Source organism: Labrus bergylta, chromosome 1, assembly GCF_963930695.1.
Source record: "Labrus bergylta chromosome 1, fLabBer1.1, whole genome shotgun sequence".
Lineage (NCBI taxonomy): Eukaryota > Metazoa > Chordata > Actinopteri > Labriformes > Labridae > Labrus > Labrus bergylta.
The window spans coordinates 5,404,703-5,467,239 of NC_089195.1; the positions used below are offsets into that span (position 1 = coordinate 5,404,703).

The 62,537-nt window shown below is 39.2% G+C and overlaps 3 protein-coding genes and 4 non-coding genes across 10 annotated transcripts; 3 read left to right on the forward strand and 4 right to left on the reverse strand.

Moving 5' to 3' along the window:
* Positions 1–2,258: 2,258 nt before the first annotated feature.
* On the reverse strand, positions 2,259–2,331 carry trnak-uuu (transfer RNA lysine (anticodon UUU)). Its single transcript has one exon. It is a non-coding gene; the product is annotated as a tRNA-Lys (tRNA).
* Positions 2,332–3,064: 733 nt separating this feature from the next.
* trnat-ugu (transfer RNA threonine (anticodon UGU)) lies at positions 3,065–3,137 on the reverse strand. Its single transcript has one exon. It is a non-coding gene; the product is annotated as a tRNA-Thr (tRNA).
* A 1,289-nt stretch (positions 3,138–4,426) lies between these two features.
* Positions 4,427–39,706, forward strand: LOC110002750 (E3 ubiquitin-protein ligase DTX4). Of its 3 annotated transcripts, none has more exons than XM_020658411.2 (12): positions 4,427–4,725; positions 6,268–6,494; positions 18,969–19,183; positions 19,707–20,608; positions 31,507–31,568; positions 31,697–31,858; positions 32,020–32,081; positions 32,824–32,990; positions 33,084–33,237; positions 33,707–33,796; positions 34,489–34,587; positions 35,252–39,706. In XM_020658411.2, the coding sequence occupies exons 2-12, from the start codon at positions 6,284–6,286 to the stop codon at positions 35,381–35,383; spliced, it is 2,256 nt and encodes a 751-aa protein (XP_020514067.2). In that variant the 5' UTR covers positions 4,427–4,725; positions 6,268–6,283; the 3' UTR covers positions 35,384–39,706. The 3 variants fall into 3 exon arrangements, with proteins under 3 accessions (XP_020514067.2, XP_065804354.1, XP_020514066.2); XM_065948282.1 differs by lacking the exon at positions 4,427–4,725 and adding an exon at positions 5,534–6,051; XM_020658410.3 differs by lacking the exon at positions 4,427–4,725 and adding an exon at positions 5,535–6,021.
* Positions 39,707–39,843: 137 nt separating this feature from the next.
* Positions 39,844–39,929, forward strand: trnay-gua (transfer RNA tyrosine (anticodon GUA)). Its single transcript is given in 2 exon segments — positions 39,844–39,880; positions 39,894–39,929. It is a non-coding gene; the product is annotated as a tRNA-Tyr (tRNA).
* Positions 39,930–40,076: 147 nt separating this feature from the next.
* Positions 40,077–40,148, reverse strand: trnae-cuc (transfer RNA glutamic acid (anticodon CUC)). Its single transcript has one exon. It is a non-coding gene; the product is annotated as a tRNA-Glu (tRNA).
* A 1,326-nt stretch (positions 40,149–41,474) lies between these two features.
* On the reverse strand, positions 41,475–50,725 carry LOC110005905 (T-lymphocyte surface antigen Ly-9-like). 2 transcript variants are annotated; one of them, XM_065948354.1, is made up of 6 exons: positions 50,505–50,725; positions 48,216–48,515; positions 46,108–46,404; positions 45,927–46,031; positions 44,763–44,824; positions 41,475–42,173 (listed from the first exon to the last, which is right to left on the reverse strand). In XM_065948354.1, coding segments are annotated over exons 1-6 (909 nt in total). In that variant the 5' UTR covers positions 50,506–50,725; the 3' UTR covers positions 41,475–42,029. The 2 variants fall into 2 exon arrangements, with proteins under 2 accessions (XP_065804426.1, XP_020516832.2); XM_020661176.3 differs by having other exon boundaries at positions 50,518–50,715.
* A 4,137-nt stretch (positions 50,726–54,862) lies between these two features.
* LOC114922071 (uncharacterized) lies at positions 54,863–57,844 on the forward strand. Its single transcript, XM_029282787.2, has 5 exons — positions 54,863–55,772; positions 56,041–56,340; positions 56,709–56,966; positions 57,063–57,195; positions 57,320–57,844. Exons 1-4 carry the CDS (start codon positions 55,736–55,738, stop codon positions 57,182–57,184), a joined length of 717 nt encoding a protein of 238 aa, XP_029138620.2. The 5' UTR covers positions 54,863–55,735; the 3' UTR covers positions 57,185–57,195; positions 57,320–57,844.
* The last annotated feature ends 4,693 nt before the right edge of the window (positions 57,845–62,537 follow it).

Below are 62,537 nucleotides of genomic sequence, written 5' to 3' on the forward strand. Positions count from 1 at the left end.
AGAACCATCACAAGAACCATCATAAGAACCATCATAAGAGCCATGATAAGAACCATCAGGCAACACAAGAACCATCATAAGAACCATCATAAGAACCATCATAAGAGCCATGATAAGAACCATCAGGCAACACAAGAACCATCATAAGAACCATCAGGCAACACAAGAACCATCATAAGAACCCAGGCAACACAAGCACCATCATAAGAACCATCACAAGAACCCAGGTAACACAAGAACCATCATAAGAACCATCAGGCAACACAAGAACCATCACAAGAACCATCATAAGAACCCAGGCAACACAAGAACCATCATAAGAACCCAGGCAACACAAGAACCATCACAAGAACCATCACAAGAACCATCATAAGAACCCAGGCAACACAAGAACCATCATAAGAACCCAGGCAACACAAGAACCACCAGAAGAACCATCAGGCAACACAAGAACCATCACAAGAACCATCACAAGAACCCAGGTAACACAAGAACCATCATAAGAACCATCACAAGAACCATCATAAGAACCATCAGGCATCACAAGAACCATCACAAGAACCCAGGCAACACAAGAACCATCATAAAAACCCAGGTAACACAAGAACCATAATAAGAACCCAGGAAACACAAGAACCATCACAAGAACCATCATAAGAACCATCACAAGAACCATCATAAGAACCCAACAACACAAGAATCATCATAAGAACCCAACCACACTAACTGAGACCAAGAGGACCAAAGATTTAAAAAGATGTAAGAAACTAAAAGAGCTAAAAGCAAATCAAAAGAGAACAGCAATAAGAAGGTAAGAGCAGTAAAAGAAATAGAAACAAGTGGTTAAAGGATTAAAAAAAACTATAATATTAATACAAATAAAAGGTAAATATAAATATAAAACATAAATAGACAAAGTAAGTAAGATAAGAAATGACCAAGTTAAAACATAAGAGGAGTTAAAGATAAGAGCATAAAATTAACTTTCCATGTGATGTTGTTACCCCTCTTCATTCCACTTATTAACTTGATTGAAGAAATAAAACTTTGTTATAAGAAAAATGTGGTTTTGGCTAACCTGGTAGGCTACTCATGGTGATTGTCAGCCTACAATTTTGAACCCCCTTCTTAATACCCAGACTACTACTACTTTTATTTAATTTTCACATTAATCTACAATGCATACAATTAAGACTACATGTAGTCTACTAATCCAAACTGAAAGAGGAATCGGGTGAAGTAACAGGATCAAAAAAATATTTGTGCCATCAGTGGCAACAGTGGTTTGGCTCGAAAAAGGAAGTCTGTGAAGTCAGTGGTAACAATGTTGCATGTGCTAATCTTTTGTAATTTTAAATACTTTATTGGAGTGAGTTATGTCCGTGTTTTAAGATTACAAAAGAAAATAATTTGCTAGATTAATTTTGGATTTTCAGGAATGGAGTTCCAGAGCTATTCTTACATTAAGTCTCATTTGAACATTATTTTATTGTTTCACAATGTTGCTTGTTGATATTAGATTTTTACTTTTTTGACACTGTGCCACTGTATTTTGCAGATACAAAAAGCCGTCCAATTGTCCCTTTAGCGTTTGCTAATTATTCGTTTAAAACTTCAAATGAGAAAAGTACACATCAAGAAGAAAGCTCTGCATGACTTCATCAATGTGTATCTGTTTTGTGAATGTGTCTGTTTTCCTACTGAATGTGCTAAGGGCTGTCAACTTATACTAAGGGAAATATTTCTATGGACATTAATGTCAAGTAATTTTTTCTTCAAAATATGTCTGTGTCAATCATTGGTGAAGAGAATGCGTGGAAGTACATATATGTACAACATTTCGACTGATTAGCTTTGAAGCCTTTAGAATGTGTTTTTGACACACTTGTGCCTCTCTACTTTGTATTCAGGTGTTACGTGTGTACATTGTATGTAGGTCCTCTTCTGGCTGCCATAGATACAGTGTAGGCTATGCTTGCCTTCTTCAAGCGATCAATTCGCAACCATTCTCTCAAACTCGCATCCGCGCAGCGTGGCTGCTCACCTGTTGATGGAAAAGACGAGGAACCCTTTTAATCAAATCAGTTAGCCTACAAAACGGTGTTTTATTTAAGCTAGTTTTCCCATGAGAATCGAATCAGCTTGATATAGGCGACACGATGACGAGAGCGAAATATCTATGTTCGCTTTTAGCGGAGCCTAAAACCTGCCGGGGCTGGACGGAAGCAAAAGGAGACGACGTCGAGGAAAAGAACTGTCGCCCGAACAGGGACTTGAACCCTGGACCCTCAGATTAAAAGTCTGATGCTCTACCGACTGAGCTATCCGGGCTCTGAAAAACTGTACAAGTGAACTCAGATTATGGAGTTAACCATATTATTTACTGTATCGCGGTATGTCCGAAATCACATGGCGTCGGCTACCTATACCCCCAGGTCCCCCGGGTGTAGGCCTACATTTGCACGCTTAATATTCAGACAAAATGAAATGTTGGTCTGATCTATACAAATAGCTATTTAAGCGACCACTATTCGTCATTTTGAGCTGCTCAAAAACGTGTTCTCGTTATTTAAGTTAGTAGCAGAGCTTGTTGGATTTCTGATTCTGCTAAATCCACTCCATTAGCCTAATTTTTAAATGACTTCATCACAAGAGGGAAAGGAAGATCTCAAGGAAGTCACTTTAGCCTACAGTAGTAGGCTACATTTTTAAACAAAGTGATCACAGTCGATGCAGGGGTCTGCCTCAGTAAGGCCTAGAGACCTTTTAACTCTTTAAGAAATAAAAAGGGCATGAATTCAAGACATCATAGTAGCCTAGGCCTATAACATTATCTCACATTACGCCTAAAATGATTAAATTATAAGAAAGTTACAAGATAGGAATAATTAATTTGATCAGATAGTCAACAGATCAAAATGTAACAGGACACAGAGTGAAGAAAGTATACATTTAAAGAAATACATGATCAAATAAATCATCCTTCATCATCCTGCTTTGCTATAAAAGATAGGAAATGACTTCTTTCAGAAAACACTCAAATAGAGAAAAAAAAATGTTGTATAGGCCCCAGCGAGATTTGAACTCGCGACCCCTGGTTTACAAGACCAGTGCTCTAACCCCTGAGCTATGGAGCCTTGGATACTCAATGTGACGTCACATTTCTAAAAAAATTTAGACTTCTGAGCTCTTACTCCTGACAAGCCGAATATCTGAATAAAGGTAGCCGAAATAGCCGATTATTTCGCTGTGGATGCTGGAAAACGCTCTGCTAGCCGCACTGAAACGACGGTAGCCTGTACAGGATTAGCCACATGTGAAAAATACGTAAAAAAAGACAAATTAAACCCGCTATGAAAAAAAAAGTAATACAAATTGTAGTGTGTTACGGTATATCCTACCTACGACGCGGCATGGTGAGCTCAGACTCAGACATACGGAACTGAAGGTTTTTTATTTTATTCTGTGATGTCGACGGGTCTACGCTACTTCAAGAGCCCTTAAAAACAGCTATTTCCGCATTGTCCAGCAGGTGGCAGTATGTGGCAGCTTTTAAAATGGTTTGCACCCAATATTTACAGTCTGTGTTTGCGCCCCTTAAAAGATAATCCTTTATTTATCCCACAATGTGGAAATTTACATTGTTACAGCAGCAAAGAGAGAGAAAAATTAAGAATGTACAAAAACATAGATACAAAAAATAGATTTAAAAAAATAGATTTATAAAATAAAATAAAATATATAAATGCACACTTCTTCTTCACTTTGCCCCCACTTCAGTTTATTTAGCCTATATTTAGTTTAATTTCATCAAAAATAAAAGGATATGTCTTGATTCGTATTTATTTTACAATAGGACTAGTGTGTAATGGTGGTCGTTGTTGTAGGTAGGCTAATTTTGTTTTTATTGTATTAGATTTTACTGTTGATGTTGCCTTAGATGTTCATTGGCTCCTGCTGCAAAATATAATTTTTCCTTGTGGGACAGTAAAGATAATGTGAATCTGTATGCAACTGACAAAAGGCAAAGGGCAATAAAATGATTTTGGTCAAAGTAGTCAGTGATCACAACCATAGACTGTAAATATTAATATTACTACAGGAGACCAAAAATCAGGCAGGCTACAACAAAATGACGATATTTAATTAATAAATTAACCCACTAAAGATAGGCTACTTATTTCAGAATCAGTTTAACTGGCCAGATGTGCTTACACAAATTAGAATTTCATGATTTTGTTTAGATCTAACAACAGGTAGAACCAGACTGAAATGTGTTCAACCCATAGACTGTAAATATACTCAGTGGGAACTCATCAGGCTTCAACTATTTCTGGAGACCCCCTTTCTATTGGTCTACGATACCATGGGGCGTGTTGGGGGGGCTGCTTTCCTCCTAGCCCCCTTTCCAAACCTTAAACTGAGCTTTATAGCTCAAAGGAGAAGATGGACCCGAAAGGATAAAATTAATAAGCATGGCAGAGTTCATTTCAACGCACCATGGACGATCTTTACTGTATTCCTGCCCATGAAATATTAGAGGAAACCTAGCCCAGTTCCTCTCTGTTTTAGGATTTTGCATTTTATTTCAAATAGAAAAAACGAGGTTGCTTTGATCCACCATCCGGAGAGGGAAGCAAGGAAAGAGCCATGGTGGAGACGATCCTGTATTTTCCTCCAAGGGTTTTGGACAAGGAGGGTGGACCCAGAAGTGCATATTAAAAGGTGGATGTTTAATTAGACTAATAAGATACATAATGTGGTGCGTGTGAACTCAGAAAGTATAGCCTAGAGTAGGCACTATAAAACTTGTAAGATGGGACAGACCTTAATCAATTCAGTCACTACAGAATAATATAAAGTGCTTTTTGGCCCTAATGCACGTTGGCGAGCTTTTTTATTTTATTTGGGTTAGCCTACATTTGTCATCAGGGTAAACTTTGAGGATTGTGTTCACGGGATCGAGACCAGTTGAACCTGTTCTGGTGAGGTGGTATACCAGATTGTGCTACCTTCTGAGGCTATTCGACTCGCGGGGGCGCGCACATCTGAAGCGTGCACTGTTAGTGTGTAATGTAACGCAACAAACTCTGTCAATGAAAAGTGTGTGTCTTTAGGTTGAATCTTTTAAATGTCTAGTTGAGACAGGAGTGGATGCAAATCCCGGAATGTAAACACCTGAATGAAAAATGCAACCACACTGTAGGGTTACGTGTGTACGCGTGTTTTTCTCTGATAATGTAGTTATCAAGTTAAAATGTCCTAGGGGGAAATAATACTCCACAATTAGAAGTCTGATTTAATATGGTTTAGTTTAAAACATGTAGATGTAGTTTCAAAACACACGAAAGAGTTCGCCCTGACAGTGGGACTATAACCTACTTTTAGTATAGCCTACTTGTTAAAATACTACTGTCATTCTTGAAACGTTCATTCTTGCTGTTGCATCGCAATGCCCATATTATTGAGCTGGGCGCGCTCCCGCGAGTTGCACGCAATCCTCGCCGTGCAGCAGAACTCGACGTAACACCTGGTCGGAGTGTCGTCTACTACCGTGGCTGCGCTGTTTGGAAGAAGCACTACACTTTCTCAACATTTCGGTATGCAACGCCCCAAAACTACGAGAGGGAAAACACAATAAGCTGTTGCTATCGCCGCCCTTTCGTTGTGACTAATAGATGAAATATCAACCCAAACGTGTTTTTTTTTTAAAACCGTATTTTCCCCCAAACTGAGGGGGGTTTCTTATCACAAAAGGCCGTCACTGGAGACACACGACTCGCCGGAGAAGCTGCCCGTGTGGCTGGAGAAAGGACTCAAACATATCGACCTCAGTAGCCTCTAGGCTTTCGGGTCCGTAGCGTATACTTGACGGCTGTTTGGAAAAAGCTATTATCGGTTATGAGAAACACGGAGCAGCGAGGACCGTGATTTCCTTCCCCGCTTTGCCATGCACGGAGCTCGGATGTCCGCAGAAGAATGTGTCGGTCTCTCCCGGCGTTAGCTCCGCTGTGGCTCCATGTAAGACAAACAGCTTTGTTTATCTCTGGGGTAGGCCTACTGTGTGTGTTTTTATTCATTTGTCACATGAAATAGTTAAACCGGAATTGAAAAAACAGACAGAATTGTGTGCAAATGCCCCATTGTTTTGCTCTGTGGTTGGCCTCTCTTGGCCTCTTCACAAATCTCTCATGAGGCTACATCAAACTACAATGGAGAAAAAGGTGATTCCCTGAATGTTTCATCCTTAAATGTGTCCTCTTGTAGGGCCAACAGTAACAACATGCTCCTGGCCTCTGCCGTGGTGGTGTGGGAATGGCTGAACGAACACGGCCGGTGGAGGCCTTACAGCCCCGCCGTCTCCCACCAGATAGAGGCGGCCATCCGGAGCAGCGACCCCCGCGGAGGGAGCGTAGTCCTCGGCCAGGTGGACAGCCGGCTCTCGCCCTACATCATAGATCTCCAGTCCATGCACCAGTTCAGACAGGACACAGGTAAGACAGTGAGGGATGTACTGTACAGGGATGTGATGTTTGGGGTTAACGAGGACCATAACACACCCTTGTATTACTGGCACAAAATTGCATTATGGTACTTTAGGGAGTTGTGTCACTGTGCAATCCGCCTCTTTGTAATGGCATGTTGTTTGCAACTAATCCCCTCCCTGTGTGTGTGTGTGTGTGTGTGTGTGTGTGTGTGTTTTTTTGTTTTTGTTTTTTTACAAACATGCATAGTTGCATAAAGTCTTATCTCTTCTTTCTGGACCCCAGATGTAAAAATTAAGGCAAGTCGTTCTCCAAAAAAGAACAACCTTTATTTTCACATCATTCTCTTATTATTTGAAAGTGTATGTTCAGAGCAAAAAGGGAGCACATTTATCCTGAAGTGCGATTCCATATAGAGCCAAGATACTAATGTGAACTTGCCCCAACCAACGAGATTCACAATCATTTGTGTCTTTGCTTTATGTGGGAGTTAAAAACTACAGTGAGGAAATCTGCATAGTGCTGTGTTAAGTCGTGAGATTGCTTACAAATGGTTCATCTAACCTTAGTTCAAAATACAATCATTTTTAAAGTTGTGTTTCATCTTGTAGGTAAAACCTGGTATAACATGCATTTTTATGTTTCACAAATCTATTCTGTGATTCATAATTAAAGGCATCTTTTCACCCTGTTCATTGCGATCAAAGTGCAGCAACATCAGTTCATTTCTGGTTTATAAAGCATTATTAAGAATGACTGCAGTTGATGGTTGACATGCCAGATCAAGTGAAACTGGTGCTCTCCACACACAGGTGGATAGGTGCTCCAAAGCTCAAACAGAGGTACCAAGCAGCACGCGAGCAAGTTAAAGGTCATCAAGCTGGGCACTGGTCAGCACCACAAAAAGCAAGAAGCAGCAGTAGAGTAAATCCAGACATAATACCTATAGAAAACTTTGAAATAGACCCTATGTGCATGTAAGACGATAAAGGTATGGATTTGTGATTTGTCTTTAAATTGTGGGACATTTTCACTGTAACTAAAGCCGTTTAGCACATATGCTCTCCTGAAAATATCTAGATCATTTCAGGAGGACTGCTCCAGATATTCTCCTGACCCGACTGTTCATGCACCTCACAGCTGGAGACTATCCAGCGGAAGTAGCGGACCAAGCAACAGAGTCCGCTACACGATGCTATAATGAGAATATTTGCCTTTATATCAATGCTATGTGTAGTTTAACAGAATCACACTGTCAACAAAAGAGCTGAGAACAACATACTGATGAACAGCAAACACGATGCAGCAGTTCCCAGCAGTACGTGCACAGAGTTTGTAGCGGTCGAGTGCATACAGTCTATGATATAAATGTGACTCCCTCCTCCCATTGGCTCGAGGTGAATTCTCTGGATAATATTCTGCTGCGTTCTCACATCAGCTCACTCGGATTTGCTGCTGAAAAAATACTATGGGTCTGACGGGAGAAACTCCGGAGTGAAAAATTTGGTTGTTTGCGTTCACACATACAGCTCCTTCTGGAAATATCAAGTGTGAAAGCCCTATAACTAGCTACAATGAAGTTTGATTTGTCTCACCTGCTCATGACTAAGCAATGTGACATTTCATCAGCAGTTTGTTTTACACAAAAAAAAAACAAAGTCCTATTTTATACCATCTCCGTTCCAAATTTTGTGTGTGCACAAATACATTTTTTTTGGCATATATACAAAAATCTTTAGACAGACAGGGCAAGAGTTGCATCTGGAATTTTTTTTTTATCACATCCTACACTAACAGTAAATCTTTGCAAACTAGTCTGTAACTATTATGTGGCTCTGCGACATCACACATTCAGGACTGTGCACAGTCCACAGATTGAGTTTTTTACTGTTCACGAAGGACAGAGAGCTAGCGTGCTGTGAGAAGTAATTTGCTGAATTTGACAACAATGTTCTGGATCAGACTCCCCTACCCCACCTCAAAGAGTGTTGTGAAACTTTAGAGTCAGACACTGAGATTAAATGTGTGTTCAGTGTGTTTGTGATATCTGTTAAGACTGAACTATATGATGATGTAGAACAGCTGCAGATGACCATCCAACAACTGAGTTAGCTGCATTCTTTAGCCCGTATCCACCAGCACAACACACACACACACACACACACACACACACACACACACACACACACACACACACACACACACACACACTGTGGCACACAGCAGCTGCACACTCTGCACTCAGTGAGACCTTGATGGAAAGAATGGAATATTTCAAGGCCTAATGAGCAGAGAGTTCACCATATAGTGGTTCTGTAACACCCTCCCCCTCCCCGGGGTCTCTCACCCTCTCCCCTTCTCTCTTGTCAGAGTGTTTAGTTTCGTCAATAGGCAAAAGTCCCAGGGGCCTCTTGGATTTGGCTCCGACATGGGAGAGCTAGAAAGATAGGAGTTTTTTGTGTATGTGTAGGATGGGGTGGGTGTACGGCAGTGGGAGTGTTTGTTGCAGACGGAGTGGGATAATTGGGGAGTCTTTTTTTTTCTTTCCCTCTCTCTCTCTCTCTCTCTCTCTCTCTCTCTCTCTCTCTCTCTCTCTCTCTCTCTCTCTCTCTCTCTCCCCCCCTGACTTTTGCTGCTCCACAATTGTTAGATTTTGTTGAACAGATGTGAGTTACTCCACCGTGGCTGTTAGACACACACACACACACACACACACACACACACACACACACACACACACACACACACACACACACACACACACACACACACACAGCAAGTAAGTCTGGAGAAGCTGGGCAGAGCTTGAAGGTTTTGTTTTTGGGGTCACTGGTTGTTACAAGTTCAGTAAAGTAGAATGAGAAGGGGTGAGAGGAAGATGAAGAGAGGATTAGAGTAAGAGAGTTGTTTCCACTGAGCATCCAGTTTCAGGTTTTGAAAATAAGGTTGAGTTGCTGGGCTCTGCTGCATCTCATGTTGAGTCTTTAATTTCTCCTTGATGCTTTTGATTTACTGGGAGAAACATCACAAACATCCATTGCCTTCTTGTTCTCATACTTACGATTGTTTTTAGAGTCACTGCTGGAGTCTCACATTTGTTTCAGCTTATTAAAGTCACTTTGGTTTCAATGCATTGTACTTTGAGGTTTTCCTGTATGATAACCCACTCTGATATCCAGATCCTCCATGAAGACAATGAGAAGGAAGTGGACTTTGGGAAGTTATTACATTGACTTGATCAGTTTGAAGATTTGATTTGACACAAAGTCCCCATTTTTAAAAGTTGAGCTTTTTTTTAACTCACTCCAAATGCACACAAAAAAAAAAAAAAAATCCCATCAAAAGATTTTCTTACATATTTGTTTCTGTGCTTGGGAGTTCTACTTTTTCAATTCCTGGAAAACATAAACTAACATTGATGACTCGTCCTGTAATTGGGGGGGCTTATACTCAGTGGAAGTTTATGTTTATATAATCTAAATGTAGTATTTCATGCTGCCTGATTCCTCAACTCATGTTTGGGCAACCAGAAAAACTGTTTGTGTCAACAGGCGCCCATTACAGGTCTTTGAGTTCATTTAAAACTGAAGATACTCACAAATGGTGAAAGCTTCTCCTGTAATGCCTCTAATTGACAATCTAAAGGCTACAGATTTAAAAATAAATATGAAAATGAAGATTTGATAATTGCTGTCAAACCTCAGTTGCTATCAAATATACCAAAGCCAAATCCGGATCGAGATCTTAGTGTCAACAAATGACCTCCTGGATTTGACTGCTATGGTCTGTCAGACGGTGAGACCGGCTCAGAGGGGCTCCTGGGTTTTTACATGTTGAGGAGGTGTTTGAGTTTACAGAGGGACACCCAAACCAGAGTGTCTAATTTTGCAGTGCTGTCCTCGTGTTTTCTCCCCCATCATGCTGGGTCTCAGTTGTTGTTGTGCATTGGTCCTTAATCATGGACCAATCATTTAACTGTCTGCCATTTCTCCTCAGTTAGCTCAGGCGTTAAGCTGACAGTATACAGTTAAAGAAATGTTTCCAGTCGAGAACATGTGCTCTCTCTGAAAGCTTTAGATGTTTTTTGTGTCACACTATAATTTGAGACCTTCTGTCCTACTGGGGCTATTTATCAAGCTGTGTTGTATCAGATTTAAAATCTGGAATTTTGGATATTTCGGTGTGATCCAGTTGAATCAATCACAAAGGAGGGTTACTAACTGTTCGGTGAAATATAACGCCCCTGTTTCAATAGTTTGCATGAAAAAGGAGAAGTAATGCCAAATATCTTCGCAAGAAGTATTAATGTTGTGCATTTAGTTAAAAGGATGTGTTAACATTTCCTGAGAAAGCTTGTCCTTCAAGTTCTAACTTTGTTCTCAGTGCACAAGAACACGTTTAAGTACATATTGATGAAAGTCAGATTTACGGGCAAACGTTGAGTACGGACGTTTTAAGAACAGATTTATGAGTATGCACTGTTTGTGAAGTTTAAAAAAAAAAAAAAAGGCTTATACTGATTGGATGCTTACTTTTTGAAAGGGAGGGTCTCGAATGAGCTGTCAAAGTTGTTTTCTTGCCCAGGGCTACTTGTAGGTGTGACTGTACAGCTCAGCTCACACTTGTGGTTAGAGACATTTGAAATCAAAGAGTCGGCATACAAATGGCTCATGGTGTATGTTTTATATCTACACTGGAAAGCTGCCATGTCAGCATCATATACCAGAGTACCTCATGATGGAATCAGCAATGATTGATTTGTTTTGAATTTGGATCTCTCTGTTCTTTGGTTCAGAACTAAACAAAAGCTTAGAAGCTCATAAATTCCAACAAGGAAGTCATTATATGTTTGATTTGAACCTTCCCCCGGGACTGTAACCACTGAGACAATTGAGTGCAATTGGCTGTCATCTTTTCTTTTGTTAAATTTGTGTTGAAACAATACTTACATTTAATGTTACTTTTAAGAGGAGACAATGTTGTTCACACTTTGAGGGCGTCTTTTTCTGCTCCTGCAGCACTTTGCTCTTCTTGTTCCAGCTGGTCCTGCTGAAGGAGACACATTCTCAGACCCCCACAATGCCCCGGGGCGTCGGGGTCATGGTAGATGTGGGGGGCAGGGGTTCGATAGGAAACTCCCCAGAGACGTAGGGTAGGGGGGTAGATTGTGTTGACGAGAAAGAAGGGGGGAGGGAGTGGAAGCAAACTTTAAAACTGGCCTTGTTTACATGTACACAACAAAAGCAGGTAACTGGGACATGTTAGGTCAGGACAGGAAGGTACACAACATGTTCGCTTACATTTCATTAACATACTGTTACAACTACCCTCCAAACCCAACAGGCATGGCTGCACCTAAAGAAGAAAGACTGGTAACAACATACTGCTCAAGACAAGTGCAGGTCCAAAACCATTACAAAGAGGATTATTTGTACTTTTTCTTTTTAGAATGAAAATGGAGGAGTAGTTGACCCAGATTGCACAGGAGGACACCCCTCTATTTGATTCTATTTGATTTCTTTTTGCATCAACTTGCGTATTGCACCCTCTCTGGTTATTAGGGCTGCAAGTAACAATCATTTTAATAGCCAATTAGTCTGCAGATCATTTCACATTATTGAAATAATCTTCTGTATAAAATCTTCTCTTTATCAATAAAAAAAAAAAAAGGTCATTTCTTTTTACCAAGAAAGCAGCAAATCCTTGCATACGAAAAGCTGCAGATGTTTCATCTGCTTGGAAATTTGAGAATGAAATCCAGAATGATTTTAGTAGGCGATTTTATTTCTTCTGACCGACTAATCATTTCACCGATTAATACTTGCAGATACTTCTACTGTTGTTAAGCTCTTACACACCAGCCCTAGTCTGAAGTCGCACACCCGCTCTGGTAGAGATCCGGTCTCTTCAGACTGGATGTTGCTTTTGAAAACAATATTTATTTTTGAAGTTATACTTTAGAAATCAACTTTCTTTATAATTAGTTGTTGGATGTACAAAATGCTTTGTTGACCTTATACGACCTTCAAATACAGATTCATCCTCATAAGGCTCTATTCAGTGGAGGATAGGTATGACAGTGTTTTGTAATATTACACTGATTGTTTCATGTAGTTTGGAAGCTTTTTACAGCACCTGAAGAAACTTACAATATGATCACAAAAGACTCCTGGACGGATGTCTTTTGTTCTAACATGGAAGGTCAGGGCCTCTCCTTTTATTCACCGTGGCTCTGCAGCTTCATGTGGGACGTCCTCTGGTCCACCTGATCTGTGCCTCTTTCTCTTTTCTCTGCTGTCACTCCTTTTTTCTTTCTCTCTCTCTTTTCTCTCTCACACTCTATGAAGCTGAAAATTGACTCTGAACCCAAAACTCCAGGGATCGGACACTTTCAAGGTGAGACAAAGTAGAGACAAAGACGGAGTGAGAGACCTGAAGGGAGGAAGCGGCACGATGAAGTGGAAGCAGAGAGGTGAAAGAAAGTTAAAGAACAGGGAGGAATGTATAGGGGCTCGTCAAAAAACAGCAGGTTATTTTCATCTGGATGAATAAATACCTTACACCACATAGAAGTTGTATATTATAAAGATAAAAAAAAAGAAAAAAGAAGCCTATCATACCTAACCTTCGTCAATGTGATATATACGTATAGCTGCTAAAGGCTTCAATGACAAAATAAATAAATAATAATAAATAATAAATCTGATAAATCAAAACAAGACTGAAGTTCTGAAACATTTCATACTTAACAAGAAAAGCCAAAGACACAATTATGATTTTTAAAAAAATCATAACAACTAATGATTATACCTTCACTTCATGTTCATTTGTCATCCAATTCATTATTGTTTATCAAGAAAGTGAATTAAATGAAAAATCCAGATGTAGGAAATAGGAGGAAGAATTTAGGCTTCAAGTGAATTAAGACTTGTGTGAAGTATAATTATTGGGAAAAAATGATGAATTTGGCTTAAATTAGTAAACATTAAGGTGTTTTACTGTTTGCATCGTTAAGAGGAAGCATTAACCTATTTTTTTGTTTGTATCCAGCTGTCCAGGCAGATACTTTTTTACCAAAAACTTTAATTTCACTCATTCATGATTGTAACCAACTCATCTGGCTTCAGGTTAGGGCATTGTATACTACCTTACTTAATTGTTTCCTACACGGACGTGTCATAACTCATAGGAAAGTAGCGAGTAGGGAGGAAGTGCAGAGAAAAGAAGATGAAAGAGGTGGAGGGGTCAGAGCGCAGCTTTCTTCTCTCCCGAGTTGTTGTTGTGAAACTCTGCGTGTCGAGTTACTGGTACTGTGAGGCCTCTGGGGGGACATCACTCACTGAGTGCTCCACAACACACACACACACAAACAGGCACAATGTGTGTTAGAAGCATATGAAGATATCAATTAATGTTAATGTAACTTTTGCAGTATTTTATAATGAATTGTCATTTGTTTAATTTTTTCTGGGTACACAAAACAAACAGAAACCAGATCTTTTTCTTTATTGCCAAATTGAGATAGACCCTGTAAAATATAACACACTCAAAAACACACACACACACACACACACACACACACACACACACACACACACACACACACACACACACACACACAGGCAATAAGGATTACCTGTGTTGGATGACTGTCATGTGATTGGGTTTAGCGTGGCTCACAGGCAAAGAGGTGAAATTCAACAGAATGGAAAAGGAAAAGCAGAAGTTAAAGTAGTATCTGTTATAGACAGAGATAGATCTGGTGGCATACTTTTTTTTTTTAAACAATTTTTGAACTTAAAACTTGATAATTATGGGTTTTTATTTGACAATAGTCTGTATTAAACCTGGATGCACTCTCAGTGACGTCACACATTGGTTTCTTAAGCTACGTTTTGAAGCCCAACGATGGTGGTCGCCATATTGGAAGTGCCACCTCTACTAACTTTTGGTCAACCTAGAATCCGGTAAATAGGCTGATGAGGCATGGTTAAAGCCTCATGGCAAACTTGATTAAGCACGACCCTTGCTCTAAAAACAATAAAAACACAGTATTTATATAAAAAATTCCTATTTGTACCAATAGAGCTATTCACACCTAAAACCATCTTTTGAACAAGTCTGTAAACATGTTCTGTTTTCTGCTGTGAAAATGGGCATTTGAACATGGGTGTTAAAGGGACTTCTGGGGCTATTGTAGCCAGCCTAAAATGGAAATTCAAGGTACTAGAGGGTTTTTCTTTCTCACTTTTGCAATGGCTTCATTTTCTCCAGAAGTTGCCGGTTACCTCTTTTTATTTTCGATCCAACTGTTGTAGAAAAGAGGAACCCTGGAAACATGAGCACTGAAAGAATACAAACCTGACAAACTGAGCTAATGTTAGCCACATGCTATCTCCACTAAAGAACATCACAAACGTAGCTTAACATTAAATGTGAAACAGCTGTGTTGTTTCACTAAGACCTTTAACCCCCCATCTAGCTTTTTGTTATTATTATTATTTTATTATCAAATGTTTGTAGAAAATCATGAAATGAAGCTGTAAAGAAGCATGTAAGGCATTGAGAACACAGGGTTTTCATTCATGTTAAAAAAAATTGGAAGCCTTTGATGGAGGAAGGAAAGGAAACTAAACAAGAGGAAGTGATAGAAATGCGGAACCCAATTATGTCTCAAGGGCTCCATGTTAGCTTGACCTTCTGGGTAATATTTTGAGCTCTGCTTCAGTATCTATGTTTGTCTCTCGTCTTGTGCTTCCTCTCAGTATCTCATCCTCCCCACTCTTATTTTCACTCCAGCTCTTATTAAAACTCCCCCTGCTTTTGATTCTCGACGTCTCTGCCTGTACTGTGGTGTAAATCATCTATATTTTGGGATATGAAACCTCGATAGAGTGGCTCTCATGCTTTAGATCACTTTCGTCATTTCCTCTCCTTCCTCATCCCTCAGCGGCTCGAGGTTCCCATGGATGTTTGAACATGACGGGTGGGGAAGTGGAAGTAGAGGTCAAGGAATATATTTGAGATGGGCTTAATATTGTCATTAAGGAAAAAATGCAGCAGTTTTTCAACCAAGTGTAACAGGCTCGGGTCAGGAAGTGTATCATATGGAGATATCATTCTAAGTTCAAACTGGGACAAGTTTCAAGGGCGAGAAACAAAACAGAAATGTTGCAGAAAATCTTTTCTCTGAGGCGTTGAAAGTCTCAAAGGCATGAGGTCACACAATGTGTGTCTGATTTAGGAGAGTGGGATAAGCAGGGAATCCCAAGACAATCGAGGGATGTGTGTTTGTGTGTGGAGTGTATCCCTACTCTTATCAACATTTGCATCTCCACATGTGCAAGATATTCTGCAACCAGTTATTACTTTCACGATTGTTTTATATGCTGATGACTCCCTCGTCATCATATGATGAATTACTGTTTATGTGCCTTGATTTTCACGTCACAATAAGTACCGGGTTGTGGCTGGGCGGTACTGAGAAAGCCCTTCAGGCGTTTTCTCACTCTGACAGAGCAGGCACACTCTTAAGAGGATATAAGAGCTACGTGGTTTGTGTGATTCTGTTTGTTATTAAATGCTATAATTCAACATGACAATTCTGTGGCTATAACACTTGTGTGAATCTGTCAGTCATGCTATGTGTTGTGCTGAAGCTGAAATGTGAACGAGCTTTCACAAAGAGGAAGAGGAAGTGTTGGCTCATCTTCATGGGGTTGAGTTTTCCCACAGCGTTAACTGTTGACGAGGAGCACTAACTGTCCTGCCATGCATGAAGCTCGACCCCACCCTAACATGTGCTCGCCTGCTGGTCAGTCTGCAGCTGTGTGTGTGTGTGTGTGTGTGTGTGTGTGTGTGTGTGTGTGTGTGTGCAATGTGCAGGGAGGGGTCAGTGGTAAGAGAGAGAACAATGCAGACCAGATGGCCGGTCTCTTTCTCCACCTGCTTCAGACCTCTTTGTCCTCTCTCTCCCTCTCTGAACCATTTCACACTCTCACTGCTTCTCTCTCATATTTACACACATTTCCAATGTTTGCTTTGCCTTGAGCTTAAACACACACACATACACATCTTTTCACCTTCCAGATGAGTCGATTTTTTTTTTAACTCAATCTTGTGAGTTTCAATATGGGATTGACTTCTCTTTCAGATGAAACAAAGACTGTGGGTTCATTTCTTTAATGCACTATTGGCACATGCACACAGGCAGTGCATGTGTAAATCCAGCATGGCCACACCCAGACATGTTGCACTTGATTCCAACTATGACTGACATATAAAAGAAGCAGCGGGCCTCATGTTGATCAGCCGCTGACAGTTTAAAAATGTGGAAGGGGTGTGGTACTGAGTGAGAAAACAATAGGAAACAGGACTTTTTCTGTCGGTGGTCTACATCCCCTGGACGTACACATGCAGCCGATTTAGCGCACAAAAAAACATCCTAATGTCTGATGTCGCAGTACTGTAGGCAAACAAGGGGTCAAAGGAACTCTGATTTAACACAAAAAGCTCCTTTATTCAGTTTCCTTCTTGGCTTAAGTTTTCATTGACTATCTGAACCAGCAAAGCCCTAATAACAAACCTTGTCCTCTTTGTTATAAGACCTTGGCCTGATGGTGAGGGCCAATACCAGAAGCTTTGACCACACACGAAATACACAAATGACATTTGTCTGTCATTCTACTACTACACACACACGCACACACACACACAACTCCCTGTCCTAAAAGGGCTCTTGCTGTATTCATACACACACAAAGAGAATATCCCTGCAGGCATAAATCAAGCTGCACAGTATTCCTTTTATTAAACTCATAATGGAGACATTATTAAAAGCTCTTGTGATGTTTGCCCCCCTCTGAGTGGACAACTTTAACTTTTAGCTGTCCGTCCATCGGGTTGTTTAGTTCATCGAAAATGAAACTGAATAATAACTTTTAGCTTGTATCCTGTATTCTGTAAAACCGACTTCGGTAGCAAAATCTGATGTGATTAACATTCTCTAGCATTAGTTATGACTTAGTCATGGTCTTAACCTGCAGTGAGAGGCTTCCTGAACACTTTAGGGAGGAAAGACTCCAATTAGGGCTCATTGCGCCAACAGACATGTGAATAAAACTTTAAACTTGCACGTATAGGCAGAGGTAGTATTATTAAACGCTGAATTTAAACCGCATAAGACCGGCTAACAAGAACAAGGGCACGGTTGTTATTTTACAATATATTACAACATAGCTAAACAGAATGTTTGTAGACCTAATCACTAAATACTGTATTCATAAAACGTGTAAGAAATGAGAGTGACACCGGTGAAAAGTGATTACATTTGTTATTTTGTTATTGTTAATCAAACGCTGCAACCATGTGCAGACTTTGAGGTGATGTGCCGTTTTTTAAATGTCACTATGTCTTTATTTGCTAGTGCATGGCCTGTAACAGTAGGACTTCTATCAAACTAATGAGCTTCAGTTTTACATTTAAATTAGAGCAGTGTGGGATATATAAAAAACATCATACCTTGACTTTTAATGGTGTGGATAAGAATCATGTTGTTTTTCATGTTGATTTTTAAAACTGTTTTGTAAGTGAATTAAGAGTTACTGACCAGAACAAGTAAACTTGTATCTATTTTAGTGTTCATTAAGCACATTTTCATACTGTGATGAATACATTTAGCTATGTCTTCATGTCAGGAATTCCTCCAGTAAATGAACTACTGTATGAGTAAAAAAAAAAAAAAAGAACAATACTATGTGTGATATCTCAGTTTGATTGTTCACTCTTTCTTTGTCGTTCTGTCCACACAAAACAAACACAACCACCACCCCCCCCCCCCCCCCCCCTTCATCAAACTCTTCTTTTTGATGTCTGTGTGCCTATGCCACTGTGCCAACATCTCCTGCTTGTATGAGTCTCTCACTCTCTCTCAAACACACACACACACACACACACACACACACATACACACACACACACACACACACACACACACACACACACACACACACACACACACACTCACATATGCCTTCTCTTGTGCTGGCATTGACTGAATAGCCCATTGCCTCTGGAGACCTGGGTAGTTAGTGGTTGGTTGGTTCAGGGACCCTCCTCTCAACCCTCTGTTCCACTGGAGACAGGCAGACATTGTTGTGTTTTTGTTATTTATTTGTATTTTCAAGTATTTGTTCGGCTGAGTCTTAAGTAGAGCCTTTTGTTGGGGAAATATTGGACTCAAAGTAAAGACAGACGCTTGTATGTATGAAGTGAAGAACTGCTCTACAAATGTTTGTACATATAAGTATTTCAGCCGTCCAATCACAGGACAAGGCAGCTATTGGCATGTACAAACCCAGTGTTTCTAACGTTTCTAATTGTCTTCTTTGTGGCAGGAGTGTACAGTATAGAAACTCCTTGTTAATCCAGGTGTCATTTATCGTTTAAAGAAACTTATTGTGTATCTTTTTGTGTCTATTTCAGGAACCATCCGTCCGGTGCGAAGGACTTTTTACGACCCAACCTCGGCCCCGGGTCAGGGCTGGCAGTGGGAGTGGGAGAATGATGCGGGTTCGTGGACGCCCTATGACATGGAGGTGGCCATCGCGATCGAGAGTGCCCACAACCGCCAGCAGCCCTGTCTTGACCTGACCCCACTCGGCTTCTGCTACCTCATTGATTTTCAGAACCTGACACAGGTGTGTTTACACAATCTTTATACATCCTATTATTCATGTATGAAGTGGATGATATTTATTTTTCCAGTTGGATCATCTTCCATATTAGGGAGTCACGGATTGACTTGACTGGTGACCAGAATAGGTTTCAGCCTGTATCCACACACTCAAGCTATTAAGTCGTCAGTGTGGATGTGAGGTTCTCATCAGCAGAGATAAAAGAAAAAGCTTCTCTATTCAGATTTATTTTGAAAATATCTCTGGGGGGTTTCTTTTAGCAAAATCTGCTGAGATAACATGTAAGAATTTTGTCTTTATTCAAATGTTTACACATTTTCAAGAATGTCATAATTGACCATGTTTTATTGAATAACATCGCCTTTTGGCTTAGGCTGTACAGGTTTTAGGAGGGTTAGGAATTAAAACATTCTCCCCAGAATGGACATCCCATTAAGCAATTATACCAGTGTGAGCAATAGTGGACCATTTTCGTTATTTCTAAGGGTTAACCAATGACCAGAGTTTTTTTTCTGTCCTGCTGCAGGTTAACAGACAGAGCCAGAGGTGTCGCAGGCTGCAGAGACGAGCAGACGTAGCCTACCCTTTAGTGTCTGGTCCTCTCCCGCTGCCTAAAGGAGGAGTTGTAGGAGGAGGCGGAGGTCTAACAGGAGCCCTGCTGGGTGTCGGGGTGTCAGGGTCCAGTATGGGGATTGGAAACTCTCTCTACTCCAATGGGGGCTTACCAGCTACTGGACTAGGCCAGCCTTGTTCCTGCCAGCAGTGCATGCTGGTCCTTAGTGTGAAGGCCAACACAGGTGGTGTAGGGGGAGGAGGCGCAGGTATTCAGACCCTAGGTAGAAGATCTTTAACCATGCAGCGACCGAAGACCACTGCATCTTTCTCCTCCAAACCTCTGAGTCCGTCGAAATCCGCCACTCTTGGACGAGGACAGCAGCAGAACTCCAACTCCAACTCCAACTACTACCAGACGCTGCCGCACGGACTCGCCATCTCCAGAAATATTGCCTCCCCGAGAAGGAACGCTCAGCTCTTCGCTCAGTCACTCGCTGCCCTCACGGCTGGCACTTCCACTCTCGGCATCTCCTCGTCTTCCAACAGGCCGCCGCCACCGTCCCTCCCCCCTCCTCAGCCTCCGTCATCGAACCCAAGCCAGAACCCTCCGTCCATCCCGCCGAAACTCTCCTCATCTTCAGCAAGCGACCCGGTGCCGACCGCTACATTAGTAACCCCAGCAAACAGTGTGACCACGCCCCCCTCGCCCGTGCCCTCTCCCTCGCCGATGGTGATGAAGCCACAGCGCAGCGTGTCTTCCGCGGCAACAGTGTGCCATGCCCCATTGCCACAGAGGTCAAGTTTAGCCGGGCTGAGCAGACCAGCGTTACAGAGGATAGCGATGGCTCAGTCCAGGGCGCTCATAGCATCTGGGTGAGTCAATGAAACACTTAAACACCCAAAACAATACCTACCACACACACACACACACACAACACACCCATGCACACACACTTACACACAACAGATTTAGTAGAAACCTTGCAGGGCTCTTTGAAGATGATCATGTTGCGCTGCATCAGTAACTAGAGCTGCAGCCAAACAGGATTTTTGTCAATCGGTTTAGGCTGTTACATTTAATGGTTTCAGAACTGGTTCCTTTTGTTCAATTCTCTCTGCTTAAATAACAATAAGGGATTTTTTTGTCTGGTTAGATGTCTGGATTTTAAGTTACAAGAGAAAAGAGCTTAGCTAAAGCCAGCAGCAGCTCAGCTCACAGCCCCCAAAGCCCAGATAGAAAAGGCTCAGAGAAAGAATGATTTTAAACTTTAAAGTGCTTTATTCTGTGGTTTGACTGATTGTATTCCCTGCTCTGTTTGTATTGGAGAGAATCAGACCTGTGTATAATTTTGTTGCTAGTAAAAAAAAAAAGAGTTCCTTTTGGCACTAAAGGGTAATTTAAAGGAACAGTTTACAGCCTTTCATTCTTTATCCTGCTTTGTTTTTTGTACAATGACACAGCAAAAAACTAAAGTGCAAGTTGCCTTGACAACTTTTTTTACTGGTGACTTGAACTGTCAACTTTCGGGGGGGTAGCCCTCAAAGCTCTCATAATGTTTGTCTTTGATGTGGATATAAACTTTCCGATTTACTCAGGAGAAGGAAGAATAATGAAGCTCATATCTATAAAAAATAGAAGACCATATACTGTGGCAACCATTCTTATTTTGCAGATCATAACTATATCAAAATAAAAACATACTGGATTTATTTAATGTCATTCGTTCCTCACTTTGAAAGCCGTTTAGATCACAGCAGACTGCTCGTTCTTTAAACCTGCTACTGAACAATAATTTGCATCTTGTACCGTCATAACCTGAAGTGGTTTGTGCATATTTTCCAACACTGTGCATTCCTGTGTCAATCACAAACATTTATTTAATCTGCACAGACAAGCATCTGTACAATGTTGATGAATGCTCATCAGCCCGTTGACTTGGCCACTTGCATGTTCAAACATGCAAACACTCGTACAAACAAGCAGGCCTGTGCATGCAAGGCTAAATAAATACACGCATTCCAATAGGAATAAATACATTTTGCGTTTACTCCAGCCAGAAGGTGTTGCACTTTATGGTGTTACAATGAGTCATGCACTGACTGTGAAGAAGGTGACCTCAGAGGTGTGACATGTCAGCTTCACATTCATGTTGGACATGTTTTGGTGTTCTAGTCGCAGACCTTTATAAGTGCTTATTTCTTCAATAAAATGCTCGGTGTGTCGAGCAACATGGCTCTGAAAAGCAGTAGAGATGTTGTGTGACGTGCAAGAAGATTAACTGGCTGAGGAATGTAAAGAAGAATTTTAAATACTGAAACAATACTGCATTCATTTGTGATTTGTTGGCAGTATTAGCAAGCACTGAACCATGGTGACCTTAGAATTCAAACTATTCATTTTATAATCGGTAACATTTAATAAAACACAAAGAATCTCTGGAAAAAACAGAAGCCATCTTTCAATTAAAATGACCTTGAAGTTGTGTGTGCTGTTACTGTGTGTCAAAAGTCAGCAGCACCCTCTGTGAGTTGTCCATCTGTGAGGTGGCATCTGTAGAGCGGAGGGTTCTTGGGGGAAGGAGGAGGCCACACAGGTCAGCGGTGCCTCCCTCCATGTCTTGAATTAGAAAACAGTGTCGACCTCATGAAGCACATCGGCAAAGAGTCAGAAAATATATGACCTGCTAAATTATTCTAAACATAACACGAGGTACAAACTATAAATGACCTCATAGCACGCTAACTTTGAAGAAGCAGGTTTAAGACTACATGTGAAATGTTTTTACATTCAAATTGAATCTCGAGAATTTATCGGAGCAGAATTCCAAAAGAAATCACATCCCCCTTTTTTCTATTGAATTTGTACTTGACAATCTCAATTTACATTCCTGCATTTAATGTCAGAGATTCATTTAGAGCTCAAATAATCTGCTTTGGGCCTAATATGGAAAAAGGGTGGTGAGACTCCCAAACAAAAACACGACATTCTGTTATCGTATCGCTTTCTCTACACTTCTATACGTCTTAAGCAAATGCAGCTTAATTTTGTAAAGGTGTCAAAATGCTGCTGAATTCAGGTCTGTGGGGGCTGTGTATCCTCTTCTGTCTTCCTCTTTATGTTTGCTGCCATGACAGTGTGAGGAGAAGAAAAACATCACTTTTGACCGGCTTAGTTGATTGGTTGCAGATGACGGTGACTGAGCTTTTTAAGAAAAATCACGACTTTGAGCTGAAATTACACCTGATATGATTTTGTTCGGTGTAATATGCCAACCTCATGGAGCTCACCCCCTCCTCCACTCTCTTGTTCCTCCCCTCAGAGTAGCCTTGAACTGCTGTCTCTCACATGAGGTGCACGTGTGAACAAATAACTCAGGTAGATTTTTTTTTTAGTAGCATGGCTGGTCAATTTCTTGCTCTTAATCTCTCTTTTTCCTCTTTCTCCTCTCTTATAAAAAAGATGTTTCTCTGAATTTCTTATGAAATTTCTTCTCTCGCTGTTACTATTGTCTCTACCTCTGCTTGCTGCCTTGAAAATGTTAGTCTTTTGGGGGCTCCATGCCAGTGTTTGTCTGTTGATCTGTCACTTTAGTACCCACTGAAATATAAATATAATTCATTCATGGGCTCTAGGGTTGTCAGAATTATATGTTTCTATAATGCATTGCGATGCAGACGTGGACGATTCTGCATCAATGCATTGACAGAACATATTGGATTATTGCGTACTTTTCCGCAGCTGGACCAATGTTGTTTTTTATTTTGGTTTACATTGTTAAGACAATTATGTTAACATTGATTTTTTTAAAGAACTTTCTCAATAATACAAAAGGGAGTTCTTATTTATCTGACTGCTTGTCTTCATGGATAAAAAAAAAGTAGCCATGCGCAGTAATGTAGAAAACTGGGGAGGCAAACAAATTGTGATGCAGCGTGATATCGAAGAGTTGACAGGATTATCGTGAGATGAGTGAAGATGCACAGCCTTAATGGTCTCCAGAAGATGGAGCTTTCCGACTCTGGCAGTCCCCATGAGGTCAAAAATGTCAATATTTTCATATTTTACACCAAGGTACCCTCAAAACTAGTGAACGTCTCTCTTCGTGGGAAAGTACACTTAATTTGAGCTCATTTGACGTGTAGAGTGTAAAATCAAGACCCCTAAAATTTGACTTTTTGACTCATCTGTCTAGAAGGCAGATTGATAAGTTAAAGGTCTCCTTCTCTACTCAACAAACAGTGTCATTCAAACCTGTAAAAAGAGACAAAACAGTTTTTCAGTAAATATCAGAAAGTCTTCTGGTACTGAGAAAAAGCTGCCATCAACTTTATTTTGAGCTGAAGTTCAACAACAGTCCTTCATTTGAATACATCTTTGAAGTAAAAGTGATTGTGACCTGAGTAAGAAGTCAATGTCCAGCAGAAAATGCTTTAGGACGATTCCTATACATTTAATTTACAAGAAAAGAATGACTGATTCTGGACTTTGATTTTATTTCAAACTAAAATTTAAAAAAATGAAGGTAAAATAAAAGTCTTCTACTCCACAGTCTACTCTGATATGGATGTTTGAGTCATTTTCAGTGGCAGTAAGCATACATGAGCATGTTGCTGTGCTACTTATTAGCCTTTAGCAATTTCTGGAAACTTCTTTTATGACTTAATACTTTCAAATTCAAGTCACATTTGCGTTCTTTGCCAACATTGTATTTCTAAACACTGATACAAAGAAGAGGAACGTTCTGCTTATACTACACAGACGCTGCTTTTAATCAGTTTGCAAGTCACATTTTAACCCTTCGGAATATCAACTGAAAATTCATAGTTTCACTTTCCTACATTTCATGATTTTAAAGAGCGGTAATTTCATTAAAGCTTATTTTCTTTGTTTATTGAACAGTTTCAGGGTTTTTTTATTGAATAAAAACAAATCACTGCACAGGAAATGATGTGTTTAAACTGAAGTTTGAATTCTAACCAGAGACTTAAAAAAGATTGATTTGGAAAGTGAATGCCAGGTTAGATGGTTTTGAGATGTAGATTTTTTTTTTTTTTTTTTTTGGCCATATCCCCTCCCTCCTTTTCCCCATAGCATGTTGCAGATCCAACCCCCCCTCCCTCTATCCCTTCTCCCTTGGCCTCTCTCCTCTCCTCATATCCCTCCTCCTCTCTTGTCGCGTCTCAGCAGTCTGGGCCCCTCAGAGCCTCATTGTTGGTCTCCACAGTAACCTTTGTTGGATTAGCCAAGCCTGGACTGCATTAGCAGCACAATGCTGAGCCTCCACTCGTTTTCTCTGCCTTCCCTCTCCTTCCCCCTCTCTCTGCTCAGTCCTTGCTCTTTTCCAACAATTTCTTTCCTCTTTTTGATTTTTACAAGTTCTTCTTCAAGTTCTTCCCTCTCTTGCTCTCTCCTGAAGAGTTTCTAGATACTTTTGACATGACTCTTCCAGTTGGTAAAGATCCTTCCCTTTACACTGCAATTACAAGGGTGGTCTGTTTGTTTATAGTTGGGTTGAATGCCCCTTTATTCAGGGCTCAGTGCTGATCTATATTCATAACTGGAATATTTTTTTAATTGGGGGGAGAGGTAGACAATGGTGCTGGTCCACTCAGCATTGTTGCTTCCTCCAGACAGTCACAGTTCATAGGAGGGGAGGGGGTGTGCCTGTGCCTCTGTGTGTGTGTGTGTATGTCTATATACATGTGTGTGTAGACAGTCTCAGTCTCAGACAGCACCCAAGACGAGGGCTCATGGGAACAGGGCTGGTGGGGGTACAAGACAAAGAAACGAGTCAGCAAACTGTCAAAGATTGATCACACATTGGTGCTAGAAATCAGGCCAACACCAAGGAGAGAGAGGGAGGTGACACACACACACACACACACACACACACACACACACACACACACACACACATTGTCCTTCACTCTCACCCTCAGTAAAGGTAAATATTGACAATCCTAAGGGGAGATGCAGTAAAGAAGAATGTGTGCTCTCTCTCTCTCTCTCTCTCTCTCTCTCTCTCTCTCTCTGGTGGGGGATTATAGGAATGAGACAAAGGAGATAAATGAGTGGGGGGTTTTCGGGTGTAGGGGGTTGCACAGACAGCATATTGAGGAAATCAAATTTAGCAGGAAGGGGGAGCACGAAAGAGAGAAAGCCAGACTTTAAGAATCAAAGAGAGCGAGAGTGTGTTGACACCTGTTAAGATCACCAACAGGTTGCTGCTTTGTTTACCTTATGTGGCCCATAGAGGGAGCTGTAAGCACAGAGAGAGAAATAACATCACATCAGATATTAAGAAATATATCACCACCCATGAACTAAAAGCCTCGACTGTTGGGGAAGCATGAACAGAATGAGTGTAGAAGTTAAGAGAACACACACATCAGTAACAGCTGCCTTGACGGACAGATTTGTCTTCAACACAAATTTCCTAGAAGAACTTTCTCTGCCATTTTGTTTCTTTTCCTTCTGTGCAGAGGCTGATAAAACAGGCTTCCTGGTTGTTTTTAGGCCATATTGTCATGTTTGCAAACATTAACTCTGATAGTAAAAAAAGCTCTGTCTCTGCATCTTTTTTCTTAACAAAAGAATCCCAATATAATTATGAATAATTGTATTGCACTGTTCAAGCTAGGAGCATAAGGTACTTTCAACTAATTAAAAACTGTGCTTTTAAAAATCTGAAAATGCAAAAAAGACGTATTAAATCATAAGACAATACAAACAAAATTTCAGATTGAATTGTAAAAACCCTTGACAAAGTGCTCTAAACTGATATAAAATGCCCAACAAAAACACAACCTTTCTCTGTGAATCAATAAAAAAATCTTCCAGCAGCATTAGACTTTTTGAGTAATTCAAGGAAATCTGCTTTTACAAATGATCATATAATCACTCGACAAAACAGGGACATTCTACTTTAAAGATAATAAACATGTGTGTGTCCATAGGAATGTGAGTGATGTTGCATGTGCAGCTTTCTGTGTGTGTGACGACATGCGTGTGAGAATGTGTGGGACTGTGTTATTGTCTGGGGATCTAAATCAGTCCAGCTGATGTCCATCTGGGCCCTGTGGGGAGTTAAAGGAGGAGCAGAAGGACGAGGGGAGGGAGTGAGACAAAGCTGAGGGAGTGTGTGATCGGGTGGGAAGCAGGCGGAGGGAAGGAGGGCGGGTTTGAGGTCACAGGGGGTCAAGAGACTGGAGACCCATTCAGGCCCCCCCCCCCTTCCACACATCTATGGGATCGTCCTGTTAAAAAGCTTCTTCTTCGCTACTCTTGTTCTCAGTTCTGGCTTCCTCTGAAACTTCTTCTGAGTCACATTTTAAAGTGGAACAGAGGTGACACATCATACATGATACATCCACATGTAAACAAAAAGCTTAGTCATAATAACTGATACTACTTCATTTCTTTATATTAATAATAAATAGGGACTAAGGACTGATTTGATTCCCACTATAAATTTAAATAAAATATATTTTGAATGTCTCAGTGAGACACATTGAAGTCTGGAGGATAATTTACTCTAATGATAAGTTCATGTAATGGCCATCCCTTTAATTATTTTTATTTGATTTCTGAGGAAATCTGATTTAATTTAATTTTGATTTAATTTGATTAACGTAAATGTCCCATCAACTCATTTTAAACAGCAGTCTGTTATCAGATTTTAAAGGGGACGTATTATGAAAAATCTACTTTGACAGTGTTTTTGAACATATATTTGGGTAACCTGAGAGTCTACCGACCCACAAAATGTGAAATAAATCCACCCAGTCCTTTGTTTGTGGTCTGCATAAGTTTTACAACACAGAGAAAAATGCTCTGTTGCCATTATGCTCTCCTCTGTGATGTCACAGGGGGATTTTGGTGAAAAAAAACCTCCCCTCCTGTGCTGTCTCCGGCAGCCATGTTTTTCCAAGTTGCCATGGAAGCTCAAAGCTGAACTCGTCTGTGGAAGAGAGGGGCGGGGTTAGGGGGGGGGCTCATTCCATTTAAAGAGACACACACACCAAAATGGAGCGTTCTGAGAGAGCTGGGTTATACAGGGTCACAAACCTCCTCTGGTGCTTGAGTCATGTTATATTTTGGCCAAAGCACAGGACAGATGTTTCATTGAGACCACATGGGACTGTTTGAAAATGTGGAACAGGGGTGTAATATGTCCTCTTTAAGGTTGTTTTTAACTTGCACGCAGCAGATTTTCCATATTGGCACTGACAAGCAAGTACACAGATATTAGTGCCTGAGGCCAAAACCACTTCCTGAATGCACAAGCTGGAGCTCCAAAAATACACACATGCTGTTTCAGGACCTTACTTCAGGAAATCAACATGTTAAAGAGTTTCTTTAAAATTCTTTACTTAACAAAGTAAACAAACAGTGTTCTAAAAAGTTTAATGTTTACAGAAGACAACATGTGCTGCTTTAAAACTTTGATAACCTAATGGAGAAGGTAAACAACCATCAAATGAATTTCAAATACCCTCAGGACCTTTTTCGATTCCTTTATTGTTGAAGACATTTCGACTTCTTACAGATGATGTAACAAACTTCAGCTGTTCCAGCCAATCACCAATCAGTATCCATGTTTAAGCCCTCATTCCTTTTTTTAATCCTTTTTTTTGTTGAATGTAATTTAAATGTGAAAGCTTTAAGCAAACATCTCGACTCGTTTGAACAGTTAGTATTTTATGAAACACTGTTGCAAAGTCTTTCCAAACAATTATTCCTATTTATTTATTTTCTATTTCTAGAGGTGTGAGACAGACGAATTCTGTGTGTGTAAATAAGTGTGTGCGTGTGTGAACGTGTGCTTCATGCGTACATCATTGGGTCAGCTTTAAAAGTGTGTTAACGAGCCACAAGAAGCTTATCCAGGATCAGACGTGACTCAACATCCCCCCCCCCCTGCTCTCCTTCACACATCATACTGTAAATACTTCCTTGCTAATGCAGCAGCCTTTAAGATATTTATAGATTCATTGACTGCCATACGAGAGATTAGCGCGTGGGGTTGTGCGCCTGTGTGTGAGATCATTGTCTCTGGCCTTCATTGACTGCATCCAGGGCAGATCTAATGGAGGAGTTCCCCAGCTTTGATTGGCAGGCAGCCTCTTGACAACAGAGGATGCTGTCATCACCAGCTTCGTCTTATAATTACGAGAAACTAAATCTTTGTAAGTTTAAGATCTTAAACCACTTTGAGTGCATGCGACAGCAAAACGCGTGTATTAATCATTGATCTAATCTCATCACTGTAGATGTAAAACTTGATGTGATTATTATGTGATGGTGGTGGCCACATTCAGCCATGCAGACTCACAGCGTGGTTATTGTTGTTCGCTACAGAGGAGGGGTTTTATATGCAAATCGCCAGGTGCAACTGCCCCTGCCGTCAGCCTGTTTGTGTCCAAATCCAGATCTAAGGGTGTGACCCCTTTGATTTTGAAAAAAACTATCACCTGACTCAAGACCATTTGGTTGAAACATTGTGATCATTAAAATGTTGGTGGCATTGAGTAAGTTCACAAGCTTGTCCTCTTTTTGTTACAGCTTTTTTATTTCAAAGCCTTTTGTTGTCAGATTTTTTAAAAAAAAGTCTCTCTAAATAAAAATGGAGTTCAGGTTTATCGAACTGCTTGTGTTATTAATAAACTGTCATTAACGGCCAGCCCCCCCCCCCCCCCCCTCCCTTACAGCCATCACATGCTGCTTGATCAGTAGTTTGGCTCCTGAATACAGTTTCCTTACTTAACAGCTGGTACATAAGCTGGTTTTGGTTTCTGTAGCTAATTTCTAATTGAACTGAAATAACACTTCATTTCGTACACAAACAAATGTGGTATTACACACGTACACACACACACATCCCAATGAGTCAATAACACGAGTGTCGCCACGTGTGGCTTAGAATAGTTGAGTGAAAGCAGCTTAGTGAATCGACAGAGAGCCTGTTAAAGTTAAACCAGCAACAGGAAACAACGGATCATTACTAAACTGGGTCCTGCATGTGTGTGTCAGCAGGTGTGTGTGATCACAGGGGTCAGCTGTGGCCCCTTTTAGAGTTCCGGCGATAGAGAGGAGGCAGCCAGTGTCTGATTTTTTTTTTTTTTTTTTTTTTTGCCACCAGCAGATATTTTATCAGACATAAATACAGCCACCAGATTCCTCAACATGTGTTAGCCACACACTCTCAGCCAACCACATTTGTGTTTTTTTGAAGAGCTTCAGATTTATCAGTGTAGTCTATAACTTACTACGTTGCCTCTGGCCCCAGTTGAGTGTCTGTGTTGACACATTGTGTCATCAGCTGAGTATTTTATTCTCACTGGTCCTCAGAGTTTAAAGGGTCATCCTATATTCTTTTTTTTAGAGCAGGGCCTTTTCAGGGATTTGGGGTTAAATGACTCACAGGCGTAAAAAAATGTTTATTCATCGTGTGTTTGAGCATTCAACCTCAAAACAGACTGCAAGCCAATTCTTCGGCGGAAAATCTCCAAAATAAAGTATGTCCAATTATAAGTGCTAAATTTGTCATCGACAGCCTCTGGTGATGTTTCTAAGTAATCTTCTTTGGAAAATCTACAAATATACAACCGTTGAGTTTCAGAGTGAGAGACTCATTTTAATCACAAACAACTTTGAGAAGGCGCTCTTCAAAGTTTAAAGCCACCAGACTCCATAAACAAAAACAATTTTATTTTGAAACATCAGAGAATACAGGAGTTCCTGGTTCTGCTGCTGCCCTGTCTGTTCATTATGTATTTGAAATGGTTCATTCTTCAGATCGAACACAACAGCTGTGTAAAATGTCTTTGCCAAAGAGGAAGTCGATGCTAGTGGTGGACTGGCAACAGCTGGTTCTGCGAGGTAAAGGAGTCTTTTTGTCAATGGAGTCTGCTGGCTTGGAAGAGATCGATGAAAACAGTTTTCAGAAATGTCATCGCCCTTCAAAACGAAAAGACTGATCTCCATTATGAGCCTTTTTTATAATAAGATAAGATATCTTTATTGTCACTGTACAAGTACAATGAAAAATTGTTGGAGCAAGCCTGTAGATGCCTGACAAATATACAAATACGAAAACCAAATATTCAAATAAGAAATACAATTAAATAATATAATATAGTATACAATATACAATTAATTTGCATTAATGTTGTCAGATACTAAGAAGTCTTCTGAACACACATAAATGAACACTAAAGTTCTTACAAGTATACACAAGTTATAATTGTGGATCACCTTTGTAAAAAACACCAGATAGATATGGCTCCTAACAATCCTTTGAGGAAAACCGGAAGCTGTAAGTCTGTGTTTTTGTTACTTGGAGATGATGATGATGATGATGATGATGATGATGGGCTTTGTGACCGGGCAGGTAATCCCCAGTGAGCAGCTCTGTGACGTCCTTCTCTTTGAGCTCACTGAGTGGATAGAAACTCTGTGGATTAGCTCTCATAAACACAAACACAGCTAGGAGCGGTCGTTCACATACTCTCTGCCTGCTCAACAACAACTGACTGCCTGACGAGGAGAGATCACAGCACAGATACACATAAGACTGAGTCACTTCTTTTAGTAAGCTGAACGTTTTCAGCCTTTTTCTGTCTTTCCGCACATTTCCTGACTGTGACGTTTCACTTTTGGAAATGACTGTCATCTGTTTTTCTCAGTGAGTATTTCTGAGAGTTGTCTCCCTGGCACCTTATCCTGTAGAAAAAGACATCCAGCTAAATACTTTTTCTTTTTTTTGCAGCGTGCCCACCGTCCCAGTGAAGAACCTCAATGGATCCAGTCCTGTTCACCCTGCACTGGCTGGTAAGAAAACACACAATATGCTGCTGTTCACTAGTGCACAAAGTTCAAACTTTGATGAGCTTCTTTTGTTTATTTCACAATAAACAAGAAGAGAGGGAATGACCCACTTTCTCTCTGCTGTGTTTCAGGGATCACAGGTATCCTGATGAGTGCTGCTGCTCTGCCGGTGTGTCTGACCCGGCCTCCTAAACTCGTGCTGCACCCTCCGCCAGTCAGCAAAAGCGACATCAAACCCGTGCCAGGCTTTGGTCACTGCTGCAGGAAGACCACCAAGAAGCAGGCTCGCAAGGGTGAGGAAGAATTTGTGTTTCCTGTTTGAAACGTCTCCTTTTTAAAATCCTGTTTTCCGATAATGACGGTCCAAAAGCCTCTGAGTAAGCTGCATTCATGATAAACCAACAGGTGTGACACTCATTTTTAAAAACCTGTTTCCTCTCTCTTCTCTCTGCAGGTAAAACTCCAGAGGAGGTGGTAAAGAAGTATCTGCAGAAAGTAAAAAGTCCACCAGAGGAGGTATGACAAATATATGAATCTACAGCTCGTAAATGACAGTATCATTACAGTATTTTTAAACCTATATGTTTAGTTTTGTACTGTGTGTGTGTGAATGGCTTATAGGTACAGGTAGTTTTGGAATGACTCCAGTAAATCTTATGACACTCATAGTCTGAAAATGTTGCAGGAAGGATCCCACAGAGCATTGCCATCTGTGAGCTAGATCCTTATGTTAGATCAGAAGCACCTTTTACATCGCTCCTTGTTAAGGAACCAGACTCCATTGACAAAAACAATCATTTTATCTCCCAGAACATGGCAGCTGTTTGTAAACCTCTGTGTTCATCTGCACGTTCTTTTTCTTTGTTATTGTGTATTAAACCAATCATTCCTTTGATCAAACTAACCGTGTATTCAGAAATTAAAATCACACAATATCAGATTTTAAAAAACTGATCAAGGATCCGATAGACGAGTTAAACACATTCCCCAGGTAAGAATCGTGGCTTTTGTCAATGCAGTCTGGTCGCTTTAAAAATAGGTCTTTGCATGTTTTATAAAGGATATTTATCTTTAAAAGATGTTCTATCCATAAAGTGATACTTTGGTTAATAATGTTGTCAGAAACTGTGGTGACAATCTGAACCTGTCTGTGGCAAAAACATGTTCACTTATATCACATGAAGTTGATTTCACATTGAATGGAGGGATAACGTTTCTAAATATATGTATACATGTGTGTTTTCCTCGTCTCTCCTAGGACTGTACAATCTGCATGGAGCCGTTGGGGGGTCCGTCTGGATATAAGGGTCCAGGGGTGGGGCCTGTGTCTCGGGCAGAGTCAGTCGGCCGTCTAGCGCAGTGTGGACACCAGTACCATTTCCAGTGCCTGGTGGCCATGTATAATAATGGCAACAAGGACGGAAGGTAAGTTGACCACAGAGAGAACGTCGCACTTTATTTTCTCTCCTATCTGCAGCATTATGAGCGCTCGCTTTAATCACACAAACGTCTCTTTAGTCTTCAGTGTCCAACCTGTAAAACCATCTACGGCGTGAAGACGGGCAACCAGCCGGCAGGGAAGATGGAGTACCATGTCATCCCTCACTCTCTCCCTGGACATCCCGACTGCAAAAGCGTACGGATCATCTACAACATACCACCAGGCATTCAGGTACTCCATGAAGGACTGTCCTGTTGGTTTTATTCTTGTATCATGGGTGAAATGGGCAGATTTGTTTATACCGCTGGAAGACTTTGAAAAACACTGAAGTCTGAAACTCTCTCACATGGAAGGTCTTTTCAGTCACCGATAAAAGATGTTCAAAGCCTTGGTGTCTTACACATCAGCCTTTGGTTTGCTGCTTCCTGTTTGGTGTTGCAGAGATAGTTCCTATTGGTTGTTGGAAATGTTTACCTCTGACCTTTACTTTAAAGTCTTTTGATTTTATTGGAACATCAAGAAAAAAGGACTGATTAGCATCTTATACCAAACAATAGATGTGAGGCTACAGTTTCCTCAACATTTCATGAATTTGTTCCAACTTTGAATTAATACTAATTATTTCTTTATCAATAGAAAAAGAGCTTGAAAATGTATTTTTGTCTGAACTCGTTTTTTAAACCTGCCCTTGTCCTTACAGGGACCAGAGCATCCCAACCCAGGGAAGCCCTTCACTGCCAGAGGCTTTCCCCGACACTGCTACCTCCCAGACAGCGAGAAAGGACGCAAGGTATATATAGATCTGTGCTCAACCCTAAAAACCCTGATTGATGCTTTTGCTTTTTAATAATATCATGTTTTGGATTATTTCCAAAAAACCTATCTGTTGGATTACAGCCTATAGTAAAAGTCAGTAAACCATAATACCTGATGAAAGCTAAATGTTGTTGTATGTGAAAAATTGCAAAAAGGAAGACATGACATTAGACATTCTCACTTAATTTCACTGAATAAACACTTACTACATATTGATCCAAGAAATTATTACCTGTAGAAGCATGGACAGAGTATTTTTGATAACTTCTGTTATTTGAACTCTGCGGACAATTTAGTTTTTAATATACATTTTTTTTATAAAGTGCAAAAAGAAAAAAATGCAAAGCCTTAATTGGTATTTGTCCCTAAAGTCTATGATTTGTCCTAATTGTGATACCGAATATTGGAGAAATATGTAACTCTGACCCCTAGTGTTAGAATGGGGACTGCAAGTATTTATCCTATTTTTACCACATATTAGGTTTAACTAAAGTATGGGTCTCCTAAATGTAAGTTAAGTGTTCTAGCTATTACTATTTTTGATCCTAGATTTTCAGAGAATTATTCAAATAAGAATTTCTATCGCTGGGCACAGGACGACTGTTTTCATGAGTTTCATACAGGTCTAAGTATATTTAAACCCATCCCTGTCTCACCTGTCTGCAGGTACTGAGACTGCTCCTGGTAGCATGGGACCGCAGGTTGATCTTCTCGGTTGGTACTTCGAGCACTACGGGAGAGTCCGACACCGTCATCTGGAACGAGGTATGTTCACAAATACTATAGAGTAACAGAAGAGAGTGTCATAAATAAGAGATGTAAAGAAACAGTGCAGAATAGAATATCAATAGAAGTATGGTAAATAAACCCATTCATTCTGAGAGGGGGAATTCAGGAAGTTCAGAAAGGAAGTACAAAAGTAAGTTAAGTAGAACAGTAGTAATATACATTATAATGACAGTGGTGTCATATCAAAGCTATGTTGCTTAGGAGAACATTAACTGCTCATTTGATTTTAACTAATTTGATAAACGATTCATTGTTTTGGAGAAAAAAATGTAATAAGCTGGTTCAGCAACTTAAAAGTAAGGGATTTGCAGCTTTTTGTTTTGATGTAAAAAAAATAATCTTGGAGTTTTGACTAGAGAAGCGATTTGAACACACTCATGAAATTGTGAAGAGCAGCTATTCACAAATGTATTGCATCTGACAGACTGAACGAGTGATTGATAAACCATACAAATGATTAACATATTGATAGTTTATGAAAATATTGCAGTCCTATTCAAATTGTCACTCACATGTTTATTTGGTTGGATGTAGTTTGTATTATTTCCACATGAGCTTTGTTGTCACTGAAACACAAGCACCTGCCTAGCTATCTTATCTATTGTAATGAAAACAACATTTTCTTGCTCCATTGTCTTAGGTCCACCATAAGACGGAGTTCGGCTCCAACCTGACGGGCCACGGTTTTCCAGACCCCGGACACCTGGACAATGTCCTGGAGGAGCTCCGTGCTCAGGGCATCACAGAGGATGACGCAATGATGGAAAAGTGAAAGGATGAGTTAGAGAGAACGAGGATACATCCGCCTGAGAGGAAAAACAGAAGAAACTAAGACGGCGAGAATTAAAGTAACAGCAGAAGCAGCCGAGGGAAGAAAAGAGGAAGAGGTCCTGGACTGAGACAGACTCTCTCTGCCAGCACTTAAACAGAAGGGGGGATGCGGGGGGTTGTAGAAGATTGATTTTGTTTTTGCAGAGGTAACTACTTTTCAAGATGTCGATCGTGTCACTGCTGACAATGTGAGTCGATCCAAACAGCAAAAAGAAATGGAGGGGGAGGGATGGGGGTTAAAGGGAGCCGCAGCACAGACAGGAAAGCAACAAAGAGGAGGAGGGTCACACTCATGGTTTTAGCCTCTAGAGATAGGTACTTAACATGGAGAAGTGTGAATGAAACGGTACTAACATCAGGACAAAAAACAAGTTTACTTTACTGAGAGAAAGAGAAACCAAGAAAAGATGGCAAAATGTTAGAGCAGTTCAAGGAAAACTGAGAGAGAGGGGACAAAGAGAGAGAGCAGTCAGAGCAAATGGGGAGTGAGGAGGAGGGGGAAGGAGAGAAGGATTGATGTAGCAGAAAGATGGAAAAGATGGTGCATGAATGTAGCGTAGGATATGAGTAGGGTAAAAATTAACTTGTACGGTACTTTAGAGATCGCTGTTAACACAAAGAGACGGTCTGTGTGTGCTTTGAAACCACCTGCCTGCATGTGGTTGGACTGTGGTGCTGTTGCTCCCTCTTGTGGTGAAACTGCAGGAACTGCATTTTTGTCTGGAAGCTACTGCAACAAATCCAAATGTTACTATGAGTTTTATCTACCTTTTGTTACTTTTTTTTTCATCACTGTTACTATAACCCTCATGTAACATCATTCCATACTTTACCTCTTACTTTTGACTCGATGGGGTTTTTTTTATACGACCTGCATATGTGACATGACAAAAGACCAAACGAAGGCTGAGTCACTTTGGGCCTATTTGGAGTCTTACTTTTGAGCCACTGCGGTACAAGTTAACCATAGATACACACAGGTACCAGTATTTACTGATATATCTGTCTTTTATTTTTATTCTTTTGACGGTTCACATGTATATCATTGCTGTTGTGTTCCCCCCTAACAGGGAGACACCGATATGAAAAAATTAGCTGACATTTGAGGGGGGTTTGATACTGGAGCAAGAGACCTTAAGATTGGGCAGAGTGTTGGGAGTCAGGGGAATGGAGAGGACAGGAGGTAATACATTAACTACTGAGACAACGCAGTGTTTAAACGAGCAATGATACAATCCTGCTTTTACCATCATTAATACTGCACCACCATTCATCAAGATTACAAATCCAGACCCTTAAATATCCAAGGAACCTGCCACCAGTCATATTCTGGTGAAATACAACGCTTAAAAAAGACATCAAATGATGGTCCCATATCTATGCCACAGAAGAAAAGCTTCTTTCTTTTTTTTACTTTGACTGGATACAAAAAGTGTTTGATGCTGTTTTGGGAAATCTCCTGACGACACGATGAGCTATTTCCTCATCCTGTTGACATCAGTTAAGACTTTTATAAACCTGCATTGTGAAGTAGGTCTTTCTGGCATCTTTTTTAAAATATGTACAATCAAATCTGAGCCACAGTTCTTCATGTTTTGCATCATAATGCTGTATTCTGATTCTAGATGATCAGTGGCTATATGAAGTGAAAGTGCCACTCACTGGAGACAGATGAACATGTGCTCCACACCTGAGAGAAAACACTTGTAGTTTTTGTCTATCACAGTAATCCTGTTGGATGAGACCAGCTAACAGGTTATCACTTTGGGAATTGGTCAGCCTCTAGTAGCTCGATGTGGTGAAGTAAATCCAGACAAAGTTTCCAGAGTGTGTTTCCAGATTAGAATAAATTCACTGACACCACTCTAACTGGTGTTACAACATATCTGGTCGGACAAATACTGGTTAAATACTAAGTGGTTGTATTCAATTAAAAACAAATAATTATAAAAGATCCTGCAGTTGAACTCGACACGCATGAGAACATAGCTTTACATGTAATAAAGGATTAACTAATGATTAGTAAAGACTTAGAAATATTCACATTTTGACTGTCAATGTCAAATTTCTGATGCTCAGTGTTACACATATTTCAAGTAACTCAACTGTACTTGCTCCTGATTGGCTTTCGCAGCATCACAATGCCTGTGATAGTTTGAATTGACTGGATCAATATTCTGACAGATCAGCTGCTTTTCTGAACGATGAAGAGTAAAAACGTAACGCAAAGCACCAGAAGAAGCATTCTGTGACGGGTACAAAAACATGGGACCTTTAATTGATCACTTATTCGCTCATCCTTAATGAAACCAGACGTATTTGTTTGATCATAAATAATGTTCAAGTCCCTCCTCTTCTTTTCTCTACCTCGCTTGACTCCTCAACAAACCGCCCAGTCTCTGAGTTGGGTCTGTTAAAGACCCTTTATACATCGCTACAAGACCTGTGAGTGAGTGAGTGTGTGTGTGTGTGTGTGTGTGTGTGTGTGTGTGTGTGTGTGTGTGTGTGTGTGTGTGTGTGTGTGTGTGTGTGTGTGTGCGTGTGCGTGTGCGCGCGCTAGTGTGTGAGATAAACTGTGTACTGTGTATACTCCCAACAAACCACCGGTTTAGGGTATTATTTTGGTACTCCATGAAAATCCCATCATCTTCACACTGTGATGATGACTGATGATGGCTCTCTGTACGGTAACTTTTTAATTATGTTCTTGTTTTATATTAAATATCATTACACCTTTTCTGTTTTTAATAGCATTTTCCTTGACACTATAATAGATTAAATCACCTTTTTCATTTTGTACTTTTATCTTATGATAAATATGTTGTTTTGTTTTTTTCCATTTGTTACTATTGGTTTACAAAGACAGTATTGTGAAATACAAAGTCTTTTTTTCATGTGTACAGAAGTTAAGCTGAACTGAATTGTCTTTTCTTTGGAAAAGGAATCTGATGGTAGACTTTTATTTGAGTGTAAAGTGTAATGAATTGTAATAGCAAGTAAAAAGAAAAAAAACCCTTGTTGCTCTTCTGTGAGGTAGAAATTCATTTTTCCAGCTGTTGTCTGTCCTGCTTCTGTTCTGCTCCGAGGCTCTAACTACCTGGGACGTTTTCACAGCAGATTAGTTGAATTATCATCCAGATTTTGGACTGTTGCTCATTTCCAAAGCTCTCGAGGAGGAATAGGGTCTACTGTAAGAAAGAATAAATATTCAATTTAATAAGAAGGAAGATTTTTTTTAATGCAATCTGAGAAATGTCCAAACACACTGTCCCTTACTTACATGACAACCTTTACCTTTTAAGGTTTTAACGCTTAGTTCTCAATAATATTAATTCTTTGTTTTTACTCATCACAACAAACATAATGAAAAAGTTTTAAGAAAGAAGTTAAGTCTAAATTCTGATCAAAACATTTAGAGTCTTTTTTCAAGGTTTGATCTTCATGCCCCACACGTAAAAACAATTATTGACATTACTTTAAACTGTTACTAACTTTTCACTCTACATATCTTTCAACATGTTTGATAGGACATTTATTCTTGGCACGTTTCCTCAACTTAACAAATGTATTCCTGCATTACAACATTTAAAAAAATCTTTCTTACACTGTGTCCTAACGACTCTGTATTTAGCAGCAGAAGTGCAGGTGACACAGTGAAAATGAGGTTTCTTCTTTTTAAAACATTGTTCACATTGTTTCCTTTTGTGTTGTTGCAGTTTTCTTTCTCTGTCAGGCCCAATCTCTGAACGATGACAGCATGTTTTCAAAGCTAATGAAGTCAATTGAGTTGCAAAACTACCGTAGTCTTATTTCCCTTTATTTTCTAAATTGGATTTTATAAGTATGACGATTATGTTATTTTAAGAAATATGAACACAAACCTCAGTTATCTTTGAAAGAGGCAGATTGTTCATAAAAAGGTTTTGATCCATTTTCAGGGTCTGATGCCGTGTTAGCAATGTAGCAAACATCTGTGACTAATAATTCAGAACTTCAGTTTTGTTGCTTTTTTAAATGTCTGTTTCTTTCCCTTCATCAATTCTCATCCCAACTGAAGACAACATACTCCAAAAACATCTGTCAGTGAATATGATACGAGCTCAATGACTTGTGTAGAGCAGTGGGGCTGGGAAACAGATGATCAGAGGTGCTGTTTTGGAGGGCTTCAACACGTGATGAAAGCAAACTGTATATACTGCAAAAGTAATTGCTAAGTATGAATGAGTGATTAATACAAGAAAAAATAAAGAATGGGTGTAACTTCCGGGCTGTGTTGTGCTATTTTTTGATACATAACGTGAACCAAAGAACATTTTATCTTCAACCTCTTGTCTGTAATAAAGCTTCTGTTCATCATTCAGTGTTGATAAATTGATCATGAAGTACCACACAGCGCATGTCCCTTCGATAGCTCAGTTGGTAGAGCGGAGGACTGTAGGTAAAAAGCGGACATCCTTAGGTCGCTGGTTCAAATCCGGCTCGAAGGACAAATTGTTTTCGCATCATGTGCCGCCATTTATTTACTGACATTTTTATATTTTTTTGAGAGGAAACTATTTTTGCCCCTCATGATCATAGATTAATATTATTATAGTTCACACGTTCGTGTTAAAAGTAACCGAAAAAAGGACTAGTTCCCTGACCGGGAATCGAACCCGGGCCGCGGCGGTGAGAGCGCCGAATCCTAACCACTAGACCACCAGGGACATGTCGGACCATCATCCATGAAAATAGATTTAATTTAGTTGATAATGCTATAGCAACTTGTTCAGTGATGTACTTTGATGCTCTGTAAAGTGGTTGCTTTACTAAAACATTTATGACTTTATGGTCGACCTTAATTAAAGATCGCTCTTAAAATGTATAAAAATGATAGCCTATATAAATTATAATTCGAATAAGAAATGTTTTCATTGACCTTATGTTCCATGGAAACGCCGGATCAGCCCACTCTATCACCTTCCGATTGCGTTCTAATTCCAGGTAAATCGCTGGACGTCGTGTAGTAGGCTGAGCTTGAAGTGGTTCTGTTTCAAATTTCATTAAGTCAGCTATGGATCAAAACACATACACTAAATCCACAGCAAGAGGGGATCGACACTAGAGGTCGCTGTTAGCTTTTGGGGAGTAAGAAGGAGGTGGCTGAGCAAAGGCTAGCTGATTATGCACCTCCACTACATACGTTATTTTTAAAATAGAGGAATGTTTTTAAAATTAAAGTGTCATAGTTAAACCTGGGCTACACTTAGCAATATCATCAAGCAGGAGTCCTAAAGAAACATTTTTTACCCGGCCATTCGTTCCACTCTATCACAATCAGGTGATCTCTTAGCAGGTCCTCGGTGCGATTCCCCGAGTCTTCCGATGGTCTCCTTCTAGTCAACATTAACTTAAAGGTTTGTAAAATATAGTGTTTTCAATACTGTTATTGGTGTGCAAAAGAATTATCTTCTATAGGTCATCTATGTAACATTTGATGGGCCGCACAAACATGGCGTGGATAATGCTTTTAGATGGTTAACAAACCAATTAATATTCATTGATAAAATATTAATTATCTATCTAAAAAATATTTATAGATGCTTTACAAAGTATCAGTAAGGGATTATAATCTTCAGTTCCAACTTTATAATAACCATCCAAATAATGTTAATAGACGCTTTATAAAATATTTACAAACCATGAACAAATAACCGGTCCATGTATCTCTGTAATGTTTATAGATGTTTTATAAACCATCTCTTAAAGGTTTATAAATCATTTGGTCATCATTAACAAAGGTTATATGTGGGTACGGTTTAGTCTATAGTTGTGCTTGGGCTCTACACACAGCAGACACTATATTTTTACAAACTCAGAGCAAACTCTGATACTAGAATATATTTAATTAAACGTAGTCCAGAAAAAAAATCGACACAGCTGCATTTCCCAAATGCAGGAAGAAGGAGTGATATTCTGTCCTCAATGTGTTGTGTGTGTTTGCACCAATCGACAGATAGCTAACAGACTTTTGGAGAAATCAAGGGCTGGAGTCAAGTCAAATGCTCTTTACTGTTGTCATCATTCTCTTTCGTTTTTAAAAGTAGATGCTATTAAAACAACATTTCATGTTCCACACAAACAAAGGCAGCTACAACGTTTTGGTGTACAAAAATCACATTCCAAAGAATAGGCCAATATTCAAACATAACTTGTAAAAGAGTTACAAAAATATAAGCGGCTCACTGCAGCATAACAAACTGTACTGGTATAAATGCAACAAAGTTCTTCTAATCAGAAAGAAGAGTGTTAATCATTTCTGGCTTATTGATGTACTAATGATGTTTGATCCTCACTGTGCACCAACAAGAATGTTTCTTCATAAGCCTTGTGGCACTAAAGACACTTTGAGATGTTTGGACGATTTTTTAACACTTTTAATTCAAAGCAATATGAAAACATTGAAATGTTAACGACAAATAAATTGCAAAAAGAGACAGCATAGAAATCAGAATATTGAGCACATACTGTGTAATTACCTTGAATACAAGTAGCTGCTTGATATTGAAACACTGATAGCGTCTTCTGTTTCTGGATCACTAAGCTGCTCATGCATGTGGGAAGTTTGTTGTTTGGTCATAAACATGATCATCTGTTTCAGGAGGAGACAGGGGATGCTGCACCAGCTTGTAGTACACCGATCTTAAGCCGAGGTGTTCATCGAGTTCTGATGAGTCTGGTAAATTTCTTCTCTGGAGGCACAAAAACAAAAGAAGTGAGCAAGGGCATGAAGAATTATAAGAAGATACTTTCTGCTGAAGCTCAGATGTCTGACCCGTCTTCAGCTGTTCCAGTTCCAGAGGCTCAATTATAGACTTTTTTTAAGAAGTCAACATTGCAAAAGTCTGATTATTATTTGCTTCAGTTCCTATTGGTATTGAACTATTCTAGTTCAATCATAAATAATCTTCATTAAATTTGAGGGGGATGGAGACATTTCTTGTTACTACATTACCCCCCTATAGACTGGTGTGTAACAGTGAGTAGGGTCATTTTGTCACAGACTTTCTATATACCCTAACTTCTTTTTCGGACCAGTGGAGACGACCCTTGCTGGACTTTTGAAGACTTTAGGTTAAGGAGAATTCTTATGTAGAGTCTACACTACAAACTTCAAATTCAGGAAAAACTCTGTGAAGATACTGTATATTACCACCATTCTTTAAGATGTAACTGTACAAGAGTACATGGATTTCATGAAAAAGAAAACACCAATACTACCAATATTAATAATGAAATTAATGATGTATGTGTGTTCTGTCTTTTTGATGGTCAGACTATCTAAGCTATGCCATTACAATTCCTGGCATTTTTAAACTGTCTGTCTTGACTTCTTGGTTCAGGCCTGTACATCTATGAGCTACTCAGCCCAAAAATAATTTTCTTAGAATCGTGCTGCAAATTCAGAAAAGGAGCCACTTCCACAATACATTCAGAGGCGAATGATAAACAGCAAACATGCCACAAGTACTTAGACATTGCAGAGTCTAAACACACAAAGAAGGAAACATTGGAACTCTGGCATACACAGGACCATTTCACTTCACACAGTGCCTCATGTGACCTCTTGTGTTACGACATTATGAAGTATTGCTGGTGCAAAAAATATCTGAATTGCCACACATCCGAGTCATAGTTGCATTAGAATAGCCTAACTAATCATGTCTGGCAGATATGTAGACATAGTTTGCATGCAGCCAGCTTCCACTGAAGAGGATAAAGATAAACACATTAAAGACAACACAACAAACTATTTGAGAAATTTCAGTCTGGTTTCCGCTCTGCCCACAGTAGAGAAACAGCTCTGGTCAGGGTCACAAATGACGTGCTGATGGCAGCTGACGCTGGTTCTCCATCTCTCCTCGTTCTCCTCGATCTGACAGCAGCATTTGACAGCATCGATCACGCCATCCTCCTCAACCGCCTTCACTCTGTCATTGGTCTTTCTGACTCAGCCCTAGACTGGTTCTGTTCATACCTCACTGGAAGAACCGAACATGCCTCACTTGGAGACAAAAAATCCCGGACTCACCTTGTCACCTGCGGTGTCCCTCAAGGATCAGTCCTCGGCCCCACCCTGTTCAATATCTACGTGCTACCCCTTGGCCGCGTCATCAGCCAACATGGAATTTCATTCCATTGTTATGCTGATGACACTCAAATATACCTAAAAACAAATCAAACCCCCTCTGCACCCCTGCCACCACCTGCCTGGAGGAGATAGAGTCGTGGATGAAGAACAACTTTCTCAAATTAAACAGCTCCAAAACAGAAGCGATTCTACTTGGCACCCCTCACCAGATCAGTTCATCTCCCATAACCACCATCACCTTTTCTGGCCAAGTCATCCACCTCTCTCCAACCGTCACAAACCTCGGCTTCAAAATGGACCCTAAACTGAACTTTGAAGCCCACATTAAACATCTGTGCAAAAACTCATTCTACCACCTCAGAAACATTGCCAAACTCCGCCCTACACTCTCCCTGTCAGATGCTTAGAAACTCGTCCACGCCTTTGTCTCCTCCAGGCTGGACTACTGCAACGCACTCCTCATCAGGATCCCTAGCAAGAGCTTCCAGAAGCTCCAACATGTCCAGAACAGCGCTGCTAGGGTCCTGCTGAGGGTGCGTAAATATGAACACATCACACCCATCCTTCAGTCACTACACTGGCTCCCTATTTCATTCAGGATTCAATACAAAGTCACCCTTCTCACCTACCAGTGCACCCATGGAAATGCCCCCCTCTATCTCAAAGAACTCCTCACCCCACAATCCTCCACACAAAGTCTCTGCTCTGGAAACACCAACGCCCTCTATCCCCCCAGGACTAAACTCCACACCATGGGTGACCGGGCCTTCTGCTCCTCTGCTCCTCTGCTCCCAGTCTGTGGAACGCTCTCCCCAAGCAGCTGAGGGCTCCACAGTCTGCTGACGCTTTTAAAAGGTCCCTAAAAACCCACCTTTTTAACAAAGCCTTCTGCTTGTGCTTTTAGTTTCGTTAGTTGCTTAGCTGATTAAATTTGTTTCTATTTCTTTTCTTTTTTTCCTGTAACAATTTGAGATTTTTTTTGCAAAAATATAAAGTGTGTTACAAATTAAATGTATTATTATTATTATTATTATTAAAGACATGTTTGACATCACATGCAAAGTGAGTTATGCAGAAATGATATATTTACTTTGTGGGAGGTTGATTCAAACAGACATGTCAATGCTAACGTTGCTTTGCATCTTACCATTTAACCGTCTTACCACCCAGAGTGTGTGTTTGTACTAACCTGGCTGCATCTGTCTGCGTTTATATGGACATATGAGTACACCACGTCAGAGTATCTATTCACTGAACATACAGAGAAACAAACAGTTAGAGATGTGAGGTGACATTTGAATTTATTAAAACAAAAACCGCTGAAGATTTGTAACAAATAACGGAAAAAATGTCATTAGAACAAAGAATAAAAGAACAGTTTGCTGATGTTTAAACACAAATCATGTCTTAATACAGACATCTTATCAACATCATCATTTGATCTTTTAGGAGTCAAGAAGAAACACATTCTTTTAGAGTTTTTAAAGAGATTTACAGAAAAACACTTTGATAAATGAGCAGTCTAATGCTGTGTTCATCTCTTTGGTGAACAGATCCCGACTTACAACTATTGCATGCATATTGTTGAGGAAAACTTCCTTGTTGAAATCTGTCATTTCTTCGATTACCCTTTTGAGCTCTGGGAGGAGAAACCATAAAAAGAAACATGCACCCAACTGCTGGCTGGAATCAATAAGACAGTTGAGCTCAATCAGAGCTCTTATAAACAGCAGGAGAGCTTTAAGCTCATTCTGCTTCAACCAGACATGTTCTCCTTTGCCTGTCAAGATCGTCTAAAGTGAGTTATTCTTTTAGGTTTATCAGTTTGATGAATTCATTTATTTGAGCTAATTTTTAACCTAATTTTGTGTTTTCATTTATGCCCCCCCCCCCCCGTGTTAAAAGATTACATCAACTGTGTTGAGTTTGATAATTTCACTTGTTAATTGGGAAGTTATTTTTGTTAGAATTTCTAGAGACATAGAACTGACTAGTTATAAACCTTGTTGTCTTTGTATAAACAAAAAAATCATCACCTTTGCTTTTGTGTAGAACCTGCTGTCACTACCTTTAATGTTGTTGACTCACAGACCTTAATTAGTGTCTCTAAGCTTCAGACCTCGTGGTTTATTCTAAAGCTGCATGATGTTCTTTTTTAAAGGCTTCCACTTTGTTAGACGTTATTGTGGCCCTGCAGCCAATCATAATCAAATATACACTCAGTAGGAGAACTCTAAAATAAAGTATACGTTTTGACAAGGTTACCAAAATATTTCGAAAAATCTGTAAAAATAGATGCATAAATGTAATTCCTACATGTTTTTAGGCAAAGATAATGAAAACGTATACCTGCCTTGTGTTTGTATGGTTGACTTCTTGTGTTTGAGGACAAACCATCTGATGAACAGGGCAACAAGTACAACAATCACGGCCAACACGATAGGAATTATGATCATATCTGTCAACACAAAACATTCATGATAAAAAAGTAGAACAGGTGACAGCTATTATGTGGGAGTTAAAATAAGTCTTACAGCGTCCAGTGTTGGGGTCACTCTTGCTGCCTGAGTTAAGTCCCACACAGATGTTCCTAACATCGACATGAAGAGTCTTATTTTCAGCAGGGTTGGCTGCCACACATCTATAAGATGATGTGACATCATGTCTGTGTACAGTGAGAGGCAGTGAGAGAGCAGAGCTGCTCTGGTTGATTATTTCCTCGTCTTTGTACCACAGCAGAGTCGTCTCTTCAGTCTTTTTCACCAAACACAGAAAGGAGCAGCTCTCTGCGCTCACGTTCACAGCTTCCACTGCAGGAGCTGCTACAGACTCTGGAGAAGAAAGCAATGGAGAGTTAAATAAGAAAATATAATTAACATTTAGACTGAGCACGCTACACTTCAATATACGATCATAGTTATATGAGTCAACAGAATAACATATTCTGGGGGATTTAATGTTATAACTTCATTAACTGTAGCCTACAATACAAGATGCTAAGAATCTACATCATTTGAAATGTAAGTCTTTGGTTTTGGCTTTTTAATTAAATGTATTATATTTCTGGTGGATTTTCCTGATTGTGTTCACTTGCCAATGTTCTCACTAAGTTAACAATCATTTTGCTCGAACTCTTCAGGATTTAAGGAGGTTCCTGATCGGAAAATTGTTTACATTTTTTGCCTTGAGCGCACCCGATGGGGGTGGGGGAGTGTTTACACCAATTGGCAGGAAGAGCTTCACTTAACAACCACTAATGGGGCTTTCACACTTGAAGAAACCCCCTTGTAGCCTAAATGTTTCCATATGAAGTCAGGTTGAACTGATGTGAGAACGCAGCAGGTAATTCTCAGCAAACTTGACCGCTGTGCTCAGCTTGACGCAGATATGCTTTCTCGCTGTGCAAAACCATGACAGTGAACGGTTCTGAGAGCGCTCACCACACCCTATTTGAGAGGCACTTGAGAGCCGGACACTAAGAAGTTCCCCTTTACTTATAATGCAACATCTTTTATGATTGTTAACTTGCCTCCCAGGTGCAACTGTTTCCTGATTAGTAATACTGAAACTCCCACGCTTCATTTAACCAAACAAATGTAGCTGCTACAACAGGTTTGGGTGATTTTCATGAACCTCTAAAACTGAAGATTGACATAATGTAAAGTGAACAACTCAAGTTTATGTTGAGTAATGTGTCCAAGAGATAACAAAACAAGAGTTCTATTGTGAGGCTGTTTAGATCTTTTACACTATGACGCTGTCCATCACTGTCCTCCTTATCCTCAACCTCTCGGACTTCTCCTAACACACCTCTACACACCTGTTTTGACTTCTTATCACTTCTTTGGTTGACTGACCTTCTCTGCTCACCTGTATTCACTTCTAAAATCAGCCTCAATGCAATTATAGTGGAACATTGACTATTTTCTCCCCTGTTATTTATGTTGCTTTATTGTTTTTTATTCTTCCCTTTGAGTTTTTAAAACTTAAATGTGGACCTGCCTGCTTTCTTACCTCACCTGTTATCAGTATTCCTGCCTGTACATTTTCTTATGTAGAGAAAATCCTTTCATGCAATGTTCTGCTTTTTACCATCTGCTTTCGGGTCCTTTTGCTGTTAAAAGAACCTTCCAAGTCAGACACGAGTCTGTAGGAGGACATGAATGTTGATAATTCATGTGCTGAATGAACAATCCAAAAATTAGAAAATAATTATTCAAGTCATTTCCAATCAATATTTATCAATAATTGACGTTGTACTTGTACTTCATTGTCCCCAAGGGGAAATTCTTTTCCACAGCACCGCTACTGTCCAAACAGACAAGTCCCACCAAAAAACATTCATACACAGAAAACAGAGTATAACACAAACAGAGACAATCTAAATGTATGTGCTATTATAATTCCCAAGACTCAGCTGCTTGGTGTCTGCACTGTTTATATGTTAACTTCACTGTTCAGCAGAAAATCCTTATTTTAAAATAGATTTAGACTTCAACAACCAGTAGATATCTGACTATACCCTTTACAATTCTGTTTTAAACCCTTGAGTTGACAGTGCTAGCCAATGGGGCTAGCATGCTAATAAATACATTTTACCACCAATAGACTGTTCTACACTGGAAAAGTAAATGTTACTTACCATATACACTGAGTTTATGACTTCTTTTGGAACTAAATCCTTTTTTAGGGTCAATACTATAAACACCAGAGTCATTCCGCTTTAGTCCTCTGATTGTGAAAAGACCAGTTTTGTTGTTCCATGAAAGTCTGTCCTTGTAAGTTTCCTCCAATATATCTATTTTTTTGTCCTTCACTTCAGCAATGTTAGTTCCTTGAAATATAAAAATTCCATTCTCCAAAGGATCAGGAAAAGTGATGGATCCTCCCTTAATGCCTGACTGGTGACTCTTCAACTTTACATCAGCAGATGAGACGATCACTGTAAAGATATAGAGAGAGGTGCAACAGTTTTAGTGAGTGTATGGAGGGGATCCACTGACTATTACCTCATCAGAGTTCAACAATACCTTTCACAATCTTTAAAAAAATGTTTTAGAAGAGGGAATCCATTTCTTCAATCATTTCTCCTGAAGGTAAGTAAGGATTCATTCACTTGATTGTGATAGACATCAAGGTGTCCAGTAATTCTGAATAACGTACACATGGTAATTTGTTCCAATGAAACTCTGTTTCATTGCCACAGTAAGTAGTTTGCTCTGGCAAAATGTATTTGCCTATACACAACAAGTAACCATAGCAACAAGGGAAAAGTCAAATAATCTATTGACAATATTATACTTTGTTTTTTATATCATCTTGTTAGGATGATGCAGGAATTTTATGAAGTAAAGAGAAAATACAATTCAACAACAATTTTAAATTTAAATACTAAACTCTAAAAAGATAATAGCCTAGAGGAAGAGGTAGCAAGAAAGTAAGAAGAAACTCATAAACTTCAGCCTGGTGTTAGGATTTTGAGTTGAAATGTGTTGAGTGTGAAAAAATAGCAATTTTTCAAAAAACCTCTCTGAGTTGCCCTTTTTCCGTATCTTTTTCAGTTTAAGATTTTTTTTCTTAAACCACTGAGAGATTGAGGGGACTTGATTAGACTTCCTGCCTGCATGTAAAGGATGTAAAAGATAAATTGTTTAGAGGTCAATAAGCTACACAACGAGGCACAAAAAGGGCAGATTTGATTTTTTATCATTAATATTTTGGCCATAGTCTCAAAATAGTTACGCCAGAGGTTTGATAACTTTGACCATGAAGAAGACATGTTATTTAAGTTGCATGGGGATGTTTGAAATCTGTCACACTTTCATTTCAGACAACCTGGCTTTAATAAAGAGAACCCTTTTCAGGACTGTATAGTACCTTAAAGCCCTTTGCCAACCCTCCTCTGTAAATGTCATGCCTCCCTGCATGAACCCCCATGAAGTAGTAGTAGATGTACAGATCTTTGAGATCAGTGACCTCTATCAAGGATTAAGCTTGAGTAGAAACTTCCCAAGGTTGTGTCAGATGCAAGATAGTTAGGAAAGAGGTAAACTGCACAGTGTCTATATTTATACCAGCATTAAAAGGGTGGACGTCACTTGAAGGTCTAGAGCCAGAGGGGTTGAGCGAGCATAAATTGCAAGACTGTGACTCAAGTCCAAATCGTGGATAAATCACAGCCTTTATTTTAAAACATCTTGATAATGACTTGGGAATAACAAAAATGATGGATAGCTAGTTTACATTTTTAAAATAGTTAAAATCTTTTCTTTTTAAATGTTTGACATGTTATTAACTTTGAATCTTACTATAATGCCGTAAGCTTTGTAGCTAACAGCTAAAGTTTTTTACAAGCTTAGTTAATCGTCGATATTACTAGTAAGCATTGTCAGAGATAGATGCTGCCCTTCTGATGTATATTATCAGTAATTATTGGACAATGTGGAGGCCTGACTTTTGGTCACGTCAGCTCGTCTCACATTACATACACATACAAATCACTACTTCGGGATCATGTAAGCAGTTTAAATTGTATTTTTTCTGCTCGGGTTTGACGCCTGCCTTCATCACAGACATCAGTGTGTGTCGCTCTTCAAGACATGCAATCAGATTTATGATCATGGAAAAGGTGTACCTTAAGGCTCCCGTAGGTCTGTTACTGTTATATATTTTTATTAAGGATCATCCACAAATTTGTTCCAACTGTCAAATTAGACAAAAATAAATAAATAAATTGTCAATTGTTTTACAGTGTATTCTATACATGTTGTTGCTCTGCATCAATTCTGTATTACTTTCTTGATGTGTAAAACCGTTTGTAGGTGCATTAGATGAAATAATCCTCTCAGAAAATCAGAAAGGACTTTAGTTGAGTTTCTCATTGTCCAAGACGGGGGTAAACATCATCATCTTAAATACATGCATCACTTACTGTGCCAACTTACAGAAAAAGATGAAGATGATCGTCATCTGCAACTCCATTACAGTAACATGAAGACATACATCCTGTGATCAGTAAAAGCTGCTTTTATCTGACACACAAAGTCCCTCGGTCCTCCGGTTCCAGATTACCTGGACAAACAGGGAAGTTGCTGAACACAATATTAGTGAATAATAGTCGATTGAGAGCGAGAGAGAGCAAAGAGGAGCAAGTGAGAAGAGAGAGAGAGATTGAGAGTGTAAGAGAGAGAGAGAGGGACAGAGGGAGGGGCAATTAAAGAGACAGGGAATTGTAATTTCATGTTACAGCTTTATATTACACTAAGACTTCTGCAATATATAAACAAGACCAAATAGATTTTTTTCATTTCATTTTATTTGCTAATTCAACACTATATTGTTAAGTTTTTTCTTGTTTTTGCACCCGCTGATGACAAAGTGGTTTATCTACACTTGTATTGTCCGTTAGACAAATAAGTACATCAGTCTTAAACTGGGACTGTTTGAAAATGTATCAAAAACTCCTCACAGTGGAATTAATGAAATATGCTAAGACCGGCCAGTGATGAATACAACATTAATATGAGCTAATATGCCGTTTACAGATAAATATATTTATGATCCTATACAGCTCACTGTCTTGATTCAGACTAAACATGGAGTAGCAGTGGTCGGTTTTTATTTTTAATTTGAGGTTGTCTTTAATCTTTATATCATGTAAGCAGTTTAAATTGTATTTTTTCTGCTCGGGTTTGACGCCTGCCTTCATCACAGACATCAGTGTGTGTCGCTCTTCAAGACATGCAATCAGATTTATGATCATGGAAAAGGTGTACCTTAAGGCTCCCGTAGGTCTGTTACTGTTATATATTTTTATTAAGGATCATCCACAAATTTGTTCCAACTGTCAATTTCAACTTTATGCAGATGATAGAGTATTTCCACTTCAAATCAAATACATACAACCAGAGATGACCAAAGTGCTGAACAGTAAGATAACATGCATATACAAAATTAGCAGATCATGGTGAAAGCAAAATAGGATGAAGAAACATACACATTCGACCTTTGGGACCACAGGAAACTAAGGGGTGGAATGGTGGGCGATCTTAAGGCACTGAAATGCTTAGGGGGCTAAAAAGTGTGGCTTCAGTCTGGTCTTAAAAATGTCTAAAGAAGGGGAACACTTAATTACTTAGAGGTAAGTAAGAATAAATCTGTTTTTAATTACAGTATAGGACAGCTTTTGCAGCTCAATGCAACTTAAAAATGTTAAGTTGATGTATAATGTCACCAATTTCTTACACAGATCATAAATCATTTATAGTAAAGTAAAAAAAATGAGTTTGCAGTAAAAACTTTTACTTGTACAGTAAAAACTAAACAAGTAAAATGTACTTGTTACTGTAACATACAAAAGAGAGTTAGTATCACTAAAGGTTTTTGATGTAATGAGTTTCAACTATTTTATTGAGTTGTTTGGGTTTTACAGTGTATTTTACACATGATTTTGTGTAAAAACTACTCACAGTGGAATTAATGAAATATGCTAAGACTGGCCAGGGATGAATACAACATTAATATGAGCTAATATGCCGTTTACAGATAAATATATTTATGATTTTTCCTTTTGCAATCATACAAGAAAGACAACTTGCATATAGCACTATTAAAGAATACAAACTTTCATTAGACTTCTGCTTCTTTGTTTAAGCCTCAGTTTCCAGTTGACTGCATGTTTGAAGCATTACTGTCTGTGAAGACCCTACAACACTCTTTCCACACTGCAGCAGGTTTTCTGTACCTGTGGTTCCCTGTGACTGAAACCACATACATCTTTCTGTCACGCCATGCTTCAGAATAAATGCTTATATACAAGAGATGCTGTCCAGATACAAACAGAGGAGACATCTAGTCAATCACAGCATGACACAAAAAAACATGTATAGCTCACTTTCAATTCTAAAACCGACCACAGAGAAGACTTCTTCTTTGTTTCTCACACTACATGCAGGCATATATAGATATATGTTTTAACATTTTGTTCCACTTGTGGGCTGTTAGTATTGAGAGGAGATGCCACAGACTATAGTTAGACTTATTGTGACAGGTGGTTTTTTGTTCCCACTTGCAGCACACAGGGGAACAGATAGCGATAGTAATATTTTTAATGTTAAATTGCAAGTTCAGGATTAATCAGGTAAAGAAAAGAGCATTATATTTCAATGTTAGGGCTTAAAGCCCGATCAGTCCAATGCAACAAATCACAGGGCTTTAAGAAGAATGCCTGGAAGGAATGCCTGGAGATAATATCCTATTATGGCACCCAAATTGTACTTGTGAGATTGAGATATCTCAGGGAAGCCTTTTAGAGAAATGCTTTAAATTTGGTACAAAAAATCACTTGAAGGCCTAATGAGATGTGAGTGTTGAAATGTCAAATCTCTTGGTCATTAAGACCTCACATCAGTTTCTTAACCCCTTCCATACCTGTTTACTCTTCTGTTGCGAGAAGGGTTTGTTGACTATCTCTGCAGAAAAACAAAGAGCTTCTCTTTGGTATTATGCTTTGAAATACATGGAAACCCATATTAAATAAAAATTGCACAAAGACAATTTATTAAATGTTGTGACGAAAACTTATTTTTGTTTTGAATTTCATTCTGACATGTTTCAAACAGTTGGGACAGTGGTAACAAAAAAACAGCTGATGGAACATTTTAGTTGATAAGGTAAACTTGGAAAGGTCAGTAGCGTGATTGTGTATAAAAAGAGCATCTTAGCGAGGCTTAGTCCCCCTGAAGAAGGATGGGGAGGGACTCTGTTAAGGGCTGTGCTGGCAAATAGTACATCATTTTAAGAATAGTGTTTTTATATCCTTAAATTGCATAAAATTGGTCAGCTAGGCTTCCCTAGCAAATAGCCCAAAGGGAACATGAGGGCTGCACTAGTCTGGTTAAATACAGGAGCGCAGCACAGGCAAACTTAATACTCCAGGAACTTACATTTTTGTGTACTCACAATCCACAGAATTAGTTGGCTAGGTTTCAAACCTGTGGTGCGTCAGTCCCTCGTCAGAATAATATGCAAGGCATGGAGTGTGAGAAACACTGAATGCTGACAGCATGAAAAACAGCGGGCATATGTGGAGTAAACAGCCACTCTCTCTTCCACACCAGTAAGTGGCAAAGACAGTCTTCTCCTAACTCACTTTCTCACACATTTTCAATTCACACAAACGATCAATTCAAAATGATCAGTGACAATGGGGATGCACAGGTGCTCTTATGCTATCAACCCCCACCTCAAAGGTATATGGTCTTAAAGCCAATTATCCACAAGGTCACCTGACCCAATGGGTCAGCCCCTGTACATATGGAATATGTTTTTAACTAGGAAAACCTCATTGATATTAAAAATCTCATTGACAGGCAGAGGGATTTATGGTTTATAAAGTGGAACTAATGCTTAATGTTGAAGATGTTAAAGGGATACTTCACTCGTTGAAACATGAATCTGTATTGACATTGAATCATGGATGTAGTAGAAATGTGAAATACATTTTGAAGTTGGTGCCTTCTTGACCAAGAAAAGGCAGAAAGTGTCTTTTTGGCTCATGTGGATGAAAGACACCAAATATCAGAATTCACAGCACCGCAGGCCACTCCCACTGAAGCTATGATGCTCTATTTACAGATATTTACTAAAACACATACGGCAGTTTCAATCTCAATTGATTCCGAGATTTCTTCCTGAAGGAATTGGCATCTTGGAAATTCCTGGTAGAAAACAGACTCTATGTCTGTGTCCAGAGGCAAACAGTGAGAGCACCAACACCACCAGTCCGCCCCAGCTCGAGCCTTCTGGTCTTCTGCTGCGGCTGCCGAGGTAGAAGACCGGCCTGTCGGCAGCAGCCACCTCATTGCTATATTGGGGCTCGTAGAGCTACTAGTAAAATTATGATTTTTGCGTCATCGGAAGCTCCAACAAATACAGATCTTTCCAGTCTCAGGAGGAAATGAGTGCGGGATGCACAACCATTCAAAAATACTACCAAGTTTCTAATGATACAAAATTAATGCAAATTATTGCTGGGCTGGGGACATTTCTAGATACAGGGTTCAAACTGATTGGGCTGCATTTAGAACAATATTTTTAATATTGCAAAGAAAATTAAGAACCTCAAGTGAACCAATTGGGGCCTGCTTTTCAAGACAGCTCAGGTATATTAAATGTCTACTGCAGCGTGAGCACAAATTAGATCTCTATTAGAGCTACAGAAAACTATGGAGTTTGATAAGTCTCAATATTCATGAATGCACACAAAAGGAACTTTTAATGCAATGTTTTATATAAATTACTATCCACAGAAATATTTGTCAATGCACACACAAATATTTATCATTGTATGTAAATGTAAAAAAAAATGTCTCCTTCCTATTCAGCCAATCAAAAATAATGTAGATTCAAGGGTATGGTTTAATGTAACCCCTGCAAAGTCAGCAAGTAGCTGTGTGATTCAAGTCATCTTTATGCTATTTTGTGATTGTCGTACTATAGATGGAAAAATGTTTATCGTTATGGAGTTATTATTGTGGAGAAACTATTTGAATATGTGTACACAGATCCACAAATGTGTAAAAAGATCCACAAATGTGTAAACTAATCTGCAAATATGTAGACCAATTTCAAAATGTTTACTTATTTATTAATGGCAGTGAGTTTTTTTCAGCTGTAAATCCTGAAAATACACACAAATGATCACTTACAACTGAGGCGGGCCTCTCCATTGGCTGTCATTGTTGAAAGTTGATTATCTGCCCATACCCTTTTTAAATTTTGTTCCCATAAAAAGTTACCTTCACATGATTCGCGTGATGTCAATAAATATTGTAACTGTAATATTGCTGTGAGAAAACCCCTGATTAAACAAGAGTTTGAATTATGCACACTGAAGATAAAAGTGATATGAATATTACTTTGACATCATAAAAAAAAACAAGTACACAAATAAGTTTTGTTCTTTGGTACATGCTCTGGCAGCAGGACCCTGAGTTATTTGAGAAGCTTCATTTAGAATTTAACCGCTTGTTTGTTATGAAACAGGAAGCTACACTTTTTAAAGAAGAAGGTTAGCTTTTATCTTGTTCTTTGCTCGGTGGTGACATGAGCAGGTTTCACACACTCCTGAGTGCTGAACGGGTCTGACATCTGAAAACGACAATGAAGTTACACCTGAGGATCATCATCTTTTTATTAGGTAACTTTTTTTCTGCACATACCTGTAAATGTGATTTCACCTGATCATGTCTAATGAACTGTTATATTTTATGTTTAGTAGATTTTAGAGGCCGTAAATTGAGTTATCTATGTTACTGTATTTAACTCACGCTGCACTGGTGTCCTTGTCTTTAAAAGATGCAGTAAGATATTTATCTATTTCCTTAAAACTTTTAATTTATTATATTATTGAAATGTATCTAAAAAAGAACTAACTAACTCCTAACTAACACATTTATTTTTTACAGTGATCGTCTCATCTGCTGATGTAAAGTTGAAGAGTCACCAGTCAGGCATTAAGGGAGGATCCATCACTTTTCCTGATCCTTTGGAGAATGGACTTTTTATATTTCAAGGAAGTAGCATTGCTGAAGTGAAGGACAAAAAAATAGATATATTGGAGGAACCTTTCAAGGACAGACTTTTATGGAACAACAAAACTGGTCTTTTCACAATCAGAGGACTAAAGCGGAATGACTCTGGTGTTTATAGTATTGACCCTAAAAAAGGAATTAGTTCCAAAAGAAGTCATAAACTCAGTGTATATGGTAAGTAACATATATTTACTCACTCCAGTCATTGGCATCCTAGCCCTTAGTGACCTCAGTAGTCTATATATTTTTACATTATTTGAGCGGATATATAGCATTGCCTACCTAAATCACAAGAAATCAAATTGATTGTTGTATTGCTACATCTGAAAGATGCCCAGAGGAATTCTAGAAATGTTCAGATTTGTGTCTCGACAACAGAAAATGCAGCTCTAGTTTGAAGACCGTGATGAGTCTGGGTAGATCAACATAAAAGCATAATGTACATTATTAAAAGAATAATGTCACTGCTGTTTGTGGCATAACTCTGGTTTTATAACATCAACACCCTCCTGAAAACATTTACTTGTTATTTTCTTCTCCAGAGTCTGTAGCAGCTCCTGCAGTGGAAGCTGTGAACGTGAGCGCAGAGAGCTGCTCCTTTCTGTGTTTGGTGAATAAGACTGAAGAGACGACTCTGCTGTGGTACAAAGACGAGGAAATAATCAACCAGAGCAGCTCTGCTCTCTCACTGCCTCTCACTGTACACAGACATGATGACACATCATCTTATAGATGTGTGGCAGCCAACCCTGCTGAAAATAAGACTCTTCATGTCGATGTAAGGAACATCTGCAGTCCAGGTGACACAACGACACAAGTAGAAACAGTGAATGTTCATCTTCTCAGTGAGACATGATGTTTATGTTACTGATGTTGGTGATATATGTTTCTGACAGGTGGCAGTAACACACAGTCCTGGTTGTTCCTGACTCCTGTGTTGGTGTTTTGGGTTACTTTTGCTGTTTGCATCCTTTTGACAAACATGAAGAGAAAGCGAAAGAGAGAGACTGACGGCTGATCTACAATCATGTCAGTACACACACACACACATACATCGCTCTCAGACTTGCTTTATTCCTGATTTATCACAAAAATCACTAATTCTAAATATTTATCATTCACCTCTTTCTGTATTTGTGTCCGATCCTCACAGATGCAAACAGTCGTGAAATGTGAGGAAGCTCCAGACTGAGGTTTGTGTAGCTGCCATGACATCCTGCAGTGCTTTGTGAATGTGGCATCACCAGATGAGGAACAACAGATGCATAGACTGATCCAAAGTGGGAAATGGAATTGATAATGAACGCGACACGACATGTGATAGTGTTTGACTTGAAAAGTAAACACTTGAGACTGGGAATATTGAAAACATGAAAAAAAGTAAAACACTTCTCCAGATTGATTTCACCAGTAATAATAATAATAATTAAAAAAATATATAAACATATTAAAGTCAAAGAAGGGGAAGAGAGTTGAAAACTGGAAAAAATTGCTCCTGATCCTTCCCACACAAATCAGACTGCAATTGCCTTGAATACTGTATGTTCACTTAAAGCTCTTGTTTTGTGCCTGACAGGCTCAGAAGTCAGAGAGAGAGAGAGAGAGAGGGAGAGAGAGAGAGAGAGAGAGAGAGACAGAGAGAGAGAAAGAGAGAGACAGAGAGAGAGACGGACAGAGAGAGAGACAGACAGAGAGAGAGAGAGAGAGAGAGAGAGAGAGAGACAGAGAGAGAGAAAGAGAGAGAGACAGACAGAGAGAGAGAGAGAGAGAGAGAGAGAGAGAGACAGAGAGAGAGAAAGAGAGAGACAGAGAGAGAGAGAGAGAGAGAAAGAGAGACAGACAGAGAGAGAGAGTCAGAGTTAGAAAGCAATCAAGCTTTTTGTCATTGCTAGACCACTTCAATTTGAAAGACTTAACTTTTTCCTACATCATACTGTACCTTAATTATTTTAATGTATCCTTTCCTTTATTCAACCATTCGCTCTTAATAGTTTTTATCCATTCCTAATCCGACTAATTAGCCTTCTTCTTATGTTGTAGTCTTCAATTCTCTGTTTCTTTTATATATTTATTTTACGATCTATCTTTTATCCATCCCTCTTTATCTTCATTTTGTTTTGAATTTATGTGATGTCGTCTTCTTCTTCATTTTTATATGATGTTTTATGATTCTTAGTTGTGTTGACTTTTTCTCTTGTATTTATATTCTTTAACTGTGTGGCTTTTATAGCTTTAACTTTAACAACATGAGCTGCTGCATCAATCTGGAGACAAAACTGAACAAAGTCTGATAAACAAAAGATTTTATTTTATTTGCTGTTATTTGTTTTGTGCATTTTTCCTTTATTTGTTGTAGAAAATGTGATATTTACAATCCTGCAGGGAGGTGCATTATAGTTTTGCAGGTACAGACATCATTTATAGAATTATTTAAAAAAAAAAACAATAAGTAAATCTTTCAGGAAGCATGAACTCCAAAGAAAGTTTTTTCAATGGATTTAGCAATTGCACATGTTTTGATATTGATTGCAGGTAGTAAGGAGATAATAATACATTTTATAAGTCTGTTTCCTGTAGTCACAGTCAGTACACACTCTGCAATAACAAAACAAACAAACAGATGAAAAGTACTCTAACCAGAGACTCTGTCTGACAAACCACATGAAACAAACAGATTTTTTTATATTTTATATAAATATGTGCAGTGTTGAGGAGTGGTTTCAGTATCCAATGACCCACAACATGTTTCTGATGGTGTCTTTTCACAGTGCAGTGAAACAGCGCTCTCTTGTGTCACCTTTCATCATTACATCTGCACCCACTGTTTTAGACCTTCTCTTGACGAATGTAATATTGATGTATGTACCAAAAAACAATATAAATAAAGTAAGAAAGCTCATCGTTGTGTTTATTTCAAGAAAGCTAAAATACTGCAATGCTGAGGTTCCTGAAAATATAATTTGATAAACTTTATATCCTACAAAGGAGCTTTATTAAAAAAAAGTGCATATAAAGGATGTATTAGTCTTTATAAGGCATGAACCTGTTGTAGTCTTATTACTGATATGAATCATCTTTTTAATACTGATAAGTTGTCTATCAACAAGTTTGTTTTAATTGTTCATTCATATTTTACAATTAATACAAGTGTTTTATACTTTGAACAGTCATGAAGTCTGAACATTTGCTGTTCAGATTGGTTATTTTTGTCTTTTAATGTCTAATGATATATTTTGGTATGTTTGGCTGCTCGTTGTTTGTGTGAAACTCTGTTCATTGTGCTGCTGTCTGTCTTGACCAGGACACTTTGGAAAAAGAGATTTTTAATCTCAATGAGTTTCTTTCCTGGTTAAATAAACGAATACGATTATTCATGTTAGTGAATGTTTTAGTCATGTTTATGACCGGTATATCAACTGTTTACATGTTTCTAATTTGATGTATAATTACAATAATACATGTGTAAAATATGTTTGTATTAACACTAACATAGACTTATTTATGTTTATAAGCATCGTATAAGGTTTTATAATTGACTTATTAACAATTAATTAGCCTACTGCTTATTAAAAGGCTTTAAAACACAGGCAGGCTTTATGAGCTCATGATCAAATGGATTCCCAAGACATGAAACAAACTGGGATTTTTTAAATGTGCACTGGAGTTTAGGTAGAGAAATGTGAAAGTTGGAGAAATGTACAGATTCTGTGGTATGTTCATGACTCTATACACAAACTGTCCTCAGAGGAAAATGTGGTCCCTGGAACAGTTTGAAGATAAAATGCTACGAGAGAAGTTATGGTGGGGGGCCCACAACAGTGAAATTGCAACTCTCCTGGTAACTTTTTCACTCCAAACAGTGTTCAGGGACCCATTTTTTTCTTTGAGTAAAGTATTCAGTTTACAAAATATAACAAAGAATTGTTTAACTTCTCCAACTTTCAAATTTCAATACCCAATCTGCACAGTGCACCTTTGATATAATAATAATAATACATTTGACTTATAACGCACTTTATGGATTTTAACAGAAATCTCAAAGTGCTAACTGGAATAAAACCAAAAAAAACAACACGGGTAAAATCAGGCAGAGTTAAGGACCTGAGCGTAAAACAAGGTTTAAAAATAGTAGTTTTAGGGAGAGGGTTTAGAGAAAGGCTCTTTTAGGAGGGGCATTGATGGGTAAGTTATGAGATTTTATGTTTGATCCTGAGAGAGACAGGAAGCCAGTGAGTGCAGGATAATGAGATGTAATCTGTTTCCACACTCTCATCAGGATCTGGGCAGGACTGTTCTGGAGTTTCTGTACACTCTTGCCAGAGATCCCGATGAGAAGTGCATCACAGTAGTCCAGCCTGGAGGAGACAAAGGAGTAGTCAGCGTCTTGGGGGATGAGTGAGGTGAGGAGTTTTTCAATGTTCTTGAGATGGAAGAATGATGTTTTAACAGATGTGTTTTATGTGTGGTTCAAACGTTAGATGAGGGTCCATTTTTACACCTAGGTTGGTGATGAGTGGTGAAAGATGGATGTCTTGACCAGAGAAGGAAAGCAGTTATGAGAGATGACTGAACTTGGTGAGGTGTGCCGACTAGGATGGCTTCAGTTTTTGAACTGTTTAATTGGAGGAAGCTTTGACTCATCTTTATGACATTTTCTATACTGGAAGATCTGCTTTTGGCATCTTTGCACCATCAGCTTGGAATTTGCTACAAGGCACTTTAAAAATCAAGGCACTGGTCTCTTATGGCCATTTTAGATCTTTAATTATTAACTCCTTTACTTCTGATTTTGTTTATCTATGATGTGTATATATATATATACGTATATGTGTGTATGTATACAGTATATGCATATGCTTATGTGTGTATGTGTACATATATATGTATATGTATGTTTGTTATTTTTCATTGTTTATCCTGCTCGACGTCATTGTAAATGAGGGCTGTGCTCTCAATGATTTTCGAGTGTAAATAAATAAAGACATAATACATATACATGTTTTAGGTGGTGAGTGTGGATGAATGTGGTGAGGCTGAGTGGTTGGTGTGGGTTTTCATATAAAGTTGGGTGTCGTCAGTGTAAGGCAGTGTAGTCAGAGGGTGTGGTGATGAAGTAGGAAGCAGACTCATGATTCTGTGTTGAGGGTCCCATCAGTGGACATTTATTTACAAGTGCAACCAGGAAAGATGAATTCTGAACTGAAAACTATAAACACAAGAAACTGAGGAAAAAACACAAACTCATCACAGCATAAGTCCTGGTGTTTGTTCCTGACCTGTTTTTCCCCCACAGCACAAACGACTCTCCTTTATAGAGCCAAACCTCCCCAATTACCCAATTACCAGCACCTGGCACTTGAAGGCATCACAACATGTGCAATTTTCCCATACGGATACTGTTAGCAGCTTCCCCTTCAGACATGGTATCGTCTTTGACGGCACTGCTAACGTCACAGAAAGCTTAAAGACAGGGAAACATGGGGCGGCCTCCCTTTCTGCGTGATTCCCGCGACAGGTAAGTTCGTTTGTAGACACAGGAAATTACTTGACTTACAATAACTGTAAAACCACGAAATGAAACTACTAATAGTGATGGCAAAATGAGGCTGTGTGAAGCATTGAGGCTTTCCAGCCAATTGTATCGCAAATAGATTCATTACTCGAGGCCTCATTAAACAGTGTGTAGTGACACTGTTACAGCAGGCTGAGTGTCCTTGATGACCATGTTGACCACAGCATCATCCAACACCTGCTTTCTGGAACCTAGGACAAAACGAAAATGTATTTTAGTCAACATGTATTTCGGTATGATTGTGATGAAGCAAAGCAAATGACAGGGGAAAAAATACAAACCTTGTCTGGTTCCTGGCCTATTATCAGGCTGTACATTCTCATGGACAGCTCGATAATGCCTTAGCATTGATGAGGTGTTGTTGCTATAGGCAAGCTCTTTAAGGCACACCAAGCACTTCACCTTCAAATCAAAATAATAAGCCATCAATAATGAACACAGATAATGATGATAGTGACAGAAATAATTGAAGCGGTTCAGCGTATCAATACATGAAAGCTTTGTAGCAAAATGGTTATGGCGGTGCCAATGTCGACGTAGAGGCTCGGGTTTGGATCCAGAAACCACTGAACAAATGTTTTGTTTCAATGTTTTTTTAACGTTTACCTTATTGGGAGATGATAACTGAAAATGCTCCCAAACAGGAGACGTTTTCCTCTTTCTCACAGGCTCCATTTCTCCCAAAAAAATCAAACCAAAACTCCAACTCTCAACAACCAACTAACGCAAACTCACGAGGAGACATGACAAGTGGGTTTCGCTTCCTTTTATCCACAACCCGAAACACAAACAAATCAAT

Coding starts and splice junctions, on each gene's coding strand:
- LOC110002750 (XM_020658410.3), top strand. Junction 32,991..33,083: donor AATGGCAACAAGGACGGAAG/GTAAGTTGACCA, acceptor ACGTCTCTTTAG/TCTTCAGTGTCCAACCTGTA. Junction 33,238..33,706: donor ACATACCACCAGGCATTCAG/GTACTCCATGAA, acceptor TTGTCCTTACAG/GGACCAGAGCATCCCAACCC.
- LOC110005905 (XM_020661176.3), bottom strand. CDS start 50,554: ATGGAGTTGCAGATGACGATCATCTTCATCTTTTTCT. Junction 44,825..45,926: donor GTCAACCATACAAACACAAG/GCAGGTATACGT, acceptor CTGTATGTTCAG/TGAATAGATACTCTGACGTG. Junction 42,174..44,762: donor ACGCAGACAGATGCAGCCAG/GTTAGTACAAAC, acceptor TTGTGCCTCCAG/AGAAGAAATTTACCAGACTC.
- LOC114922071 (XM_029282787.2), top strand. CDS start 55,736: ATGAAGTTACACCTGAGGATCATCATCTTTTTATTAG. Junction 55,773..56,040: donor GATCATCATCTTTTTATTAG/GTAACTTTTTTT, acceptor TATTTTTTACAG/TGATCGTCTCATCTGCTGAT. Junction 56,967..57,062: donor AAGGAACATCTGCAGTCCAG/GTGACACAACGA, acceptor TGTTTCTGACAG/GTGGCAGTAACACACAGTCC.